Here is a 72,089-nt window from a genome sequence, read left to right as displayed (position 1 = left end):
AAACCTGTAGTGAAGCATCGGAATCTAAATCTGACCTCACAGGAGAGGTTCGAATCATAGAGTGTTAGAGTGTCAGTCCTCTTGTACTTATGTCGGCATTGTGCCATTTGCATTAAATTCGGATGCAATTTCTGTGTTTCAACGTCAATAAGAAGGTCCAAGGGATACAGTAAACCTGAAGTGAAGCATCGGAATCTAAAACTGGACTCACAGGAGAGGTTCAAATCATAGAATGTGAAAGTGTCAGTCCTCTTGTACTTAAGCCGCCATTGTGCCTTTTGTATTAAGTTCGGATGCAATTTCTGTGTTTCATCGTCAATAAGAAGGTCCAAGGGATACAGTAAACCTGAAGTGAAGCATCAGAATCTAAAACTGGTCTCTTAGGAGAGGTTCAAATCATAGAAAGTTAGAATGTCAGTCCTCTTGTACTTAAGTCGGCATTGTGCCTTTTGAATTTAATTCCGATGCAATTTCTGTGTTTCATCGTCAATAAGAAGGTCCAAGGGATACAGTAAACCTGAAGTGAAGCATCGGAAACTAAAACTGGACTCACAGGAGAGGTTCAAATCATAGAAAGTGAGAGTGTCAGTCCTCTTGTACTTAAGTCTGTATTGTGCCTTTTGTATTAAATTCGGATGCAAACTCTGTGTTTCATCGTTACTAAGAAGGTCCAAGGGATACAGTAAACCTGAAGTGAAGCATCGGAATCGAAAACTCGACCCACAGGAGAGCTTCAAATCATAGAAAGTTAGAGAGTCAGTGCTCTTGTACTTAAGTCGGCATTATGCCTTTTGAATTTAATTCCGATGCACTTTCTGTGTTTCATCGTCAATAAGAAGGTCCAAGGGATACAGTAAACCTGAAGTAAAGCATCGGAATCTAAAACTGGATTCACAGGAGAGGTTCAAATCATAGAAAGTGAGAGTGTCAGTCCTCTTTCGCTTAAGTCGGCATTGTGCGTTTTGAATTTAATTCGGATGCAATTTCTGTGTTTCATCGTCAATAAAAAGGTCCAAGGGATACAGTAAACCTGAAGTGAAGCATCGGAATCCAAACTGGACTCACAGGAGAGGTTCAAATCATAGAAAGTTAGAGTGTCAGTCCTCTTGTACTTAAGTCGGCATTGTGCCTTTTGTATTAAATTCGGATGCAAACTCTGTGTTTCATCGTCAATAAGAAGGTCCAAGGGATACTGTAAACATGAAGTGAAGCATCGGAATCTAAAACTGGACTCACAGGAGAGGTTCAAATCATAGAAAGTTAGAGTGTCAGTCCTCTTGTACTTAAGTCGGCATTGTGCCTTTTGAATTTAATTCCGATGCAATTTCTGTGTTTCATCGTCAATAAGAAGCTGCAAGGTATACAGTAACCCTGAAGTGAAGCATCGGAATCTAAAACTGGACTCACAGGAGAGGTTAAAATCATAGAAAGTGAGAGTATTAGTCCTCTTCTACTTAGGTCGGCACTGTGCCTTTTGAATTTAATTCCGATGCAATTTCTGTGTTTCATCGTCAATAAAAACGTCCAAGGGAAACAGTAAACCTGAAGTGAAGCATCGGAATCTAGAACTGGACTCACAGGAGATGTTCAAATCATAGAAAGTGAGAGTGTCAGTCCTCTTGTACTTAAGCCGCCATTGTCATTTTTGTATTAAATTCGGATTCATTTTCTGTGTTTCATCGTCAATAAGAAGGTCCAAGATACAGTAAACCTGAAGTGAAGCATCGGAATTTAAAACCGGTCTCACAGGAGAGGTTCAAATCATAGAAAGTGCGAGTGTCAGTCCTCTTGTACTTAAGTCGGCATTGTGCCATTTGTATTAAATTCGGATGCGATTTTCGTGTTTTATCGTCAATAAGAAGGTCCAAGGGATACAGTAAACCTGAAGTGAAGCATCGGAATCTAAATCTGACCTCACAGGAGAGGTTCGTATCATAGAAAGTGAGAGTGTCAGCCCTCTTGTACTTAAGTCGGCATTGTGCCATTTGTATTAGATTCGGATGCAATTTCTATGTTTCATCGTCAATAAGAAGGTCCAAGGGATATAGTAAACCTGAAGTGAAGCATCGGAATCCAAAACTGGACTCACAGGAGAGGTTCAAATCATAGAAAGTTAGAGTGTCAGTCCTCTTGTACTTAAGTCGGAATTGTGCCTTTTGTATTAAATTCGGATGCAAACTCTGTGTTTCATCGTCACTAGGAAGGTCCAAGGGATACAGTAAACCTGAAGTGAAGCATCGGAATCTAAAACTGGACTCACAGGAGAGGTTCAAATCATAGAAAGTTAGAGTGTCAGTGCTCTTGTACTTAAGTCGGCATTATGCCTTTTGAATTTAATTCCGATGCAATTTCTGTGTTTCATCGTCAATAAGAAGGTCCAAGGGATACAGTAAACCTGAAGTGAAGCATCGGAATCTAAAACTGTACTCACAGGAGAGGTTCAAATCATAGAATGTGAAAGTGTCAGTCCTCTTGTACTTAAGCCGCCATTGTGCCTTTTGTATTAAGTTCGGATGCAATTTCTGTGTTTCATCGTCAATAAGAAGGTCCAAGGGATACAGTAAACCTGAAGTGAAGCATCGGAAACTAAAACTTGACTCACAGGAGGGGTTCAAATCATAGAAAGTGAGAGTGTCAGTCCTCTTGTACTTAAGTCGCCATTGTGCCTTTTGTATTAAATTCGGATGCAATTTCTGTGTTTCATCGTCAATAAGAAGGTCCAAGGGATACAGTAAACCTGAAGTGAAGCATCGTAATCCAAAACTGGACTCACAGGAGAGGTTCAAATCATAGAAAGTTAGAGAGTCAGTGCTCTTGTACTTAAGTCGGCATTATGCCTTTTGAATTTAATTCCGATGCAATTTCTGTGTTTCATCGTCAATAAGAAAGTCCAAGGGATACAGTAAACCTGAAGTGAAGCATCGGAATCTAAAACTGGACTCACAGGAGAGGTTCAAATCATAGAAAGTGAGAGTGTCAGTCCTCTTTCGCTTAAGTCGGCATTGTGCGTTTTGAATTTAATTCGGATGCAATTTCTGTGTTTCATCGTCAATAAAAAGGTCCAAGGGATACAGTAAACCTGAAGTGAAGCAACGGAATCCAAACTGGACTCACAGGAGAGGTTCAAATCATAGAAAGTTAGAGTGTCAGTCCTCTTGTACTTAAGTCGGCATTGTGCCTTTTGTATTAAATTCGGATGCAAACTCTGTGTTTCATCGTCAATAAGAAGGTCCAAGGGATACAGTAAACATGAAGTGAAGCATCGGAATCTAAAACTGGACTCACAGGAGAGGTTCAAATCATTGAAAGTTAGAGTGTCAGTCCTCTTGTACTTAAGTCGGCATTGTGCATATTTGAATTTAATTCCGATGCAATTTCTGTGTTTCATCGTCAATAAGAAGCTGCAAGGTATACAGTAAACCTGAAGTGAAGCATCGGAATCTAAAACTGGACTCACAGGAGAGGTTAAAATCATAGAAAGTGAGAGTATTAGTCCTCTTCTACTTAGGTCGGCACTGTGCCTTTTGAATTTAATTCCGATGCAATTTCTGTGTTTCATCGTCAATAAGATCGTCCAAGGGAAACAGTAAACCTGAAGTGAAGCATCGGAATCTAGAACTGGACTCACAGGAGATGTTCAAATCATAGAAAGTGAGAGTGTCAGTCCTCTTGTACTTAAGCCGCCATTGTCTTTTTGTATTAAATTCGGATTCATTTTCTGTGTTTCAACGTCAATAACAAGGTCCAAGATACAGTAAACCTGAAGTGAAGCATCGGAATTTAAAACCGGTCTCACAGGAGAGGTTCAAATCATAGAAAGTGCGAGTGTCAGTCCTCTTGTACTTAAGTCGCCATTGTGCCATTTGTATTAAATTCGGATGCGATTTTCGTGTTTTATCGTCAATAAGAAGGTCCAAGGGATACAGTAAACCTGAAGTGAAGCATCGGAATCTAAATCTGACCTCACAGGAGAGGTTCGAATCATAGAAAGTGAGAGTGTCAGCCCTCTTGTACTTAAGTCGGCATTGTGCCATTTGTATTAAATTCGGATGCAATTTCTGTGTTTCATCGTCAATAAGAATGTCCAAGGGTTGCAGTAAACCTGAGGTGAAGCATCGGAATCTAAAACTGGACTCACAGGAGAGGTTCAATTCATAGAAAGTGAAAGTGTCAGTCCTCTTGTACTTATGTCGCAATTGTGCCTTTTGTATTAAATTCGGATGCAATTTCTGTGTTTCATCGTCACTAAGAAGGTCCAAGGGATACAGTAAACCTGAAGTGAAGCATCGGAATCTAAAACTGGACTCACAGGAGAGGTTCAAATCATAGAAAGTTAGAGTGTCAGTGCTCTTGTACTTATGTCGGCATTATGCCTTTTGAATTTAATTCCGATGCAATTTCTGTGTTTCATCGTCAATAAGAAGGTCCAAGGGATACAGTAAACCTGAAGTGAAGCATCGGAATCTAAAACTGTACTCACAGGAGAGGTTCAAATCATAGAAAGTGAGAGTGTCAGTCCTCTTTTGCTTAAGTCGGCATTGTGCGTTTTAAAATTAATTCGGATGCAATTTCTGTGTTTCATCGTCAATAAGAAGGTCCAAGGGATACAGTAAACCTGAAGTGAAGTATCGGAATCCAAAACTGGACTCACAGGAGAGGTTCAAATCATAGAAAGTTAGAGTGTCAGTCCTCTTGTACTTAAGTCGGCATTGTGCCTTTTGTATTAAATTCGGATGCAAACTCTGTGTTTCATCGTCAATAAGAAGGTCCAGGGGATACAGTAAACCTGAAGTGTAGTATCGGAATCTAAAACTGGACTCACAGGAGAGGTTCAAATCATAGAAAGTTAGAGTGTCAGCCCTCTTGTACTTAAGTCGGCATTGTGCCTTTTGAATTTAATTCCGATGCAATTTCTGTGTTTCATCATCAACAAGAAGCTGCAAGGTATACAGTAAACCTGAAGTGAAGCATCGGAATCTAAAACTGGACTCACAGGAGAGGTTCAAATCATAGAAAGCGAGAGTATTAGTCCTCTTCTACTTAGGTCGGCACTGTGCCTTTTGAATTTAATTCCGATGCAATTTCTGTGTTTCATCGTCAATAAGAACGTCCAAGGGAAACAGTAAACCTGAAGTGAAGCATCGGAATCTAGAACTGTACTCACAGGAGATGTTCAAATCATAGAAAGTGAGAGTGTCAGTCCTCTTGTACTTAAGCCGCCATTGTGATTTTTGTATTAAATTCGGATTGAATTTCAGTGTCTCATCGTCAATAAGAAGGTCCAAGGGTTACAGTAAACCTGAAGTGAAGCATCGGAATTTAAAACCGGTCTCACAGGAGAGGTTCAAATCATAGAAAGTGCGAGTGTCAGTCCTCTTGTACTTAAGTCGGCATTGTGCCATTTGTATTAAATTCGGATGCGATTTCCGTGTTTTATCGTCAATAAGAAGGTTTATGGGATACAGTAAACCTGAAGTGAAGCATCGGAACCTAAATCTGACCTCACAGGAGAGGTTCGAATCATAGAAAGTGAGAGTGTCAGCCCTCTTGTACTTAAGTCGGCATTGTGCCGTTTGTATTAAATTCGGATGCAATTTCTGTGTTTCATCGTCAATAAGAATGTCCAAGGGATACAGTAAACCTGAGGTGAAGCATCGGAATCTAAAACTGGACTCACAGGAGAGGTTCAATTCATAGAAAGTGAAAGTGTCAGTCCTCTTGTACTTAAGTCGCCATTGTGCCTTTTGTATTAAATTCGGATACAATTTCTGTGTTTCATCGTCAATAAGAAGGTCCAAGGGATACAGTGAACCTGAAGTGAAGCATCGGAATCCAAAACTGGACTCACAGGAGAGGTTCGAATCATAGAAAGTTAGAGTGTCAGTCCTCTTGTACTTAAGTCGGAATTGTGCCTTTTGTATTAAATTCGGATGCAAACTCTGTGTTTCATCGTCACTAAGAAGGTCCAAGGGATACAGAAAACCTGAAGTGAAGCATCGGAATCTAAAACTGGACTCACAGGAGAGGTTCAAATCATAGAAAGTTAGAGTGTCAGTGCTCTTGTACTTAAGTCGGCATTATGCCTTTTGAATTTAATTCCGATGCAATTTCTGTGTTTCATCGTCAATAAGAAGGTCCAAGGGATACAGTAAACCTGAAGTGAAGCATCGGAATCTAAAACTGTACTCACAGGAGAGGTTCAAATCACAGAAAGTGAGAGTGTCAGTCCTCTTTTGCTTAAGTCGGCATTGTGCGTTTTGAATTTAATTCGGATGCAATTTCTGTGTTTCATCGTCAATAAGAAGGTCCAAGGGATACAGTAAACCTGAAGTGAAGTATCGGAATCCAAAACTGGACTCACAGGAGAGGTTCAAATCATAGAAAGTTAGAGTGTCAGTCCTCTTGTACTTAAGTCGGCATTGTGCCTTTTGTATTAAATTCGGATGCAAACTCTGTGTTTCATCGTCAATAAGAAGGTCCGAGGGATACAGTAAACCTGAAGTGAAGTATCGGAATCTAAAACTGGACTCACAGGAGAGGTTCAAATCATAGAAAGTTAGAGTGTCAGCCCTCTTGTACTTAAGTCGGCATTGTGCCTTTTGAATTTAATTCCGATGCAATTTCTGTGTTTCATCATCAACAAGAAGCTGCAAGGTATACAGTAAACCTGAAGTGAAGCATCGGAATCTAAAACTGGACTCACAGGAGAGGTTCAAATCATAGAAAGCGAGAGTATTAGTCCTCTTCTACTTAGGTCGGCACTGTGCCTTTTGAATTTAATTCCGATGCAATTTCTGTGTTTCATCGTCAATAAGAACGTCCAAGGGAAACAGTAAACCTGAAGTGAAGCATCGGAATCTAGAACTGTACTCACAGGAGATGTTCAAATCATAGAAAGTGAGAGTGTCAGTCCTCTTGTACTTAAGCCGCCATTGTGATTTTTGTATTAAATTCGGATTGAATTTCAGTGTCTCATCGTCAATAAGAAGGTCCAAGGGTTACAGTAAACCTGAAGTGAAGCATCGGAATTTAAAACCGGTCTCACAGGAGAGGTTCAAATCATAGAAAGTGCGAGTGTCAGTCCTCTTGTACTTAAGTCGGCATTGTGCCATTTGTATTAAATTCGGATGCGATTTCCGTGTTTTATCGTCAATAAGAAGGTTTATGGGATACAGTAAACCTGAAGTGAAGCATCGGAACCTAAATCTGACCTCACAGGAGAGGTTCGAATCATAGAAAGTGAGAGTGTCAGCCCTCTTGTACTTAAGTCGGCATTGTGCCGTTTGTATTAAATTCGGATGCAATTTCTGTGTTTCATCGTCAATAAGAATGTCCAAGGGATACAGTAAACCTGAGGTGAAGCATCGGAATCTAAAACTGGACTCACAGGAGAGGTTCAATTCATAGAAAGTGAAAGTGTCAGTCCTCTTGTACTTAAGTCGCCATTGTGCCTTTTGTATTAAATTCGGACACAATTTCTGTGTTTCATCGTCAATAAGAAGGTCCAAGGGATACAGTGAACCTGAAGTGAAGCATCGGAATCCAAAACTGGACTCACAGGAGAGGTTCGAATCATAGAAAGTTAGAGTGTCAGTCCTCTTGTACTTAAGTCGGAATTGTGCCTTTTGTATTAAATTCGGATGCAAACTCTGTGTTTCATCGTCACTAAGAAGGTCCAAGGGATACAGAAAACCTGAAGTGAAGCATCGGAATCTAAAACTGGACTCACAGGAGAGGTTCAAATCATAGAAAGTTAGAGTGTCAGTGCTCTTGTACTTAAGTCGGCATTATGCCTTTTGAATTTAATTCCGATGCAATTTCTGTGTTTCATCGTCAATAAGAAGGTCCAAGGGATACAGTAAACCTGAAGTGAAGCATCGGAATCTAAAACTGTACTCACAGGAGAGGTTCAAATCACAGAAAGTGAGAGTGTCAGTCCTCTTTTGCTTAAGTCGGCATTGTGCGTTTTGAATTTAATTCGGATGCAATTTCTGTGTTTCATCGTCAATAAGAAGGTCCAAGGGATACAGTAAACCTGAAGTGAAGTATCGGAATCCAAAACTGGACTCACAGGAGAGGTTCAAATCATAGAAAGTTAGAGTGTCAGTCCTCTTGTACTTAAGTCGGCATTGTGCCTTTTGTATTAAATTCGGATGCAAACTCTGTGTTTCATCGTCAATAAGAAGGTCCAAGGGATACAGTAAACCTGAAGTGAAGTATCGGAATCTAAAACTGGACTCACAGGAGAGGTTCAAATCATAGAAAGTTAGAGTGTCAGCCCTCTTGTACTTAAGTCGGCATTGTGCCTTTTGAATTTAATTCCGATGCAATTTCTGTGTTTCATCGTCAACAAGAAGCTGCAAGGTATACAGTAAACATGAAGAGAAGCATCGCAATCTAAAACTGGACTCACAGGAGAGGTTCAAATCATAGAAAGTGAGAGTATTAGTCCTCTTCTACTTAGGTCGGCACTGTGCTTTTTGAATTTAATTCCGATGCAATTTCTGTGTTTCATCGTCAATAAGAACGTCCAAGGGAAACAGTAAACCTGAAGTGAAGCATCGGAATCTAGAACTGGACTCACAGGAGATGTTCAAATCATAGAAAGTGAGAGTGTCAGTCCTCTTGTACTTTAGCCGCCATTGTGATTTTTGTATTAAATTCGGATAGAATTTCTGTGTCTCATCGTCAATAAGAAGGTCCAAGGGTTACAGTAAACCTGAAGTGAAGGATCGGAATTTAAAACCGGTCTCACAGGAGAGGTTCAAATCATAGAAAGTGCGAGTGTCAGTCCTCTTGTACTTAAGTCGGCATTGTGCCATTTGTATTAAATTCGGATGTGATTTCCGTGTTTTATCGTCAATAAGAAGGTTTATGGGATACAGTAAACCTGAAGTGAAGCGTCGGAATCTAAATCTGACCTCACAGGAGAGGTTCGGATCATATAAAGTGAGAGTGTCAGCCCTCTTGTACTTAAGTCGCCATTGTGCCATTTGTATTAAATTCGGATGCAATTTCTGTGTTTCATCGTCAATAAGAATGTCCAAGGGATACAGTAAACCTGAGGTGAAGCATCGGAATCTAAAACTGGACTCAAAGGAGAGGTTCAATTCATAGAAAGTGAAAGTGTCAGTCCTTATGTACTTAAGTCGCCATTGTGCCTTTTGTATTAAATTCGGATGCAATTTCTGTGTTTCATCGTCAATAAGAAGGTCCAAGGGATACAGTAAACCTGAAGTGAAGCATCGGAATCCAAAACTGGACTCACAGGAGAGGTTCAAATCATAGAAAGTTAGAGTAACAGTCCTCTTGTACTTAAGTCGGTATTGTGCCTTTTGTATTAAATTCGGATGCAAAATCTGTGTTTCATCGTCAATAAGAAGGTCCAAGGGAAACAGTAAACCTGCAGTGAAGCATCGGAATCTGAAACTGGACTCACAGGAGAGGTTCAAATCATAGAAAGTTAGAGTGTCAGTCCTCTTGTACTTATGTCGGCATTGTGCCTTTTGAATTTAATTCCGATGCAATTTCTGGGTTTCATCGTCAATAAGAAGATCCAAGGGATACAGTAAACCTGAAGTGAAGCATCGGAATCTAAAACTGGACTCACAGGAGAGGTTCAAATCATAGAAAGTAAGAGTGTCAGTCCTCTTTACTTATGTCGGCATTGTGCGTTTTGAATTTGATTCCGATGCAATTTATGTGTTTCATCGTCAACAAGAAATTCCAAGGGATACAGTAAACCAGAAGTGAAGCGTCGGAATCTAAAACTGGACTCACAGGAGATGTTCAAATCTTAGAAAGTGAGAGCTTCAGTCCTCTTGTACTTAAGTCGCCATTGTATTTTTTGTATTAAATTCGGATGCAATTTCTGTGTTTCATCGTCAATAAGAAGGTCCAAGGGATACAGTAAACCTGAAGTGAAGCATCGGAATCTAAAACTGGACTCACAGGAAAGGTTCAAATCATAGAAAGTTAGAGTGTCAGTCCTCTTGTACTTAAGTCGACATTGTACCTTTTGTATTAAATTCGGATGCAAACTCTGTGTTCCATCGTCAATTCGAAGGTCCAAGGGACACAGTAAACCTGAAGTGAAACATCGGAATCTAAAACTGGACTCACAGGAGAGGTTCAAATCATAGAAAGTGAGGGTGTCAGTCCTCTTGTACTTAAGACGGCATTGTGCCTTTTGAATTTAATTCCGATGCAATTTCTGTGTTTCATCGTCAATAATAAGGTGCAAGGTATACAGTAAACCTGTAGTGAAGCATCGGAATCTAAATCTGACCTCACAGGAGAGGTTCGAATCATAGAGAGTTAGAGTGTCAGTCCTCTTGTACTTAAGTCGGCATTGTGCCATTTGCATTACATTCGGATGCAATTTCTGTGTTTCATCGTCAATAAGAAGGTCTAAGGGATACAGTAAACCTGAAGTGAAGCATCGGAATCTAAAACTGGTCTAACAGGAGAGGTTCAAATCATAGAATGTGAAAGTGTCAGTCCTCTTGTACTTAAGCCGCCATTGTGCCTTTTGTATTAAGTTCGGATGCAATTTCTGTGTTTCATCGTCAATAAGAAGGTCCAAGGGATACAGTAAACCTGAAGTGAAGCATCAGAATCTAAAACTGGTCTCTTAGGAGAGGTTCAAAGCATAGAAAGTTAGAATGTCAGTCCTCTTGTACTTAAGTCGGCATTGTGACTTTTGAATTTAATTCCGATGCTTTTTCTGTGTTTCATTGTTAATAAGAAGGTCCAAGGGATACAGTAAACCTGAAGCGAAGCAACGGAATCTAAAACTGGTCTCACAGGAGTTGTTCAAATCATAGAAAGTTAGAATGTCAGTCCTCTTGTACTTAAGTCGGCATTGTGCCTTTTGTATTAAATTCGGATGCAATTTCTGTGTTTCATCGTCATTAAGAAGGTGCAAGGTATACAGCAAACCTGAAGTGAAGCATCGGAATCTAAAACTGGACTCACAGGAGAGGTTCAAATCATAGAAAGTTAGAGTGTCAGTCCTCTTTTACTTAAGTCGACATTGTGCCATTTGTATTAAATTCAGATGCAATTTCTGTGTTTCATCGTCAATAAGAAGGTCCAAGGGATACAGTAAACCTGAAGTGAAGCATCGGAATCTAAAACTGGACTCACATGAGAGGTTCAAATCATGGAAAGCGAGAGTGTCAGTCCTTTTGTACTTAAGTCACCATTGTGCCTTTTGTATTAAATTCGGATGCAATTTCTATGTTTCATCGACAATAAGAAGGTCCAAGGGATATAGTAAACCTGAAGTGAAGCATCGGAATCCAAAACTGGACTCACAGGAGAGGTTCAAATCATAGAAAGTTAGAGTGTCAGTCCTCTTGTACTTAAGTCGGAATTGAGCCTTTTGTATTAAATTCGGATGCAAACTCTGTGTTTCATCGTCACTAAGAAGGTCCAAGGGATATAGTAAACCTGAAGTGAAGCATCGGAATCTAAAACTGGACTCACATGAGAGGTTCAAATCATGGAAAGCGAGAGTGTCAGTCCTTTTGTACTTAAGTCTCCATTGTGCCTTTTGTATTAAATTTGGATGCAATTTCTGTGTTTCATCGTCAATAAGATGGTCCAAGGGACACAGTAAACCTGAAGTGAAGCATCGGAAACTAAAACTGGACTCTCAGGAGAGGTTCAAATCATAGAAAGTGAGAGTGTCAGTCCTTTTGTACTTAAGTCCCCATTGTGCCTTTTGTATTAAATTCGGATGCAATTTCTATGTTTCATCGTCAATAAGAAGGTCCAAGGGATATAGTAAACCTGAAGTGAAGCATCGGAATCCAAAACTGGACTCACAGGAGAGGTTCAAATCATAGAAAGTTAGAGTGTCAGTCCTCTTGTACTTAAGTCGGAATTGTGCCTTTTGTATTAAATTCGGATGCAAACTCTGTGTTTCATCGTCACTAAGAAGGTCCAACGGATACAGTAAACCTGAAGTGAAGCATCGGAATCTAAAACTGGACTCACAGGAGAGGTTCAAATCATAGAAAGTTAGAGTGTCAGTGCTCTTGTACTTAAGTCGGCATTATGCCTTTTGAATTTAATTCCGATGCAATTTCTGTGTTTCATCGTCAATAAGAAGGTCCAAGGGATACAGTAAACCTGATGTGAAGCATCGGAATCTAAAACTGTACTCACAGGAGAGGTTCAAATCATAGAAAGTGAGAGTGTCAGTCCTCTTTTGCTTAAGTCGGCATTGTGCGTTTTGAATTTAATTCGGATGCAATATCTGTGTTTCATCGTCAATAAGAAGGTCCAAGGGATACAGTAAACCTGAAGTGAAGTATCGGAATCCAAAACTGGACTCACAGGAGAGGTTCAAATCATAGAAAGTTAGAGTGTCAGTCCTCTTGTACTTAAGTCGGCATTGTGCCTTTTGTATTAAATTCGGATGCAAACTCTGTGTTTCATCGTCAATAAGAAGGTCCAAGGGTTACAGTAAACCTGAAGTGAAGTATTGGAATCTAAAACTGGACTCACAGGAGAGGTTCAAATCATAGAAAGTTAGAGTGTCAGCCGTCTTGTACTTAAGTCGGCATTGTGCCTTTCAAATTTAATTCCGATGCAATTTCTGTGTTTCATCGTCAACAAGAATCTGCAAGGTATACAGTAAACCTGAAGTGAAGCATCGGAATCTAAAACTGGACTCACAGGAGAGGTTCAAATCATAGAAAGTGAGAGTATTAGTCCTCTTCTACTTAGGTCGGCACTGTGCCTTTTGAATTTAATTCCGATGCAATTTCTGTGTTTCATCGTCAATAAGAACGTCCAAGGGAAACAGTAAACCTGAAGTGAAGCATCGGAATCTAGAACTGGATTCACAGGAGATGTTCAAATCATAGAAAGTGAGAGTGTCAGTCCTCTTGTACTTAAGCCGCCATTGTGATTTTTGTATTAAATTCGGATTGAATTTCTGTGTCTCGTCGTCAACAAGAAAGTCCAAGGGTTACAGTAAACCTGAAGTGAAGCATCGGAATTTAAAACCGGTCTCACAGGAGAGGTTCAAATCATAGAAAGTGCGACTGTACATAAATCGGCATTGTGCCATTTGTATTAAATTCGGATGCGATTTCCGTGTTTTATCGTCAATAAGAAGGTTTATGGGATACAGTAAACCTGAAGTGAAGCATCGGAATCTAAATCTGACCTCACAGGAGAGGTTCGAATCATAGAAAGTGAGAGTGTCAGCCCTCTTGTACTTAAGTCGGCATTGTGCCATTTGTATTAAATTCGGATGCAATTTCTGTGTTTCATCGTCAATAAGAATGTCCAAGGGATACAGTAAACCTGAGGTGAAGCATCGGAATCTAAAACTGGACTCACAGGAGAGGTTCAAATCATAGAAAGTTAGAGTGTCAGCCCCCTTGAACTTAAGTCGGTATTGTGCCTTTTGTATTAAATTCGGATGCAAAATCTGTGTTTAATCGTCAATAAGAATGTCCAAGGGATACAGTAAACCTGAGGTGAAGCATCGGAATCTAAAACTGGACTCACAGGAGAGGTTCAAATCATAGAAAGTTAGAGTGTCAGTCCTCTTGTACTTAAGTCGGCATTGTGCCTTTGAATTTAATTCCGATGCCATTTCTGGGTTTCATCGTCAATAAGAAGATCCAAGGGATACAGTAAACCTGAAGTGAAGCATCGGAATCTAAAACTGGACTCACAGGAGAGGATCAAATCATAGAAAGTGAGAGTGTCAGTCCTCTTTACTTATGTCGGCATTGTGCGTTTTGAATTTGATTCCGATGCAATTTATGTGTTTCATCGTCAACAAGAAAATCCAAGGGATACAGTAAACCAGAAGTGAAGCGTCGGAATCTAAAACTGGACTCACAGGAGATGTTCAAATCTTAGAAAGTGAGAGCTTCAGTCCTCTTGTACTTAAGTCGCCATTGTGATTTTTGTATTAAATTCGGATGCAATTTCTGTGTTTCATCGTCAATAAGAAGGTCCAAGGGATACAGTAAACCTGAAGTGAAGCATCGGAATCTAAAACTGGACTCACAGGAGAGGTTCAAATCATAGAAAGTTAGAGTGTCAGTCCTCTTGTACTTAAGTCGACATTGTACCTTTGTATTAAATTCGGATGCAAACTCTGTGTTCCATCGTCAATTAGACGGTCCGAGGGACACAGTAAACCTGAAGTGAAACATCGGAATCTAAAACTGGACTCACAGGAGAGGTTCAAATCATAGAAAGTGAGGGTGTCAGTCCTCTTGTACTTAAGACGGCATTGTGCCTTTTGAATTTAATTCCGATGCAATTTCTGTGTTTCATCGTCAATAATAAGGTGCAAGGTATACAGTAAACCTGTAGTGAAGCATCGGAATCTAAAACTGACCTCACAGGAGAGTTTCGAATCATAGAGAGTTAGAGTGTCAGTCCTCTTGTACTTAAGTCGGCATTGTGCCATTTGCATTACATTCGGATGCAATTTCTGTGTTTCATCGTCAATAAGAAGGTCTAAGGGATACAGTAAACCTGAAGTGAAGCATCGGAATCTAAAACTGGACTAACAGGAGAGGTTCAAATCATAGAATGTGAAAGTGTCAGTCCTCTTGTACTTAAGCCGCCATTGTGCCTTTTGTATTAAGTTCGGATGCAATTTCTGTGTTTCATCGTCAATAAGAAGGTCCAAGGGATACAGTAAACCTGAAGTGAAGCATCAGAATCTAAAACTGGTCTCTTAGGAGAGGTTCAAATCATAGAAAGTTAGAATGTCAGTCCTCTTGTACTTAAGTCGGCATTGTGACTTTTGAATTTAATTCCGATGCTTTTTCTGTGTTTCATTGTTAATAAGAAGGTCCAAGGGATACAGTAAACCTGAAGTGAAGCAACGGAATCTAAAACTGGTCTCACAGGAGTGGTTCAAATCATAGAAAGTTAGAATGTCAGTCCTCTTGTACTTAAGTCGGCATTGTGCCTTTTGTATTAAATTCGGATGCAATTTCTGTGTTTCATCGTCATTAAGAAGGTGCAAGGTATACAGCAAACCTGAAGGGAAGCATCGGAATCTAAGACTGGACTCACAGGAGAGGTTCAAATCATAGAAAGTTAGAGTGTCAGTCCTCTTTTACTTAAGTCGACATTGTGCCATTTGTATTAAATTCAGATGCAATTTCTGTGTTTCATCGTCAATAAGAAGGTCCAAGGGATACAGCAAAACTTGAAGTGAAGCATCGGAATCTAAAACTGGACTCACATGAGAGGTTCAAATCATGGAGAGCGAGAGTGTCAGTCCTCTTGTACTTAAGTCGCCATTGTGCCTTTTGTACTAAATTCGGATGCAATTTCTGTGATTCATCGTCAATAAGAAGGTCCTAGGGATACAGTAAACCTGAATTGAAGCATCGGAATCCAAAACTGGACTCACAGGTGAGGTTCAAAGCATAGAAAGTCAGAGTGTCAGTCCTCTTGTACTTAAGGCGGCATTGTGCCTTTTGTATTAAATTCGGATGCAATTTCTGTGTTTCATCGTCAATAAGAAGGTCCAAGGGATACAGTAAACTTGAAGTGAAGCATCGGAATCCAAAACTGGACTCACAGGAGAGGTTCAAATCATAGAAAGTTAGAGTGTCAGTCCTCTTGTACTTAAGTCGGCATTGTGCCTTTTGAATTAAATTCGGATGCAAACTCTGTGTTTGATCGTCAATAAGAAGGTCCAAGGGAAACAGTAAACCTGAAGTGATGCATCGGAATCTAAAACTGGACTCACAGGAGAAGTTCAAATCATAGAAAGTTAGAGTGTCAGTCCTCTTGTACTTAAGTCGGCATTGTGCCTTTTGAATTTAATTCCGGTGCAATTTCTGGGTTTCATCGTCAATAAGAAGATCCAAGGGATACAGTAAACCTGAAGTGAAGCAACGGAATCTAAAACTAGACTCACAGGAGAGGTTCAAATCATAGAAAGTGAGAGTGTCAGTCCTCTTTTACTTGTGTCGGCATTGTGCGTTTTGAATTTGATTCCGAAGCAATTTATGTGTTTCATCGTCAACAAGAAATTCCAAGGGATACAGTAAACCAGAAATGAAGCGTCAGAATCTAAAACTGGACTCACAGGAGATGTTCAAATCATAGAAAGTGAGAGCATCAGTCCTCTTGTACTTAAGTCGCCATTGTGTATTTTGTATTAAATTCGGATGCAATTTCTGTGTTTCATCGTCAATAAGAAGGTCCAAGGGATACAGTAAACCTGAAGTGAAGCATCGGAATCTAAAACTGGACTCACAGGAGAAGTTGAAATCATAGAAAGATAGAGTGTCAGTCCTCTTGTACTTAAGTCGACATTGTACCTTTAGTATTAAATTCGGATGGAAACTGTGTTCCATCGTCAATTAGAAGGTCCGAGGGATACAGTAAACTTGAAGTGAAGCATCGGAATCTAAAACTGGACTCACAGGAGAGGTTCAAATCATAGAAAGTGAGGGTGTCAGTCCTCTTGTACTTAAGACGGCATTGTGCCTTTTGAATTTAATTCCGATGCAATTTCTGTGTTTCATCGCCAATAACAAGGTGCAAGGTATACAGGAAACCTGTAGTGAAGCATCGGAATCTAAATCTGACCTCACAGGAGAGGTTCGAATCATAGAGAGTGAGATTGTCAGATCTCTTGTACTTAAGTCGGCATAGTGCCATTTGCATTAAATTCGGATGCAATTTCGGTGTTTCATCGTCAATAAGAATGTCCAAGGGATACAGTAAACCTGAGGTGAAGCATCGGAATCTAAAACTCGACTCAGAGGAGAGGTTCAAATCATGGAAAGCGAGAGTGTCAGTCCTCTTGTACTTAAGTCGCCATTGTGCCTTTTGTACTAAATTCGGATGCAATTTCTGTGATTCATCGTCAATAAGAAGGTCCTAGGGATACAGTAAACCTGAATTGAAGCATCGGAATCCAAAACTGGACTCACAGGTGAGGTTCAAAGCATAGAAATTCAGAGTGTCAGTCCTCTTGTACTTAAGTCGGCTTTGTGCCTTTTGTATTAAATTCGGATGCAATTTCTGTGTTTCATCGTCATTAAGAAGGTGCAAGGTATACAGCAAACCTGAAGTGAAGCATCGGAATCTAAAACTGGACTCACAGGTGAGGTTCAAATCATAGAAAGTGAGTGTATTAGTCCTCTTCTACTTAGGTCGGCACTGTGCCTTTTGAATTTAATTCCGATGCAATTTCTGTGTTTCATCGTCAATAAGAACGTCCAAGGGAAACAGTAAACCTGAAGTGAAGCATCGGAATCTAGAACTGGACTCACAGGAGATGTTCAAATCATAGAAAGTGAGAGTGTCAGTCCTCTTGTACTTAAGCCACCATTGTGATTTTTGTATTAAATTCGGATTCAATTTCTGTGTTTCATCGTCAATAAGAAGGTCCAAGGGATACAGTAAACCTGAAGTGAAGCATCGGAATTTAAAACCGGTCTCACAGGAGAGGTTCAAATCATAGAAAGTGCGAGTGTCAGTCCGCTTGTACTTAAGTCGGCATTGTGCCATTTGTATTAAATTCGGATGCGATTTCCGTATTTTATCGTCAATAACAAAGTCCAAGGGATACAGTAAACCTGAAGAGAAGCATCGGAATCTAAATCTGACCTCACAGGAGAGGTTCGAATCATAGAAAGTGAGAGTGTCAGCCCTCTTGTACTTAAGTCGGCATTGTGCCATTTGTATTAAATTCGGATGCAATTTCTGTGTTTCATCGTCAATATGAATGTCCAAGGGATACAGTAAACCTGAGGTGAAGCATCGGAATCTAAAACTGGACTCAGAGGAGAGCTTCACTTCATTGAAATTGAAAGTGTCAGTCCTCTTGTACTTATGTCGCCATTGTGCCTTTTGTATTAAATTCGGATGCAATTTCTGTGTTTCATCGTCAATAAGAAGGTCCAAGGGATACAGTAAACCTGAAGTGAAGCATCGGAATCCAAAACAGGACTCTCAGGAGAGGTTCAAATCATAGAAAGTTAGAGTGTCAGTCCTCTTGTACTTAAGTCGGCATTGTGCCTTTTGAATTAAATTCGGATGCAAACTCTGTGTTTCATCGTCAATAAGAAGGTCCAAGGGAAACAGTAAACCTGAAGTGATGCATCGGAATCTAAAACTGGACTCACAGGAGAAGTTCAAATATTAGAAAGTTAGAGTGTCAGTCCTCTTGTACTTAAGTCGGCATTGTGCCTTTTGAATTTAATTCCGGTGCAATTTCTGGGTTTCATCGTCAATAAGAAGATCCAAGGGATACAGTAAACCTGAAGTGAAGCAACGGAATCTAAAACTGGACTCACAGGAGAGGTTCAAATCATAGAAAGTGAGAGTGTCAGTCCTCTTTTACTTGTGTCGGCATTGTGCGTTTTGAATTTGATTCCGAAGCAATTTATGTGTTTCATCGTCAACAAGAAATTCCAAGGGATACAGTAAACCAGAAATGAAGCGTCAGAATCTAAAACTGGACTCACAGGAGATGTTCAAATCATAGAAAGTGAGAGCATCAGTCCTCTTGTACTTAAGTCGCCATTGTGTATTTTGTATTAAATTCGGATGCAATTTCTGTGTTTCATCGTCAATAAGAAGGTCCAAGGGATACAGTAAACCTGAAGTGAAGCATCGGAATCTAAAACTGGACTCACAGGAGAAGTTGAAATCATAGAAAGTTAGAGTGTCAGTCCTCTTGTACTTAAGTCGACATTGTACCTTTTGTATTAAATTCGGATGGAAACTCTGTGTTCCATCGTCAATTAGAAGGTCCGAGGGATACAGTAAACTTGAAGTGAAGCATCGGAATCTAAAACTGGACTCACAGGAGAGGTTCAAATCATAGAAAGTGAGGGTGTCAGTCCTCTTGTACTTAAGACGGCATTGTGCATTTTGAATTTAATTCCGATGCAATTTCTGTGTTTCATCGTCAATAACAAGGTGCAAGGTATACAGGAAACCTGTAGTGAAGCATCAGAATCTAAATCTGACCTCACAGGAGAGGTTCGAATCATAGAGAGTGAGATTGTCAGATCTCTTGTACTTAAGTCGGCATAGTGCCATTTGCATTAAATTCGGATGCAATTTCTGTGTTTCATCGTCAATAAGAATGTCCAAGGGATACAGTAAACCTGAGGTGAAGCATCGGAATCTAAAACTCGACTCAGAGGAGAGGTTCAAATCATGGAAAGCGAGAGTGTCAGTCCTCTTGTACTTAAGTCGCCATTGTGCCTTTTGTACTAAATTCGGATGCAATTTCTGTGATTCATCGTCAATAAGAAGGTCCTAGGGATACAGTAAACCTGAATTGAAGCATCGGAATCCAAAACTGGACTCACAGGTGAGGTTCAAAGCATAGAAAGTCAGAGTGTCAGTCCTCTTGTACTTAAGTCGGCATTGTGCCTTTTGTATTAAATTCGGATGCAATTTCTGTGTTTCATCGTCATTAAGAAGGTGTAAGGTATACAGCAAACCTGAAGTGAAGCATCGGAATCTAAAACTGGACTCACAGGAGAGGTTCAAATCATAGAAAGTGAGAGTGTCAGTCCGCTTGTACTTAAGTCGGCATTGTGCCATTTGTATTAAATTCGGATGCAATTTCTGTGTTTCATCGTCAATAAGAACGTCCAAGGGAAACAGTAAACCTGAAGTGAAGCATCGGAATCTAGAACTGGACTCACAGGAGATGTTAAAATCATAGAAAGTGAGAGTGTCAGTCCTCTTGTACTTAAGCCGCCATTGTGATTTTTGTATTAAATTCGGATTCAATTTCTGTGTTTCATCGTCAATAAGAAGGTCCAAGGGATACAGTAAACCTGAAGTGAAGCATCGGAATTTAAAACCGGTCTCACAGGAGAGGTTCAAATCATAGAAAGTGCGAGTGTCAGTCCGCTTGTACTTAAGTCGGCATTGTGCCATTTGTATTAAATTCGGATGCGATTTCCGTATTTTATCGTCAATAAGAAAGTCCAAGGGATACAGTAAACCTGAAGTGAAGCATCGGAATCTAAATCTGACCTCACAGGAGAGGTTCGAATCATAGAAAGTGAGAGTGTCAGCCCTCTTGTACTTAAGTCGGCATTGTGCCATTTGTATTAAATTCGGATGCAATTTCTGTGTTTCATCGTCAATAAGAATGTCCAAGGGATACAGTAAACCTGAGGTGAAGCATCGGAATCTAAAACTGGACTCAGAGGAGAGCTTCACTTCATAGAAATTGAAAGTGTCAGTCCTCTTGTACTTATGTCGCCATTGTGCCTTTTGTATTAAATTCGGATGCAATTTCTGTGTTTCATCGTCAATAAGAAGGTCCAAGGGATACAGTAAACCTGAAGTGAAGCATCGGAATCCAAAACAGGACTCTCAGGAGAGGTTCAAATCATAGAAAGTTAGAGTGTCAGTCCTCTTGTACTTAAGTCGGCATTGTGCCTTTTGAATTAAATTCGGATGCAAACTCTGTGTTTCATCGTCAATAAGAAGGTCCAAGGGAAACAGTAAACCTGAAGTGATGCATCGGAATCTAAAACTGGACTCACAGGAGAAGTTCAAATCATAGAAAGTTAGAGTGTCAGTCCTCTTGTACTTAAGTCGGCATTGAGCCTTTTGAATTTCATTCCGGTGCAATTTCTGGGTTTCATCGTCAATAAGAAGATCCAAGGGATACAGTAAACCTGAAGTGAAGCAACGGAATCTAAAACTGGACTCACAGGAGAGGTTCAAATCATAGAAAGTGAGAGTGTCAGTCCTCTTTTACTTGTGTCGGCATTGTGCGTTTTGAATTTGATTCCGAAGCAATTTATGTGTTTCATCGTCAACAAGAAATTCCAAGGGATACAGTAAACCAGAAATGAAGCGTCAATATCTAAAGCTGGACTCACAGGAGATGTTCAAATCATAGAAAGTGAGAGCATCATTCCTCTTGTACTTAAGTCGCCATTGTGTATTTTGTATTAAATTCGGATGCAATTTCTGTGTTTCATCGTCAATAAGAAGGTCCAAGGGATACAGTAAACCTGAAGTGAAGCATCGGAAACTAAAACTGGACTCACAGGAGAGGTTGAACTCATAGAAAGTTAGAGTGTCAGTCCTCTTGTACTTAAGTCGACATTGTACCTTTTGTATTAAATTCGGATGCAAACTCTGTGTTCCATCGTCAATTAGAAGGTCCGAGGGATACAGTAAACCTGAAGTGAAGCATCGGAATCCAAAACTGGACTCACAGGAGAGGTTCAAATCATAGAAAGTTAGAGTGTCAGTCCTCTTGTACTTAAGTCGGCATTGTGCCTTTTGAATTAAATTCGGATGCAAACTCTGTGTTTCATCGTCAATAAGAAGGTCCAAGGGAAACAGTAAACCTGAAGTGATGCATCGGAATCTAAAACTGGACTCACAGGAGAAGTTCAAATCATAGAAAGTTAGAGTGTCAGTCCTCTTGTACTTAAGTCGGCATTGTGCCTTTTGAATTTAATTCCGATGCAATTTCGGGTTTCATCGTCAATAAGAAGATCCAAGGGATACAGTAAACCTGAAGTGAAGCAACGGAATCTAAAACTGGACTCACAGGAGAGGTTCAAATCATAGAAAGTGAGAGTGTCAGTCCTCTTTTACTTATGTCGGCATTATGCGTTTTGAATTTGATTCCGAAGCAATTTATGTGTTTCATCGTCAACAAGAAATTCCAAGGGATACAGTAAACCAGAAATGAAGCGTCAGAATCTAAAACTGGACTCACAGGAGATGTTCAAATCATAGAAAGTGAGAGCGTCAGTCCTCTTGTACTTAAGTCGCCATTGTGTATTTTGTATTAAATTCGGATGCAATTTCTGTGTTTCATCGTCAATAAGAAGGTCCAAGGGATACAGTAAACCTGAAGTGAAGCATCGGATTCTAAAACTGGACTCACAGGAGAGGTTCAAATCATAGAAAGTTAGAGTGTCAGTCCTCTTGTACTTAAGTCGACATTGTACCTTTTGTATTAAATTCGGATGCAAACTCTGTGTTCCATCGTCAATTAGAAGGTCCGAGGGATACAGTAAACCTGAAGTGAAGCATCGGAATCTAAAACTGGACTCACAGGAGAGGTTCAAATCATAGAAAGTGAGGGTGTCAGTCGTCTTGTACTTAAGACGGCATTGTGCCTTTTGAATTTAATTCCGATGCAATTTCTGTGTTTCATCGTCAATAAAAAGGTGCAAGGTATACAGGAAACCTGTAGTGAAGCATCGGAATCTAAATCTGACCTCACAGGAGAGGTTCGAATCATAGAGAGTGAGATTGTCAATCCTCTTGTACTTAAGTCGGCATAGTGCCATTTGCATTAAATTCGGATGCAATTTCTGTGTTTCATCGTCAATAAGAAGGTCGAAGGGATACAGTAATCCTGAAGTGAAGCATCGGAAACTAAAACTGGACTCACAGGAGAGGTTCAAATCATAGAAAGTGAGAGTGTCAGTCCTCTTGTAGTTAAGTCGCCATTGTGCCTTTTGTATTAAATTCGGATGCGATTTCCGTGTTTTATCGTCAATAAGAAGGTCCAAGGGATACAGTAAACCTGAAGTGAAGCATCGGAATCTAAATCTGACCTCACAGGAGAGGTTCGAATCATAGAAAGTGAGAGTGTCAGCCCTCTTGTACTTAAGTCGGCATTGTGCCATTTGTATTAAATTCGGATGCAATTTCTGTGTTTCATCGTCAATAAGAATGTCCAAGGGATACAGTAAACCTGAGGTGAAGCATCGGAATCTAAAACTGGACTCAGAGGAGAGGTTCAATTCATAGAAATTGAAAGTGTCAGTCCTCTTGTACTTAAGTCGCCATTGTGCCTTTTGTATTAAATTCGGATGCAATTTCTGTGTTTCATCGTCAATAAGAAGGTCCTAGGGATACAGTAAACCTGAATTGAAGCATCGGAATCCAAAACTGGACTCGCAGGTGAGGTTCAAAGCATAGAAAGTCAGAGTGTCAGTCCTCTTGTACTTAAGTTGGTATTGTGCCTTTTGTATTAAATTCGGATGCAAACTCTGTGTTTCATCGTCAATAAGAAGGTCCTAGGGATACAGTAAACCAGAAGTGATGCATCGGAATCTAAAACTGGACTCACAGGAGAGGTTCAAATCAAAGAAAGTTAGAGTGTCTGTGCTCTTGTACTTAAGTCGGCATTATGCCTTTTGAATTTAATTCCGATGCAATTTCTGTGTTTCATCGTCAATAAGAAGGTCCAAGGGATACAGTAAACCTGAAGTGAAGCATCGGAAACTAAAACTGGACTCACGGGAGAGGTTCAAATCATAGAAAGTGAGAGTGTCAGTCCTCTTTTGCTTAAGTCGGCATTGTGCGTTTTGAATTTAATTCGGATGCAATTTCTGTGTTTCATCGTCAATAAGAAGGTCCAAGGGATACAGTAATCCTAAAGTGTAGCATCGGAATCCAAAACTGGACTCACAGGAGAGGTTCAAATCATAGAAAGTTAGAGTGTCAGTCCTCTTGTACTTAAGTCGGCATTGTGCCTTTTGAATTTAATTCCGATGCAATTTCTGTGTTTCATCGTCAACAAGAAGCTGCAAGGTATACAGTAAACATGAAGTGAAGCATCGGAATCTAAAACTGGACTCACAGGAGAGGTTCAAATCATAGAAAGTGAGAGTATTAGTCCTCTTCTACTTAGGTCGGCACTGTGCCTTTTGAATTTAATTCCGATGCAATTTCTGTGTTTCATCGTCAATAGGAACGTCCAAGGGAAACAGTAAACCTGAAGTGAAGCATCGGAATCTAGAACTGGACTCACAGGAGATGTTCAAATCATAGAAAGTGAGAGTGTCAGTCCTCTTGTACTTAAGCCGCCATTGTGATTTTTGTATTAAATTCGGATTCAATTTCCGTGTTTCATCGTCAATAAGAAGGTCCAAGGGATACAGTAAACCTGAAGTGAAGCATCGGAATTTAAAACCGGTCTCACAGGAGAGGTTCGAATCATAGAAAGTGAGAGTGTCAGCCCTCTTGTACTTAAGTCGGCATTGTGCCATTTGTATTAAATTCGGATGCAATTTCTGTATTTCATCGTCAATAAGAATGTCCAAGGGATACAGTAAACCTGAGGTGAAGCATCGGAATCTAAAACTGGACTCAGAGGAGAGGTTCAATTCATAGAATTTGAAAGTGTCAGTCCACTTGTACTTAAGTCGCCATTGTGCCTTTTGTATTAAATTCGAATGCAATTTCTGTGTTTCATCGTCAATAAGAAGGTCCAAGGGATGCAGTAAACCTGAAGTGAAGCATCGGAATCTAAATCTGACCTCACAGGAGAGGTTCGAATCATAGAAAGTGAGAGTGTCAGCCCTCTTGTACTTAAGTCGGCATTGTGCCTTTTGAATTTAATTCCGATGCAATTTCTGGGTTTCATCGTCAATAAGAAGATCCAAGGGATACAGTAAACCTGAAGTGAAGCAACGGAATCTAAAACTGGACTCACAGGAGAGGTTCAAATCATAGAAAGTGAGAGTGTCAGTCCTCTTTTACTTATGTCGGCATTGTGCGTTTTGAATTTGATTCCGATGCAATTTATGTGTTTCATCGTCAACAAGAAATTCCAAGGGATACAGTAAACCAGAAATGAAGCGTCAGAATCTAAAACTGGACTCACAGGAGATGTTCAAATCATAGAAAGTGAGAGCGTCAGTCCTATTGTAGTTAAGTCGCCATTGTGTATTTTGTATTAAATTCGGATGCAATTTCTGTGTTTCATCGTCAATAAGAAGGTCCAAGGGATACAGTAAACCTGAAGTGAAGCATCGGAATCTAAAACTGGACTCACAGGAGAGGTTCAAATCATAGAAAGTTAGAGTGTCAGTCCTCTTGTACTTAAGTCGACATTGTACCTTTTGTATTAAATTCGGATGCAAACTCTGTGTTCCATCGTCAATTAGAAGGTCCGAGGGATACAGTAAACCTGAAGTGAAGCACCGGAATCTAAAACTGGACTCACAGGAGAGGTTCCAATCATAGAAAGTGAGGGTGTCAGTCCTCTTGTACTTAAGACGGCATTGTGCCTTTTGAATTTAATTCCGATGCAATTTCTGTGTTTCATCGTCAATAACAAGGTGCAAGGTATACAGTAAACCTGTAGTGAAGCATCGGAATCTACTACTGACCTCACAGGAGAGGTTCGAATCATAGAGAGTGAGATTGTCAGTCCTCTTGTACTTAAGTCGGCATAGTGCCATTTGCATTAAATTCGGATGCAATTTCTGTGTTTCATCGTCAATAAGAAGGTCGAAGGGATACTGTAAACCTGAAGTGAAGCATCGGAATCTAAAACTGGACTCACAGGAGAGGTTCAAATCATAGAATGTGAAAGTGTCAGTCCTCTTGTACTTAAGCCGCCATTGTGCCTTTTGTATTAAGTTCGAATGCAATTTCTGTGTTTCATCGTGAATAAGAAGGTCCAAGGGATACAGTAAACCTGAAGTGAAGCATCGGAAACTAAAACTGGACTAACAGGAGAGGTTCAAATCATAGAAAGTGAGAGTGTCAGTCCTCTTGTAGTTAAGTCGCCATTGTGCCTTTTGTATTACATTCGGATGCAATTTCTGTGTTTCATCGTCAATTAGAAGGTCCAAGGGATACAGTAAACCTGAAGTGAAACATCGGAATCCAAAACTGGACTCACAGGAGAGGTTCAAATCATAGAAAGTTAGAGTGTCAGTCCTCTTGTACTTAAGTCGGTATTGTGCCTTTTGTATTAAATTCGGAAGCAAACTCTGTGTTTCATCGTCAATAAGAAGGTCCAAGGGATACAGTAAACCTGAAGTGACGAATCGGAATCTAAAACTGGACTCACAGGAGAGGTTCAAATCATAGAAAGTTAGAGTGTCAGTCCTCTTGTTCTTAAGTCGTCATTGTGCCTTTTGTATTAAATTCGGATGCAAACTCTGTCTTTCATCGTCAATAAGAAGGTCCAAGGGATACAGTAAACCTGAAGTGAAGCATCGGAATCTAAAACTGGACTCACAGGAGAGGTTCAAATCACAGAAAGTGAAAGTGTCAGTCCTCTTGTACTTAAGTCGCCATTGTGCCTTTTGTATTAAATTCGGATGCAATTTCTGTGTTTCATCGTCAATAAGAAGGTCCAAGGGATACAGTAAACCTGAAGTGAAGCATCGGAATCTAAAACTGGACTCACATGAGAGGTTCTAATCGTAGAAAGTGAGAGTGTCAGTCCTCTTTTACTTATGTCGGCATTGTGCGTTTTGAATTTGATTCCGATGCAATTTCTGTGTTTCATCGTCAATAAGAAATTCCAAGGGATACAGTAAACCAGACGTGAAGTGTCGGAATCTAAAACTGGATTCACAGGAGAGGTTCAAATCATAGAAAGTGAAAGTGTCAGTCCTCTTGTACTTAAGCCGCCATTGTGCCTTTTGTATTAAGTTCGGATGCAATTTCTGTGTTTCATCGTCAATAAGAAGGTCCAAGGGATACAGTAAACCTGAAGTGAAGCATCGGAATCTAAAACTGGACTCACATTAGAGGTTCAAATCATGGAAGGTTAGAATGTCAGTCCTCTTGTACTTAAGTCGGCATTGTGCCTTTTGTATTAAATTCGGATGCAATTTCTGTGTTTCATCGTCAATAAGAAGGTGCAAGGTATACAGCAAACCTGAAGTGAAGCATCGGAATCTAAAACTGGACTCACAGGAGAGGTTCAAATAATAGAAAGCAAGAGTGTCAGTCCACTTGTACTTAAGTCGCCATTGTGCCTTTTGTACTAATATCGGATGCAATTTCTGTGTTTCATCGTCAATAAGAAGGTCCAAGGGATACAGTCAACCTGAAGTGAAGCATCGGAATCCAAAACTGGACTCACAGGTGAGGTTCAAATCATAGAAAGATAGAGTGTCAGTCCTCTTGTACTTAAGTCGGTATTGTGCCTTTTGTATTGAATTCGGATGCAAACTCTGTGTTTCATCGTCAATACGAAGGTCCAAGGGATACAGTAAACCTGAAGTGAAGCATCGGAATCTAAAACTGGACTCTCAGGAGAGGTTCAAATCATAGAAAGTTAGTGTGTCAGTCCTCTTGTACTTAAGTCGGCATTGTGCCTTTGAATTTAATTCCGATGCAATTACTGTGTTTCATCGTCAATAAGAAGGTCCAAGGGATACAGTAAACCTGAAGTGAAGCATCGGAATCTAAAACTGGTCTCACAGGAGAGGTTCAAATAATAGAAAGTTAGAGTCTCAGTCCTCTTTCACTTAAGTCGACATTGTGCCATTTGTATTAAATTCAGATGCAATTTCTGTGTTTCATCGTCAATAAGAAGGTCCAAGGGATACAGAAAACTTGAAGTGAAGCATCGGAATCTAGAACTGGACTCACAGGAGAGGTTCAAATCATAGAAAGCAAGAGTGTCAGTCCTCTTGTACTTAAGTCGCCATTGAGCCTTTTGTACTAAATTCGGATGCAATTTCTGTGTTTCATCGTCAATAAGAAGGTCCAAGGGATACAGTCAACCTGAAGTGAAGCATCGGAATCCAAAACTGGACTCACAGGTGATGTTCAAATCATAGAAAGTTAGAGTGTCAGTCCTCTTGTACTTAAGTCGGTATTGTGCCTTTTGTATTAAATTCGGATGCAAACTCTGTGTTTCATCGTCAATAAGAAGGTCCAAGGGATACAGTAAGCCTGAAGTGAAGCATCGGAATCTAAAACTGGACTCCCAGGAGAGGTTCAAATCATAGAAAGTTAGAGTGTTAGTCCTCTTGTACTTAAGTCGGCATTGTGCCTTTTGAATTTAATTCCGATGCAATTACTGTGTTTCATCGTCAATATGAAGGTCCAAGGGATACAGTAAACCTGAAGTGAAACATCGGAATCTAAAACTGGTCTCACAGGAGAGGTTCAAATCATAGAAAGTGAGAGTGTCAGTCCTCTTGTACTTAAGTCGCCATTGTGCCTTTTGTATTAAATTCGGATGCAATTTCTGTGTTTCAACGTCAATAAGAAGGTCCAAGGGATACAGTAAACCTGAAGTGAAGCATCGGAATCCAAAACTGGACTCACAGGAGAGGTTCAAATCATAGAAAGTTAGAGTGTGTTTCCTCTTGTTCTTAAGTCGGTATTGTGCCTTTTGTATTAAATTCGGATCCAAACTCTGTGTTTCATCGTCAATAAGAAGGTCCAAGGGATACAGTAAACCTGAAGTGAATCATCGGAATCTAAAACTGGACTCACAGGAGAGGTTCAAATCATAGAAAGTGAGAGTGTCAGTCCTCTTTTACTTATGTCGGCATTGTGCGTTTTGAATTTGATTCCGATGCAATTTCTGTGTTTCATCGTCAATAAGAAATTCCAACGGATACAGTAAACCAGACGTGAAGCGTCGGAATCTAAAACTGGACTCACAGGAGAGGTTCAAATCATAGAAAATTAGAGTGTCAGTCCTCTTGTACTTAAGTCGACATTGTACCTTTTGTATTAAATTCGGATGCAAACTCTGTGTTCCATCGTCAATTAGAAGGTCCGAGGGACACAGTAAACGTGATGTGAAACATCGGAATCTAAAACTGGACTCACAGGAGAGGTTCAAATCATAGAAAGTGAGGGTGTCAGTCCTCTTGTACTTAAGACGGCATTGTGCCTTTTGAATTTAATTCCGATGCAATTTCTGTGTTTCATCGTCAATAATAAGGTGCAAGGTATACAGTAAACCTGTAGTGAAGCATCGGAATCTAAATCTGACCTCACAGGAGAGGTTCGAATCATAGAGAGTTAGAGTGTCAGTCCTCTTGTACTTAAGTCGGCATTGTGCCATTTGCATTACATTCGGATGCAATTTCTGTGTTTCATCGTCAATAAGAAGGTCCAAGGGATCCAGTAAACCTGAAGTGAAGCATCGGAATCTAAAACTGGACTAACAGGAGAGGTTCAAATCATAGAATGTGAAAGTGTCAGTCCTCTTGTTCTTAAGCCGCCATTGTGCCTTTTGTATTAAGTTCGGATGCAATTTCTGTGTTTCATCGTCAATAAGAAGGTCCAAGGGATACAGTAAACCGGAAGTGAAGCATCAGAATCTAAAACTGGTCTCTTAGGAGAGGTTCAAATCATAGAAAGTTAGAATGTCAGTCCTCTTGTACTTAAGTCGGCATTGTGACTTTTGAATTTAATTCTGATGCTTTTTCTGTGTTTCATTGTTAATAAGAAGGTCCAAGGGATGCAGTAAACCTGAAGTGAAGCAACCGAATCTAAAACTGGACTCACAGGAGAGGTTCAAATCATAGAAAGTTAGAATGTCAGTCCTCTTGTACTTAAGTCGGCATTGTGCCTTTTGTATTAAATTCGGATGCAATTTCTGTGTTTCATCGTCATTAAGAAGGTGCAAGGTATACAGCAAACCTGAAGTGAAGCATCGGAATCTGAAACTGGACTCACATGAGAGGTTCAAATCATGGAAAAGGAGAGTGTCAGTCCTCTTGTACTTAAGTCGCCATTGTGCCTTTTGTACTAAATTCGGATGCAATTTCTGTGATTCATCGTCAATAAGAAGGTCCTAGGGATACAGTAAACCTGAAGTGAAGCATCGGAATCCAAAACTGGACTCACAGGAGAGGTTCAAATCATAGAAAGTGAGAGTGTCAGTCCTCTTGTACTTAAGTCGCCATTGTGCATTTTGTATTAAATTCGGATGCAATTTCTGTGTTTCAACGTCAATAAGAAGGTCCAAGGGATACAGTAAACCTGAAGTGAAGCATCGGAATCCAAAACTGGACTCACAGGAGAGGTTCAAATCATAGAAAGTTAGAGTGTGTTTCCTCTTGTTCTTAAGTCGGTATTGTGCCTTTTGTATTAAATTCGGATGCAAACTCTGTGTTTCATCGTCAATAAGAAGGTCCAAGGGATACAGTAAACCTGAAGTGAAGCATCGGAATCTAAAACTGGACTCACAGGAGATGTTCAAATCATAGAAAGTGAGAGTGTCAGTCCTCTTGTACTTAAGCCACCATTGTGATTTTTGTATTAAATTCGGATTCAATTTCTGTGTTTCATCGTCAATAAGAAGGTCTAAGGTATACAGTAAACCTGAAGTGAAGCATCGGAATTTAAAACCGGTCTCACAGGAGAGGTTCAAATCATAGAAAGTGCGAGTGTCATTCCTCTTGTACTTAAGTCGGCATTGTGCCATTTGTATTAAATTCGGATGCGATTTCCGTGTTTTATCGTCAATAAGATGGTCCAAGGGATACAGTAAACCTGAAGTGAAGCATCGGAATCTAAATCTGACCTCACAGGAGAGGTTCGAATCATAGGAAGTGAGAGTGTCAGCCCTCTTGTACTTAAGTCGGCATTGTGCCATTAGTATTAAATTCGGATGCAATTTCTGTGTTTCATCGTCAATAAGAATGCCCAAGGGATGCAGTAAACCTGAGGTGAAGCATCGGAATCTAAAACTGGACTCAGAGGAGAGGTTCAATTCATAGAAATTGAAAGTGTCAGTCCTCTTGTACTTAAGTCGCCATGTGCCTTTTGTATTAAATTCGGATGCAAATTCTGTGTTTCATCGTCAATAAGAAGGTCCAAGGGATACAGTAAACCTGAAGTGAAGCATCGGAATCCAAAACTGGACTCACAGGAGAGGTTCAAATCATAGAAAGTGCGAGTGTCAGTCCTCTTGTACTTAAGTCGGCATTGTGCCATTTGTATTAAATTCGGATGCGATTTCCGTATTTTATCGTCAATAAGAAGGTCCAAGGGATACAGTAACCCTGAAGTGAAGAATCGGAATCTAAAACTGGACTCACAGGAGAGGTTCAAATCATAGAAAGTTAGAGTGTCAGTGCTCTTGTACTTAAGTCGGCATTATGCCTTTTGAATTTAATTCCGATGCAATTTCTGTGTTTCATCTTCAATAAGAAGGTCCAAGGGATACAGTAAACCTGACGTGAAGCATCGGAATCTAAAACAGGACTCACAGGAGAGGTTCAAATCATAGAAAGTGAGAGTGTCAGTCCTCTTTTGCTTAAGCCGGCATTGTGCGTTTTGAATTTAATTCGGATGCAATTTCAGTGTTTCATCGTCAATAAGAAGGTCCAAAGGATACAGTAAACCTGAAGTGAAGCATCGGAATCCAAAACTGGACTCACAGGAGAGGTTCAAATCATAGAAAGTTAGAGTGTCAGTCCTCTTGTACTTAAGTCGGCATTGTGCCTTTTGTATTAAATTCGGATGCAAACTCTGTGTTTCATCGTCAATAAGAAGGTCCAAGGGATACAGTAAACCTGAAGTGAAGCATCGGAATCTAAAACTGGACTCACAGGAGAGGTTCAAATCACAGAAAGTGAGAGTGTCAGTCCTCTTGTACTTAAGTCGCCATTGTGCCTTTTGTATTAAATTCGGATGCAATTTCTGTGTTTCATCGTCAATAAGAAGGTCCAAGGGATACAGTAAACCTGAAGTGAAGCATCGGAATCCAAAACTGGACTCACAGGAGAGGTTCTAATCATAGAAAGTGAGAGTGTCAGTCCTCTTTCTCTTATGTCGGCATTTTGCGTTTTGAATTTGATTCCGATGCAATTTCTGTGTTTCGTCGTCAATAAGTAATTCCAAGGGATACAGTAAACCAGACGTGAAGCGTCGGAATCTAAAACTGGACTCACAGGAGAGGTTCAAATCATAGAAAGTGAAAGTGTCAGTCCTCTGGTACTTAAGCCGCCATTGTGCCTTTTGTATTAAGTTCGGATGCAATTTCTGTGTTTCATCGTCAATAAGAAGGTCCAAGGGATACAGTAAACCTGAAGTGAAGCATCGGAATCTAAAACTGGACTCACAGGAGAGGTTCAAATCATGGAAAGTTAGAATGTCAGTCCTCTTGTACTTAAGTCGGCATTGTGCCTTTTGTATTAAATTCGGATGCAATTTCTGTGTTTCATCGTCAATAAGAAGGTGCAAGGTATACAGCAAACCTGAAGTGAAGCATCGGAATCTAAAATTGGACTCACAGGAGAGGTTTAAATAATAGAAAGCAAGAGTGTCAGTCCTCTTGTACTTAAGTCGCCATTGTGCCTTTTGTATTAAATTCGGATGCAATTTCTGTGTTTCATCGTCAATAAGAAAGTCCAAGGGATACAGTAAACTTGAAGTGAAGCATCGGAATCTAAAACTGGACTCACAGGAGAGGTTCTAATCATAGAAAGTGAGAGTGTCAGTCCTCTTTTACTTATGTCGGCATTGTGCGTTTTGAATTTAATTCGGATGCAATTTCTGTGTTTCATCGTCAATAAGAAGGTCCAAGGGTTACAGTAAAGCTGAAGTGAAGCATCGGAATCCAAAACTGGACTCACAGGAGAGGTTCAAATCATAGAAAGTTAGAGTGTCAGTCCTCTTGTACTTAAGTCGGCATTATGCCTTTTGAATTTAATTCCGATGCAATTTCTGTATTTCATCGTCAATAAGAAGGTCCAAGGGATACAGTAAACCTGAAGTGAAGCATCGGAATCTAAAACTGGACTCACAGGAGAGGTTCATATCATGGAAAGTTAGAATGTCATTCCTCTTGTACTTAAGTCGGCATTGTGCCTTTTGTATTAAATTCGGATGCAATTTCTGTGTTTCATCGTCAATAAGAAGGTGCAAGGTATACAGAAAACCTGAAGTGAAGCATCGGAAACTAAAACTTGACTCACAGGAGAGGTTCAAATAATAGAAAGTTAGAGTGTCAGTCCTCTTTTACTTAAGTCGACATTGTGCCATTTGTATTAAATTCAGATGCAATTTCTGTGTTTCATCGTCTATAAGAAGGTCCAAGGGATACAGAAAACCTGAAGTGAAGCATCGGAATCTAAAACTGGACTCACAGAAGAGTTTCAAATCATAGAAAGTGAGAGTGTCAGTCCTCTTTTGCTTAAGCCGGCATTGTGCGTTTTGAATTTAATTCGGATGCAATTTCTGTGTTTCATCGTCAATAAGAAGGTCCAAAGGATACAGTAAACCTGAAGTGAAGCATCGGAATCCAAAACTGGACTCACAGGAGAGGTTCAAATCATAGAAAGTTAGAGTGTCAGTCCTCTTGTACTTAAGACGGCATTGTGCCTTTTGTATTAAATTCCTATGCAAACTCTGTGTTTCATCGTCAATAAGAAGGTCCAAGGGATACAGTAAACCTGAAGTGAAGCATCGGAATCTAAAACTGGACTCACAGGAGAGGTTCAAATCACAGAAAGTGAGAGTGTCAGTCCTCTTGTACTTAAGTCGCCATTGTGCCTTTTGTATTAAATTCGGATGCAATTTCTGTGTTTCATCGTCAATAAGAAGGTCCAAGGGATACAGTAAACCTGAAGTGAAGCATCGGAATCTAAAACTGGACTCACAGGAGAGGTTCTAATCATAGAAAGTGAGAGTGTCAGTCCATCTTTTACTTATGTCGGCATTGTGCGTTTTGAATTTGATTCCGATGAAATTTCTGTGTTTCATCGTCAATAAGAAATTCCAAGGGATACAGTAAACCAGACGTGAAGCGTCGGAATCAAAAACTGGACTCACAGGAGAGGTTCAAATCATAGAAAGTGAAAGTGTCAGTCCTCTGGTAGTTAAGCCGCCATAGTGCCTTTTGTATTAAGTTCGGATGCAATTTCTGTGTTTCATCGTCAATAAGAAGGTCCAAGGGATACAGTAAACCTGAAGTGAAGCATCGGAATCTAAAACTGGACTCACAGGAGAGGTTCAAATCATGGAAAGTTAGAATGTCAGTCCTCTTGTACTTAAGTCGGCATTGTGACTTTTGAATTTAATTCTGATGCTTTTTCTGTGTTTCATTGTTAATAAGAAGGTCCAAGGGACACAGTAAACCTGAAGTGAAGCAACCGAATCTAAAACTGGACTCACAGGAGAGGTTCAAATCATAGAAAGTTAGAATGTCAGTCCTCTTGTACTTAAGTCGGCATTGTGCCTTTTGTATTAAATTCGGATGCAATATCTGTGTTTCATCGTCATTAAGAAGGTGCAAGGTATACAGCAAACCTGAAGTGAAGCATCGGAATCTGAAACTGGACTCACATGAGAGGTTCAAATCATGGAAAAGGAGAGTGTCAGTCCTCTTGTACTTAAGTCGCCATTGTGCCTTTTGTACTAAATTCGGATGCAATTTCTGTGATTCATCGTCAATAAGAAGGTCCTAGGGATACAGTAAACCTGAAGTGAAGCATCGGAATCCAAAACTGGACTCGCAGGAGAGGTTCAAATCATAGAAAGTGAGAGTGTCAGTCCTCTTGTACTTAAGTCGCCATTGTGCATTTTGTATTAAATTCGGATGCAATTTCTGTGTTTCAACGTCAATAAGAAGGTCCAAGGGATACAGTAAACCTGAAGTGAAGCATCGGAATCCAAAACTGGACTCACAGGAGAGGTTCAAATCATAGAAAGTTAGAGTGTGTTTCCTCTTGTTCTTAAGTCGGTATTGTGCCTTTTGTATTAAATTCGGATGCAAACTCTGTGTTTCATCGTCAATAAGAAGGTCCAAGGGATACAGTAAACCTGAAGTGAAGCATCGGAATCTAAAACTGGACTCACAGGAGATGTTCAAATCATAGAAAGTGAGAGTGTCAGTCCTCTTGTACTTAAGCCACCATTGTGATTTTTGTATTAAATTCGGATTCAATTTCTGTGTTTCATCGTCAATAAGAAGGTCTAAGGGATACAGTAAACCTGAAGTGAAGCATCGGAATTTAAAACCGGTCTCACAGGAGAGGTTCAAATCATAGAAAGTGCGAGTGTCAGTCCTCTTGTACTTAAGTCGGCATTGTGCCATTTGTATTAAATTCGGATGCGATTTCCGTGTTTTATCGTCAATAAGATGGTCCAAGGGATACAGTAAACCTGAAGTGAAGCATCGGAATCTAAATCTGACCTCACAGGAGAGGTTCGAATCATAGGAAGTGAGAGTGTCAGCCCTCTTGTACTTAAGTCGGCATTGTGCCATTAGTATTAAATTCGGATGCAATTTCTGTGTTTCATCGTCAATAAGAATGCCCAAGGGATGCAGTAAACCTGAGGTGAAGCATCGGAATCTAAAACTGGACTCAGAGGAGAGGTTCAATTCATAGAAATTGAAAGTGTCAGTCCTCTTGTACTTAAGTCGCCATGTGCCTTTTGTATTAAATTCGGATGCAAATTCTGTGTTTCATCGTCAATAAGAAGGTCCAAGGGATACAGTAAACCTGAAGTGAAGCATCGGAATCCAAAACTGGACTCACAGGAGAGGTTCAAATCATAGAAAGTGCGAGTGTCAGTCCTCTTGTACTTAAGTCGGCATTGTGCCATTTGTATTAAATTCGGATGCGATTTCCGTGTTTTATCGTCAATAAGAAGGTCCAAGGGATACAGTAACCCTGAAGTGAAGAATCGGAATCTAAAACTGGACTCACAGGAGAGGTTCAAATCATAGAAAGTTAGAGTGTCAGTGCTCTTGTACTTAAGTCGGCATTATGCCTTTTGAATTTAATTCCGATGCAATTTCTGTGTTTCATCTTCAATAAGAAGGTCCAAGGGATACAGTAAACCTGACGTGAAGCATCGGAATCTAAAACAGGACTCACAGGAGAGGTTCAAATCATAGAAAGTGAGAGTGTCAGTCCTCTTTTGCTTAAGCCGGCATTGTGCGTTTTGAATTTAATTCGGATGCAATTTCAGTGTTTCATCGTCAATAAGAAGGTCAAAGGGATACAGTAAACCTGAAGTGAAGCATCGGAATCTAAAACTGGACTCACAGGAGAGGTTCAAATCACAGAAAGTGAGAGTGTCAGTCCTCTTGTACTTAAGTCGCCATTGTGCCTTTTGTATTAAATTCGGATGCAATTTCTGTGTTTCATCGTCAGTAAGAAGGTCCAAGGGATACAGTAAACCTGAAGTGAAGCATCGGAATCCAAAACTGGACTCACAGGAGAGGTTCTAATCATAGAAAGTGAGAGTGTCAGTCCTCTTTCTCTTATGTCGGCATTTTGCGTTTTGAATTTGATTCCGATGCAATTTCTGTGTTTCATCGTCAATAAGTAATTCCAAGGGATACAGTAAACCAGACGTGAAGCGTCGGAATCTAAAACTGGACTCACAGGAGAGGTTCAAATCATAGAAAGTGAAAGTGTCAGTCCTCTGGTACTTAAGCCGCCATTGTGCCTTTTGTATTAAGTTCGGATGCAATTTCTGTGTTTCATCGTCAATAAGAAGGTCCAAGGGATACAGTAAACCTGAAGTGAAGCATCGGAATCTAAAACTGGACTCACAGGAGAGGTTCAAATCATGGAAAGTTAGAATGTCAGTCCTCTTGTACTTAAGTCGGCATTGTGCCTTTTGTATTAAATTCGGATGCAATTTCTGTGTTTCATCGTCAATAAGAAGGTGCAAGGTATACAGCAAACCTGAAGTGAAGCATCGGAATCTAAAACTGGACTCACAGGAGAGGTTTAAATAATAGAAAGCAAGAGTGTCAGTGCTCTTGTACTTAAGTCGCCATTGTGCCTTTTGTATTAAATTCGGATGCAATTTCTGTGTTTCATCGTCAATAAGAAGGTCCAAGGGATACAGTAAACTTGAAGTGAAGCATCGGAATCTAAAACTGGACTCACAGGAGAGGTTCTAATCATAGAAAGTGAGAGTGTCAGTCCTCTTTTACTTATGTCGGCATTGTGCGTTTTGAATTTAATTCGGATGCAATTTCTGTGTTTCATCGTCAATAAGAAGGTCCAAGGGTTACAGTAAAGCTGAAGTGAAGCATCGGAATCCAAAACTGGACTCACAGGAGAGGTTCAAATCATAGAAAGTTAGAGTGTCAGTCCTCTTGTACTTAAGTCGGCATTATGCCTTTTGAATTTAATTCCGATGCAATTTCTGTATTTCATCGTCAATAAGAAGGTCCAAGGGATACAGTAAACCTGAAGTGAAGCATCGGAATCTAAAACTGGACTCACAGGAGAGGTTCATATCATGGAAAGTTAGAATGTCATTCCTCTTGTACTTAAGTCGGCATTGTGCCTTTTGTATTAAATTCGGATGCAATTTCTGTGTTTCATCGTCAATAAGAAGGTGCAAGGTATACAGAAAACCTGAAGTGAAGCATCGGAAACTAAAACTTGACTCACAGGAGAGGTTCAAATAATAGAAAGTTAGAGTGTCAGTCCTCTTTTACTTAAGTCGACATTGTGCCATTTGTATTAAATTCAGATGCAATTTCTGTGTTTCATCGTCTATAAGAAGGTCCAAGGGATACAGAAAACCTGAAGTGAAGCATCGGAATCTAAAACTGGACTCACAGAAGAGTTTCAAATCATAGAAAGTGAGAGTGTCAGTCCTCTTTTGCTTAAGCCGGCATTGTGCGTTTTGAATTTAATTCGGATGCAATTTCTGTGTTTCATCGTCAATAAGAAGGTCCAAAGGATACAGTAAACCTGAAGTGAAGCATCGGAATCCAAAACTGGACTCACAGGAGAGGTTCAAATCATAGAAAGTTAGAGTGTCAGTCCTCTTGTACTTAAGACGGCATTGTGCCTTTTGTATTAAATTCGGATGCAAACTCTGTGTTTCATCGTCAATAAGAAGGTCCAAGGGATACAGTAAACCTGAAGTGAAGCATCGGAATCTAAAACTGGACTCACAGGAGAGGTTCAAATCACAGAAAGTGAGAGTGTCAGTCCTCTTGTACTTAAGTCGCCATTGTGCCTTTTGTATTAAATTCGGATGCAATTTCTGTGTTTCATCGTCAATAAGAAGGTCCAAGGGATACAGTAAACCTGAAGTGAAGCATCGGAATCTAAAACTGGACTCACAGGAGAGGTTCTAATCATAGAAAGTGAGAGTGTCAGTCCTCTTTTACTTATGTCGGCATTGTGCATTTTGAATTTGATTCCGATGATATTTCTGTGTTTCATCGTCAATAAGAAATTCCAAGGGATACAGTAAACCAGACGTGAAGCGTCGGAATCAAAAACTGGACTCACAGGAGAGGTTCAAATCATAGAAAGTGAAAGTGTCAGTCCTCTGGTACTTAAGCCGCCATAGTGCCTTTTGTATTAAGTTCGGATGCAATTTCTGTGTTTCATCGTCAAAAAGAAGGTCCAAGGGATACAGTAAACCTGAAGTGAAGCATCGGAATCTAAAACTGGACTCACAGGAGAGGTTCAAATCATGGTAAGTTAGAATGTCAGTCCTCTTGTACTTAAGTCGGCATTGTGCCTTTTGTATTAAATTCGGATGCAATTTCTGTGTTTCATCGTCAATAAGAAGGTGCAAGGTATACAGCAAACCTGAAGTGAAGCATCGGAATCTAAAACTGGACTCACAGGAGAGGTTTAAATAATAGAAAGCAAGAGTGTCAGTCCTCTTGTACTTAAGTCGCCATTGTGCCTTTTGTATTAAATTCGGATGCAATTTCTGTGTTTCATCGTCAATAAGAAAGTCCAAGGGATACAGTAAACGTGAAGTGAAGCATCGGAATCTAAAACTGGACTCACAGGAGAGGTTCTAATCATAGAAAGTGAGAGTGTCAGTCCTCTTTTACTTATGTCGGCATTGTGCGTTTTGAATTTAATTCGGATGCAATTTCTGTGTTTCATCGTCAATAAGAAGGTCCAGGGGTTACAGTAAAGCTGAAGTGAAGCATCGGAATCCAAAACTGGACTCACAGGAGAGGTTCAAATCATAGAAAGTTAGAGTGTCAGTCCTCTTGTACTTAAGTCGGCATTATGCATTTTGAATTTAATTCCGATGCAATTTCTGTATTTCATCGTCAATAAGAAGGTCCAAGGGATACAGTAAACCTGAAGTGAAGCATCGGAATCTAAAACTGGACTCACAGGAGAGGTTCATATCATGGAAAGTTAGAATGTCATTCCTCTTGTACTTAAGTCGGCATTGTGCCTTTTGTATTAAATTCGGATGCAATTTCTGTGTTTCATCGTCAATAAGAAGGTGCAAGGTATACAGAAAACCTGAAGTGAAGCATCGGAAACTAAAACTTGACTCACAGGAGAGGTTCAAATAATAGAAAGTTAGAGTGTCAGTCCTCTTTTACTTAAGTCGACATTGTGCCATTTGTATTAAATTCAGATGCAATTTCTGTGTTTCATCGTCTATAAGAAGGTCCAAGGGATACAGAAAACCTGAAGTGAAGCATCGGAATCTAAAACTGGACTCACAGAAGAGTTTCAAATCATAGAAAGTGAGAGTGTCAGTCCTCTTTTGCTTAAGCCGGCATTGTGCGTTTTGAATTTAATTCGGATGCAATTTCTGTGTTTCATCGTCAATAAGAAGGTCCAAAGGATACAGTAAACCTGAAGTGAAGCATCGGAATCCAAAACTGGACTCACAGGAGAGGTTCAAATCATAGAAAGTTAGAGTGTCAGTCCTCTTGTACTTAAGACGGCATTGTGCCTTTTGTATTAAATTCCTATGCAAACTCTGTGTTTCATCGTCAATAAGAAGGTCCAAGGGATACAGTAAACCTGAAGTGAAGCATCGGAATCTAAAACTGGACTCACAGGAGAGGTTCAAATCACAGAAAGTGAGAGTGTCAGTCCTCTTGTACTTAAGTCGCCATTGTGCCTTTTGTATTAAATTCGGATGCAATTTCTGTGTTTCATCGTCAATAAGAAGGTCCAAGGGATACAGTAAACCTGAAGTGAAGCATCGGAATCTAAAACTGGACTCACAGGAGAGGTTCTAATCATAGAAAGTGAGAGTGTCAGTCCATCTTTTACTTATGTCGGCATTGTGCGTTTTGAATTTGATTCCGATGAAATTTCTGTGTTTCATCGTCAATAAGAAATTCCAAGGGATACAGTAAACCAGACGTGAAGCGTCGGAATCAAAAACTGGACTCACAGGAGAGGTTCAAATCATAGAAAGTGAAAGTGTCAGTCCTCTGGTAGTTAAGCCGCCATAGTGCCTTTTGTATTAAGTTCGGATGCAATTTCTGTGTTTCATCGTCAATAAGAAGGTCCAAGGGATACAGTAAACCTGAAGTGAAGCATCGGAATCTAAAACTGGACTCACAGGAGAGGTTCAAATCATGGAAAGTTAGAATGTCAGTCCTCTTGTACTTAAGTCGGCATTGTGACTTTTGAATTTAATTCTGATGCTTTTTCTGTGTTTCATTGTTAATAAGAAGGTCCAAGGGACACAGTAAACCTGAAGTGAAGCAACCGAATCTAAAACTGGACTCACAGGAGAGGTTCAAATCATAGAAAGTTAGAATGTCAGTCCTCTTGTACTTAAGTCGGCATTGTGCCTTTTGTATTAAATTCGGATGCAATATCTGTGTTTCATCGTCATTAAGAAGGTGCAAGGTATACAGCAAACCTGAAGTGAAGCATCGGAATCTGAAACTGGACTCACATGAGAGGTTCAAATCATGGAAAAGGAGAGTGTCAGTCCTCTTGTACTTAAGTCGCCATTGTGCCTTTTGTACTAAATTCGGATGCAATTTCTGTGATTCATCGTCAATAAGAAGGTCCTAGGGATACAGTAAACCTGAAGTGAAGCATCGGAATCCAAAACTGGACTCGCAGGAGAGGTTCAAATCATAGAAAGTGAGAGTGTCAGTCCTCTTGTACTTAAGTCGCCATTGTGCATTTTGTATTAAATTCGGATGCAATTTCTGTGTTTCAACGTCAATAAGAAGGTCCAAGGGATACAGTAAACCTGAAGTGAAGCATCGGAATCCAAAACTGGACTCACAGGAGAGGTTCAAATCATAGAAAGTTAGAGTGTGTTTCCTCTTGTTCTTAAGTCGGTATTGTGCCTTTTGTATTAAATTCGGATGCAAACTCTGTGTTTCATCGTCAATAAGAAGGTCCAAGGGATACAGTAAACCTGAAGTGAAGCATCGGAATCTAAAACTGGACTCACAGGAGATGTTCAAATCATAGAAAGTGAGAGTGTCAGTCCTCTTGTACTTAAGCCACCATTGTGATTTTTGTATTAAATTCGGATTCAATTTCTGTGTTTCATCGTCAATAAGAAGGTCTAAGGGATACAGTAAACCTGAAGTGAAGCATCGGAATTTAAAACCGGTCTCACAGGAGAGGTTCAAATCATAGAAAGTGCGAGTGTCAGTCCTCTTGTACTTAAGTCGGCATTGTGCCATTTGTATTAAATTCGGATGCGATTTCCGTGTTTTATCGTCAATAAGATGGTCCAAGGGATACAGTAAACCTGAAGTGAAGCATCGGAATCTAAATCTGACCTCACAGGAGAGGTTCGAATCATAGGAAGTGAGAGTGTCAGCCCTCTTGTACTTAAGTCGGCATTGTGCCATTAGTATTAAATTCGGATGCAATTTCTGTGTTTCATCGTCAATAAGAATGCCCAAGGGATGCAGTAAACCTGAGGTGAAGCATCGGAATCTAAAACTGGACTCAGAGGAGAGGTTCAATTCATAGAAATTGAAAGTGTCAGTCCTCTTGTACTTAAGTCGCCATGTGCCTTTTGTATTAAATTCGGATGCAAATTCTGTGTTTCATCGTCAATAAGAAGGTCCAAGGGATACAGTAAACCTGAAGTGAAGCATCGGAATCCAAAACTGGACTCACAGGAGAGGTTCAAATCATAGAAAGTGCGAGTGTCAGTCCTCTTGTACTTAAGTCGGCATTGTGCCATTTGTATTAAATTCGGATGCGATTTCCGTGTTTTATCGTCAATAAGAAGGTCCAAGGGATACAGTAACCCTGAAGTGAAGAATCGGAATCTAAAACTGGACTCACAGGAGAGGTTCAAATCATAGAAAGTTAGAGTGTCAGTGCTCTTGTACTTAAGTCGGCATTATGCCTTTTGAATTTAATTCCGATGCAATTTCTGTGTTTCATCTTCAATAAGAAGGTCCAAGGGATACAGTAAACCTGACGTGAAGCATCGGAATCTAAAACAGGACTCACAGGAGAGGTTCAAATCATAGAAAGTGAGAGTGTCAGTCCTCTTTTGCTTAAGCCGGCATTGTGCGTTTTGAATTTAATTCGGATGCAATTTCAGTGTTTCATCGTCAATAAGAAGGTCAAAGGGATACAGTAAACCTGAAGTGAAGCATCGGAATCTAAAACTGGACTCACAGGAGAGGTTCAAATCACAGAAAGTGAGAGTGTCAGTCCTCTTGTACTTAAGTCGCCATTGTGCCTTTTGTATTAAATTCGGATGCAATTTCTGTGTTTCATCGTCAGTAAGAAGGTCCAAGGGATACAGTAAACCTGAAGTGAAGCATCGGAATCCAAAACTGGACTCACAGGAGAGGTTCTAATCATAGAAAGTGAGAGTGTCAGTCCTCTTTCTCTTATGTCGGCATTTTGCGTTTTGAATTTGATTCCGATGCAATTTCTGTGTTTCATCGTCAATAAGTAATTCCAAGGGATACAGTAAACCAGACGTGAAGCGTCGGAATCTAAAACTGGACTCACAGGAGAGGTTCAAATCATAGAAAGTGAAAGTGTCAGTCCTCTGGTACTTAAGCCGCCATTGTGCCTTTTGTATTAAGTTCGGATGCAATTTCTGTGTTTCATCGTCAATAAGAAGGTCCAAGGGATACAGTAAACCTGAAGTGAAGCATCGGAATCTAAAACTGGACTCACAGGAGAGGTTCAAATCATGGAAAGTTAGAATGTCAGTCCTCTTGTACTTAAGTCGGCATTGTGCCTTTTGTATTAAATTCGGATGCAATTTCTGTGTTTCATCGTCAATAAGAAGGTGCAAGGTATACAGCAAACCTGAAGTGAAGCATCGGAATCTAAAACTGGACTCACAGGAGAGGTTTAAATAATAGAAAGCAAGAGTGTCAGTGCTCTTGTACTTAAGTCGCCATTGTGCCTTTTGTATTAAATTCGGATGCAATTTCTGTGTTTCATCGTCAATAAGAAGGTCCAAGGGATACAGTAAACTTGAAGTGAAGCATCGGAATCTAAAACTGGACTCACAGGAGAGGTTCTAATCATAGAAAGTGAGAGTGTCAGTCCTCTTTTACTTATGTCGGCATTGTGCGTTTTGAATTTAATTCGGATGCAATTTCTGTGTTTCATCGTCAATAAGAAGGTCCAAGGGTTACAGTAAAGCTGAAGTGAAGCATCGGAATCCAAAACTGGACTCACAGGAGAGGTTCAAATCATAGAAAGTTAGAGTGTCAGTCCTCTTGTACTTAAGTCGGCATTATGCCTTTTGAATTTAATTCCGATGCAATTTCTGTATTTCATCGTCAATAAGAAGGTCCAAGGGATACAGTAAACCTGAAGTGAAGCATCGGAATCTAAAACTGGACTCACAGGAGAGGTTCATATCATGGAAAGTTAGAATGTCATTCCTCTTGTACTTAAGTCGGCATTGTGCCTTTTGTATTAAATTCGGATGCAATTTCTGTGTTTCATCGTCAATAAGAAGGTGCAAGGTATACAGAAAACCTGAAGTGAAGCATCGGAAACTAAAACTTGACTCACAGGAGAGGTTCAAATAATAGAAAGTTAGAGTGTCAGTCCTCTTTTACTTAAGTCGACATTGTGCCATTTGTATTAAATTCAGATGCAATTTCTGTGTTTCATCGTCTATAAGAAGGTCCAAGGGATACAGAAAACCTGAAGTGAAGCATCGGAATCTAAAACTGGACTCACAGAAGAGTTTCAAATCATAGAAAGTGAGAGTGTCAGTCCTCTTTTGCTTAAGCCGGCATTGTGCGTTTTGAATTTAATTCGGATGCAATTTCTGTGTTTCATCGTCAATAAGAAGGTCCAAAGGATACAGTAAACCTGAAGTGAAGCATCGGAATCCAAAACTGGACTCACAGGAGAGGTTCAAATCATAGAAAGTTAGAGTGTCAGTCCTCTTGTACTTAAGACGGCATTGTGCCTTTTGTATTAAATTCGGATGCAAACTCTGTGTTTCATCGTCAATAAGAAGGTCCAAGGGATACAGTAAACCTGAAGTGAAGCATCGGAATCTAAAACTGGACTCACAGGAGAGGTTCAAATCACAGAAAGTGAGAGTGTCAGTCCTCTTGTACTTAAGTCGCCATTGTGCCTTTTGTATTAAATTCGGATGCAATTTCTGTGTTTCATCGTCAATAAGAAGGTCCAAGGGATACAGTAAACCTGAAGTGAAGCATCGGAATCTAAAACTGGACTCACAGGAGAGGTTCTAATCATAGAAAGTGAGAGTGTCAGTCCTCTTTTACTTATGTCGGCATTGTGCATTTTGAATTTGATTCCGATGATATTTCTGTGTTTCATCGTCAATAAGAAATTCCAAGGGATACAGTAAACCAGACGTGAAGCGTCGGAATCAAAAACTGGACTCACAGGAGAGGTTCAAATCATAGAAAGTGAAAGTGTCAGTCCTCTGGTACTTAAGCCGCCATAGTGCCTTTTGTATTAAGTTCGGATGCAATTTCTGTGTTTCATCGTCAAAAAGAAGGTCCAAGGGATACAGTAAACCTGAAGTGAAGCATCGGAATCTAAAACTGGACTCACAGGAGAGGTTCAAATCATGGTAAGTTAGAATGTCAGTCCTCTTGTACTTAAGTCGGCATTGTGCCTTTTGTATTAAATTCGGATGCAATTTCTGTGTTTCATCGTCAATAAGAAGGTGCAAGGTATACAGCAAACCTGAAGTGAAGCATCGGAATCTAAAACTGGACTCACAGGAGAGGTTTAAATAATAGAAAGCAAGAGTGTCAGTCCTCTTGTACTTAAGTCGCCATTGTGCCTTTTGTATTAAATTCGGATGCAATTTCTGTGTTTCATCGTCAATAAGAAAGTCCAAGGGATACAGTAAACGTGAAGTGAAGCATCGGAATCTAAAACTGGACTCACAGGAGAGGTTCTAATCATAGAAAGTGAGAGTGTCAGTCCTCTTTTACTTATGTCGGCATTGTGCGTTTTGAATTTAATTCGGATGCAATTTCTGTGTTTCATCGTCAATAAGAAGGTCCAGGGGTTACAGTAAAGCTGAAGTGAAGCATCGGAATCCAAAACTGGACTCACAGGAGAGGTTCAAATCATAGAAAGTTAGAGTGTCAGTCCTCTTGTACTTAAGTCGGCATTATGCATTTTGAATTTAATTCCGATGCAATTTCTGTATTTCATCGTCAATAAGAAGGTCCAAGGGATACAGTAAACCTGAAGTGAAGCATCGGAATCTAAAACTGGACTCACAGGAGAGGTTCATATCATGGAAAGTTAGAATGTCAGTCCTCTTGTACTTAATTCGGCATTGTGCCTTTTGTATTAAATTCGGATGCAATTTCTGTGTTTCATCGTCAATACGAAGGTGCAAGGTATACAGCAAACCTGAAGTGAAGCATCGGAATCTAAAACTGGACTCACAGGAGAGGTTCAAATAATAGAAAGTTAGAGTGTCAGTCCTCTTTTACTTAAGTCGACATTGTGCCATTTGTATTAAATTCAGATGCAATTTCTGTGTTTCATCGTCAATAAGAAGGTCCAAGGGATACAGAAAACCTGAAGTGAAGCATCGGAATCTAAAACTGGACTCACAGGAGAGGTTCAAATCATAGAAAGCAAGAGTGTCAGTCCTCTTGTACTTAAGTCGCCATTGAGCCTTTTGTACTAAATTCGGATGCAATTTCTGTGTTTCATCGTCAATAAGAAGGTCCAAGGGATACAGTCAACCTGAAGTGAAGCATCGGAATCCAAAACTGGACTCACAGGTGAGGTTCAAATCATAGAAAGTTAGAGTGTCAGTCCTCTTGTACTTAAGTCGGTATTGTGCCTTTTGTATTAAATTCGGATGCAAACTCTGTGTTTCATCGTCAATAAGAAGATCCAAGGGATACAGTAAGCCTGAAGTGAAGCATCGGAATCTAAAACTGGACTCCCAGGAGAGGTTCAAATCATAGAAAGTTAGAGTGTCAGTCCTCTTGTACTTATGTCGGCATTGTGCCTTTTGAATTTAATTCCGATGCAATTACTGTGTTTCATCGTCAATAAGAAGGTCCAAGGGATACAGTAAACCTGAAGTGAAACATCGGAATCTAAAACTGGTCTCACAGGAGAGGTTCAAATCATAGAAAGTGAGAGTGTCAGTCCTCTTGTACTTAAGTCGCCATTGTGCATTTTGTATTAAATTCGGATGCAATTTCTGTGTTTCAACGTCAATAAGAAGGTCCAAGGGATACAGTAAACCTGAAGTGAAGCATCGGAATCCAAAACTGGACTCACAGGAGAGGTTCAAATCATAGAAAGTTAGAGTGTGTTTCCTCTTGTTCTTAAGTCGGTATTGTGCCTTTTGTATTAAATTCGGATGCAAACTCTGTGTTTCATCGTCAATAAGAAGGTCCAAGGGATACAGTAAACCTGAAGTGAAGCATCGGAATCTAAAACTGGACTCACAGGAGAGGTTCAAATCATAGAAAGTGAGAGTGTCAGTCCTCTTTTACTTATGTCGGCATTGTGCGTTTTGAATTTGATTCCGATGCAATTTCTGTGTTTCATCGTCAATAAGAAATTCCAAGGGATACTGTAAACCAGACGTGAAGCGTCGGAATCTAAAACTGGACTCACAGGAGAGGTTCAAATCATAGAAAGTGAAAGTGTCAGTCCTCTTGTACTTAAGCCGCCAGTGTGCCATTTGTATTAAGTTCGGATGCAATTTCTGTGTTTCATCGTCAATAAGAAGGTCCACGGGATACAGTAAACCTGAAGTGAAGCATCGGAATCTAAAACTGGACTCACAGGTGAGGTTCAAATCATGGAAAGTTAGAATGTCAGTCCTCTTGTACTTAATTCGGCATTGTGCCTTTTGTATTAAATTCGGATGCAATTTCTGTGTTTCATCGTCAATACGAAGGTGCAAGGTATACAGCAAACCTGAAGTGAAGCATCGGAATCTAAAACTGGACTCACAGGAGAGGTTCAAATAATAGAAAGTTAGAGTGTCAGTCCTCTTTTACTTAAGTCGACATTGTGCCATTTGTATTAAATTCAGATGCAATTTCTGTGTTTCATCGTCAATAAGAAGGTCCAAGGGATACAGAAAACCTGAAGTGAAGCATCGGAATCTAAAACTGGACTCCCAGGAGAGGTTCAAATCATAGAGAGTTAGAGTGTCAGTCCTCTTGTACTTAAGTCGGCATTGTGCCTTTTGAATTTAATTCCGATGCAATTACTGTGTTTCATCGTCAATAAGAAGGTCCAAGGGATACAGTAAACCTGAAGTGAAGCATCGGAGTCTAAAACTGGTCTCACAGGAGAGGTTCAAATCATAGAAAGTGAGAGTGTCAGTCCTCTTTTGCTTAAGTCGGCATTGTGCGCTTTGAATTTAATTCCGATGCAAATTCTGTGTTTCATCGCCAATAAGAAGGTCCAAGGGATACAGTAAACCTGAAGTGAAGCATCGGAATCTAAAACTGGACTCACAGGAGATGTTCAAATCATAGAAAGTGAAAGTGTCAGTCCTCTTGTACTTAGGTCGCCATTGTGATTTTTGTATTAAATTCGGATGCAATTTCTGTGTTTCATCGTCAATAAGAAGGTCCAAGGCTACAGTAAACCTGAAGTGAAGCATCGGAATCTAAAACTGGACTCACAGGAGAGGTTCAAATCAAAAGAAAGTTAGAGTAGCAGTCCTCTGGCACTTAAGTCGTCATTGTACCTTTTGTATTAAATTCGGATGCAAACTCTGTGTTTCATCGTCAATTAGAAGGTAAAAGGGATACAGTAAACCTGAAGTGAAGCATCGGAATCTAAATCTGACCTCACAGGAGAGGTTCGAATCATAGACAGTGAGAGTGTCAGTCCTCTTGTACTTAAGGCGGTATTGTGCCATTTGTATTAAATTGGGATGCAATTTCTGTGTTTCATCGTCAATAAGAAGGTCCAAGGGATACAGTAAACCTGAAGTGAAGCATCGGAATCTAAAACTGGACTCACAGGAGAGGTTCAAATCATAGAAAGTGAAAGTGTCAGTCCTCTTGTATTTAAGCCGCCATTGTGCCTTTTGTATTAAGTTCGGATGCAATTTCTGTGTTTCATCGTCAATAGGAAGGTCCATGGGATACAGTAAACCTGAAGTGAAGCATCGGAATCTGAAACTGGACCCACAGGAGAGGTTCAAATTATAGAAAGTTAGAGTGTCAGTCCACTTGCACTTAAGTCGGCATTGTGCCCTTTGTATTTAATTCGAATGCAAACTCTGTGTTTCACCGTCAATAAGAAGGTCCAAGGTATACAGTAAACCTTAAGTGAAGCATCAGCATCTAAAACTGGTCTCTTAGGAGAGGTTCAAATCATAGAAAGTTAGAATGTCAGTCCTCTTGTACTTAAGTCGGCATTGTGCCTTTTGAATTTAATTCCGATGCTTTTTCTGTGTTTCTTTGTCAATGAGAAGGTCCAAGGGATACAGTAAACCTGAAGTGAAGCATCGGAATCTAAAACTGGACTCGCAGGAGAGGTTCAAATCATAGAAAGTTAGAAAATCAGTCCCCTTGTACTTAAGTCGGCATTGTGCCTTTTGTATTAAATTCGGATGCAATTTCTGTGTTTCATCGTCAATAAGAAGGTGCAAGGTATACAGCAAACCTGAAGTGAAGCATCGTAATCTAAAACTGGACTCACAGGAGAGGTTCAAATCATAGAAAGCGAGAGTGTCAGTCCTCTTGTACTTAAGTCGGCATTGTGCCATTTGTATTAAATTCGGATGCAATTTCTGTGTTTCATCGTCAATAAGAAGGTCCAAGGGATGCAGTAAACCTGAAGTGAAGCATCGGAATCTAAAACTGGACTCACAGGTGATGTTCAAATCATAGAAAGTTAAAGTGTCAGTCCTCTTGTACTTAAGTCGCCATTGTGATTTTTGTATGAAATTCGGATGCAATTTCTGTGTTTCATCGTCAATAAGATGGTCCATGGGATACAGTAAACCTGAAGTGAAGCATCGGAATCTAAAACTGGACTTACAGGAGAGGTTCAACTCATAGAAAGTTAGAGTGTCAGTCCTCTTGTACTTAAGTCGGCATTGTTCCTTTTGTATTAAATTCGGATGCAAACTTAGTGTTTTATCGTCAATTAGAAGGACCAAGGGATACAGTAAACCTGAAGTGAAGCATCGGAATCTAAAACTGGAATCACAGGAGAGGTTCAAATCATAGAAAGTGAGAGTGTCAGTCCTCTTGTACTTAAGACGGCATTGTGCCTTTTGAATTTAATTCCGATGCATTTTCTGTGTTTCATCGTCAATAAGAAGGTGCAAGGTTTACAGTAAACCTGAAGTGAAGCATCGGAATCTAAAACTGGACTCACAGGAGAGGTTCAAATCATAGAAAGCAAGAGTGTCAGTCCTCTTGTACTTAAGTCGCCATTGAGCCTTTTGTACTAAATTCGGATGCAATTTCTGTGTTTCATCGTCAATAAGAAGGTCCAAGGGATACAGTCAACCTAAAGTGAAGCATCGGAATCCAAAATGGACTCACAGGTGAGGTTCAAATCATAGAAAGTTAGAGTGTCAGTCCTCTTGTACTTAAGTCGGTATTGTGCCTTTTGTATTAAATTCGGATGCTAACCCTGTGTTTCATCGTCAATAAGAAGGTCCAAGGAATACAGTAAGCCTGATTTGAAGCATCGGAATCTAAAACTGGACTCCCAGGAGAGGTTCAAATCATAGAAAGTTAGAGTGTCAGTCCTCTTGTACTTATGTCGGCATTGTGCCTTTTGAATTTAATTCCGATGCAATTACTGTGTTTCATCGTCAATAAGAAGGTCCAAGGGATACAGTAAACCTGAAGTGAAACATCAGAATCTAAAACTGGTCTCACAGGAGAGGTTCAAATCATAGAAAGTGAGAGTGTCAATCCGCTTGTACTTAAGTCGCCTTGTGCCTTTTGTATTAAATTCGGATGCAATTTCTGTGTTTCAACGTCAATAAGAAGGTCCAAGGGATACAGTAAACCTGAAGTGAAGCATCGGAATCCAAAACTGGACTCACAGGAGAGTTTCAAATCATAGAAAGTTAGAGTGTGTTTCCTCTTGTTCTTAAGTCGGTATTGTGCCTTTTGTATTAAATTCGGATGCAAACTCTGTGTTTCATCGTCAATAAGAAGGTCCAAGGGATACATTAAACCTGAAGTGAAGCATCGGAATCTAAAACTGGACTCACAGGAGAGGTTCAAATCATAGAAAGTGAGAGTGTCAGTCCTCTTTTACTTATGTCGGCATTGTGCGTTTTGAATTTGATTCCGATGCAATTTCTGTGTTTCATCGTCAATAAGAAATTCCAAGGGATACAGTAAACCAGACGTGAAGCGTCCCAATCTAAAACTGGACTCACAGGAGAGGTTCAAATCATAGAAAGTGAAAGTGTCAGTCCTCTTGTACTTAAGCCGCCAGTGTGCCATTTGTATTAAGTTCGGATGCAATTTCTGTGTTTCATCGTCAATAAGAAGGTGCAAGGTATACAGCAAACCTGAAGTGAAGCATCGGAATCTAAAACTGGACTCCCAGGAGAGGTTCAAATCATAGAGAGTTAGAGTGTCAGTCCTCTTGTACTTAAATCGGCATTGTGCCTTTTGAATTTAATTCCGATGCAATTACTGTGTTTCATCGTCAATAAGAAGCTCCAAGGGATACAGTAAACCTGAAGTGAAGCATCGGAATCTAAAACTGGTCACACAGGAGAGGTTCAAATCATAGAAAGTGAGAGTGTCAGTCCTCTTGTACTTAAGTCGCCATTGTGCCTTTTGTATTAAATTCGGATGCAATTTCTGTGTTTCATCGTCAATAATAAGGTCCAAGGGATACAGTAAACCTGAAGTGAAGCATCGGAATCCAAAACTGGACTCACAGGAGAGGTTCAAATCATAGAAAGTGAGAGTGTCAGTCCTCTTGTACTTAAGTCGCCATTGTGCCTTTTGTATTAAATTCGGATGCAATTTCTGTGTTTCATCGTCAATAATAAGGTCCAAGGGATACAGTAAACCTGAAGTGAAGCATCGGAATCTAAAACTGGACTCACAGGATGGGTTCAAATCATAGAAAGTGAGAATGTCAGTCCTCATTTGCTTAAGTCGGCATTGTGCGTTTTGAATTTAATTCGGATGCAATTTCTGTGTTTCATATTCAATAAGAAGGTCCAAGGGTTACAGTAAACCTGAAGTGAAGCATCGGAATCCAAAACTGGACTCACAGGAGAGGTTCAAATCATAGAAAGTTGGAGTGTCAGTCCTCTTGTACTTAAGTCGGCATTGTGCCTTTTGTATTAAATTCGGATGCAAACTCGGTGTTTCATCGTCAATAAGAAGGTCCAAGGGATACAGTAAACCTGAAGTGAAGCATCGGAATCTAAAACTGGACTCACAGGAGAGGTTCAAATCATAGAAAGTTAAAGTGTCCGTCCTCTTGTACTTAAGTCGGCATTGTACCCTTTGTACTAAATTCGGATGCAAACTCTGTGTTTCATCGTCAATTAGAAGGTCCGAGGGATACAATAAACCTGAAGTGAAGCATCGGAATCTAAAACTGGACTCAGAGGAGAGGTTCAAATCATAGAAAGTGAGGGTGTCAGTCCTCTTGTACTTAAGACGGCATTGTGCCTTTTGAATATAATTCCAAAGCAATTTCTATGTTTCATCGTCAATAACAAGGTGCAAGGTATACAGTAAACCTGAAGTGAAGCATCGGAATCAAAATCTGACCTCACAGGAGAGGTTCGAATCAAAGAGAGTGAGAGTGTCAGTCCTCTTGTACTTAAGTCGGCATTGTGCCATTTGTATTAAATTCGGATGCAATTTCTGTGTTTCATCGTCAATTAGAAGGTCCAAGGGATACAGTAAACCTGAAGTGAAGCATCGGAATCTAAAACTGGACTCACTTGAGTAGTTCAAATCATAGAAAGTTAGAGTGTCAGTCCTCTTGTACTTAAGTCGGCATTGTGCTTTTTGAATTTAATTCCGATGCAATTTCTGTGTTTCATCGTCAATAAGAAGGTCCAAGGGATACAGTAAACCTGAAGTGAAGCATCGGAATCTAAAACTGGACTCACAGGAGAGGTTCAAATCGTAGAAAGTGAGAGGGTCAGTCCTCTTTTGCTTAAGTCGGCATTGTGCGTTTTGAATTTAATTCCGATGCAATTTCTATGTTTCATCGTCAATAAGAAGGTCCAAGGGATACAGTAAACCTGAAGTGAAGCATCGGAATCTCAAACTGGACTCACAGGAGATGTTCAAATGATAGAAAGTGAGAGTGTCAGTCCTCTTGTACATAGGTCGCCATTGTGATGTTTGTATTAAATTCGGATGCAATTTCTGTGTTTCATCGTCAATAAGAAGGTCCAAGGGATACAGTAAACCTGAAGTGAAGCATCGGAATCTAAAACTGCACTCACAGGAGAGGTTCAAATCATAGAAAGTGAAACTGTCAGTCCTCTTGTACTTAAGCCGCCATTGTGCCTTTTGTATTAAGTTCGGATGCAATTTCTGTGTTTCATCGTCAATAAGAAGGACCAAGGGATACAGTAAACCTGAAGTGAAGCATCGGAATCTAAAACTGGACTCACAGGAGAGGTTCAAATCATAGAAAGTGTAAGTGTCAGTCCTCTTTTGCTTAAGTCGGCATTGTGCCTTTTGAATTTAATTCCGATGCAATTTCTGTGTTTCATCGTCAATAAGAAGGTCCAAGGGATACAGTAAACCTGAAGTGAAGCATCGGAATCTAAAACTGGACTTACAGGAGAGGTTCAACTCATAGAAAGTTAGAGTGTCAGTCCTCTTGTAATTAAGTCGGCATTGTTCCTTTTGTATTAAATTCGGATGCAAACTCAGTGTTTTATCGTCAATGAGAAGGACCAAGGGATACAGTAAACCTGAAGTGAAGCTTCGGAATCTAAATCTGGAATCAAAGGAGAGGTTCAAATCATAGAAAGTGAGAGTGTCAGTCCTCTTGTACTTAAGACGGCATTGTGCCTTTTGAATTTAATTCCGATGGATTTTCTGTGTTTCATCGTCAATAAGAAGGTGCAAGGTTTACAGTAAACCTGAAGTGAAGCATCGGAAGCTAAACCTGACCTCACAGGAGTGGTTCGAATCATAGAGAGTGAGAGTGTCAGTCCTCTTGTACTTAAGTCGCCATTGTGCCATTTGTATTAAATTCGGATGCAATTTCTGTGTTTGATCGTCAATAAGAAGGTCCAAGGGATACAGTAAACCTGAAGTGAAGCATCGGAATCTAAAACTGGACTCACAGGAGAGGTTCAAATCATAGAAAGTGAAAGTGTTAGTCCTCTTGTACTTAAGCCGCCATTGTGCCTTTTGTATTAAGTTCGGATGCAATTTCTGTGTTTCATCGTCAATAAGAAGGTCCATGGGATACAGTATACCTGGAGTGAAGCATCGGAATCTAAAACTGGACTCACAGGAGAGGTTCAACTCATAGAAAGTTAGAGTGTCAGTCCTCTTGTACTTAAGTCGACATTGTTCCTTTTGTATTAAAATCGGATGCAAACTCAGTGTTTTATCGTCAATTAGAAGGACCAAGGGATACAGTAAACCTGAAGTGAAGCATCGGAATCTAAAACTGGAGTCACAGGAGAGGTTCAAATCATAGAAAGTGAGAGTGTCAGTCCTCTTGTACTTAAGACGTCATTGTGCCTTTTGAATTTAATTCCGATGCATTTTCTGTGTTTCATCGTCAATAAGAAGGTGCAAGGTTTACAGTAAACCAGAAGTGAAGCATCGGAATCTAAATCTGAACTCACAGGAGTGGTTCGAATCATAGAGAGTGAGAGTGTCAGTACTCTTGTACTTAAGTCGCCATTGTGCCATTTGTATTAAATTCGGATGCAATTTCTGTGTTTCATCGTCAATAAGAAGGTCCAAGGGATACAGTAAACCTGAAGTGAAGCATCGGAATCTAAAACTGGACTCACAGGAGAGGTTCAAATCATAGAAAGTGAAAGTGTTAGTCCTCTTGTACTTAAGCCGCCATTGTGCCTTTTGTATTAAGTTCGGATGCAATTTCTGTGTCTCATCGTCAATAAGAAGGTCCATGGGATACAGTATACCTGGAGTGAAGCATCGGAATCTAAAACTGGACTCACAGGAGAGGTTCAACTCATAGAAAGTTAGAGTGTCATTCCTCTTATACTTAGGTCGGCATTGTGCCCTTTGTATTAAATTCGAATGCAAACTCTCTGTTTCATCGTCAATAAGAAGGTCCAAGGGATACAGTAAACCTTAAGTGAAGCATCAGAATCTAAAACTGGTCTCGTAGGAGGGGGTTCAAATCATAGAAAGTTAGAATGTCAGTCCTCTTGTACTTAATTCGGCATTGTGCCTTTTGAATTAAATTCCGATGCTTTTTCTGTGTTTCATTGTCAATAAGAAGTTCCAAGGTATAAAGTAAACCTGAAGTGAAGCTTCGGAATCTAAAACTGGACTCACAGGAGAGGTTCAAATCATAGAAAGTTAGAATGTCAGTCCTCTTGTACTTAAGTCGGCATTGTGCCTTTTTTTATTAAATTCGGATGCAATTTCTGTGTTTCATCGTTAATAAGAAGGTGCAAGGTATACAGCAAACCTGAAGTGAAGCATCGGAATCTAAAACTGTACTCACAGGAGAGGTTCAAATCATAGAACGCGAGAGTGTCAGTCATCTTGTATTTAAGCCGCCATTGTGCCTTTTGTATTAAGTTCGGATGCAATTTCTGTGTTTCATCGTCAATAGGAAGGTCCATGGGATACAGTAAACCTGAAGTGAAGCATCGGAATCTGAAACTGGACCCAAAGGAGAGGTTCAAATTATAGAAAGTTAAAGTGTCAGTCCACTTGTACTTAAGTCGGCATTGTGCCCTTTGTATTAAATTCGAATGCAAACTCTGTGTTGCATCATCAATAAGAAGGTCCAAGGGATACAGTGAACCTTAAATGAAGCATCAGAATCTAAAACTGGTCTCTTAGGAGAGGTTCAAATCATAGAAAGTTAGAACGTCAGTCCTCATGCACTTAAGTCGGCATTGTGCCTTTTGAATTTAATTCCGATGCTTTTTCTGTGTTTCATTGTTAATAAGAAGGTCCAAGGGATACAGTAAACCTGAAGTGAAGCATCGGAATCTAAAACTGGACTCGCAGGAGAGGTTCAAATCATAGAAAGTTAGAATGTCAGTCCTCTTGTACTTAAGTTGGCATTGTGCGTTTTGTATTAAATTCGGATGCAATTTCTGTGTATCATCGTCAATAAGAAGGTGCAAGGTATACAGCAAACCTGAAGTGAAGCATCGGAATCTAAAACTGGACTCACAGGAGAGGTTCAATTCATAGAAAGCGAGAGTGTCAGTCCTCTTGTACTTAAGTCGGCATTGTGCCATTTGTATTAAATTCGGATGCAATTTCTGTGTTTCATCGTCAATAAGAAGATCCAAGGGATACAGTAAACCTGAAGTGAAGCATCGGAATCTAAAACTGCACTCACTGGAGAGGTTCAAATCATAGAAAGTGAAAGTGTCAGTCCTCTTGTACTTAAGCCGCCATTGTGCCTTTTGTATTAAGTTCGGATGCAATTTCTGTGTTTCATCGTCAATAAGAAGGTCCAAGGGATACAGTAAACCTGAAGTGAAGAATCGGAATCTAAAACTGGACTCGCAGGAGAGGTTCAAATCATAGAAAGTGTAAGTGTCAGTCCTCTTTTGCTTAAGTCGGCATTGTGCGTTTTGAATTTAATTCCGATGCAATTTCTGTGTTTCATCGTCAATAAGAAGGTCCAAGGGATACAGTAAATCTGAAGTGAAGCATCGGTATCTAAAACTGGACTCACAGGAGATGTTCAAATCATAGAAAGTGAAAGTGTCAGTCCTCTTGTACTTAAGTCGCCATTGAGATTTTTGTATTAAATTCGGATGCAATTTCTGTGTTTCATCGTCAATAAGAAGGTCCATGGGATACAGTAAACCTGAAGTGAAGCATCGGAATCTAAAACTGGACTCACAGGAGAGGTTCAACTCATAGAAAGTTAGAGTGTCAGTCCTCTTGTACTTAAGTCGGCATTGTTCCTTTTGTATTAAATTCGGATGCAAACTCAGTGTTTTATCGTCAATTAGAAGGACCAAGGGATACAGTAAACCTGAAGTGAAGCATCAGAATCTAAAACTGGAATCACAGCAGAGGTTCAAATCATAGAAAGTGAGAGTGTCAGTCCTCTTGTACTTAAGACGGCATTGTGCCTTTTGAATTTAATTCCGATGCATTTTCTGTGTTTCATCGTCAATAAGAAGATGCAAGGTTTACAGTAAACCTGAAGTGAAGCATCGGAATCTAAATCTAACCTCACAGGAGAGGTTCGAATCATAGATAGTGAGAGTGTCAGTCCTCTTGTACTTAAGTCGCCATTGTGCCATTTGTATTAAATTCGGATGCTATTTCTGTGTTTCATCGTCAATAAGAAGGTCCAAGGGATACAGTAAACCTGAAGTGAAGCATCGGAATCTAAAACTGGACTCACAGGAGAGGTTCAAATCATAGAAAGTGAAAGTGTCAGTCCTCTTGTACTTAAGCCGCCATTGTGCCTTTTGTATTAAGTTCGGATGCAATTGCTGTGTTTCATCGTCAATAAGATGGTCCAAGGGATACAGTAAACCTGAAGTGAAGCATCGGAATCTAAAACTGGACTCACAGGAGAGCTTCAAATCATAGAAAGTTAGAGTGTCAGTCCTCTTATACTTAGGTCGGCATTGTGCCCTTTGTATTAAATTCGAATGCAAACTCTCTGTTTCATCGTCAATAAGAAGGTCCAAGGGATACAGTAAACCTTAAGTGAAGCATCAGAATCAAAACTGGTCTCTTAGGAGAGGATCAAATCATCGAAAGTTAGAATGTCAGTCCTCTTGTACTTAATTCGGCATTGTGCCTTTTGAATTTAATTCCGATGCTTTTTCTGTGTTTCATTGTCAATAAGAAGGTCCAAGGGATACAGTAAATCTGAAGTGAAGCATCGGAATCTAAAACTGGACTCACAGGAGAGGTTCAAATCATAGAAAGTTAGAATGTCAGTCCTCTCGTACTTAAGTCGGCATTGTGCCTTTTTTTATTAAATTCGGATGCAATTTCTGTGTTTCATCGTTAATAAGAAGGTGCAAGGTATACAGCAAACCTGAAGTGAAGCATCGGAATCTAAAAGTGGACTCACAGGAGAGGTTCAAATCATAGAAAGTGAGAGTGTCAGTCATCTTTTACTTATGTCGGAATTGTGCGTTTTGAATTTGATTCCGATGCAATTTCTGTGTTTCATCGTCAATAAGAAATTCCAAGGGATACAGTAAACCAGACGTGAAGCGTCGGAATCAAAAACTGGACTCACAGGAGAGGTTCAAATCATAGAAAGTGAAAGTGTCAGTCCTCTTGTACTTAAGCCGCCATTGTGCCATTTGTATTAAGTTCGGATGCAATTTCTGTGTTTCATCGTCAATAAGAAGTCCAAGGGATACAGTAAACCTGAATTGAAGCATCGGAATCTAAAACTGGACTCACAGGGAGGTTCAAATCATGGAAAGTTAGAATGTCAGTCCTCTTGTACTTAAGTCGGCATTGTGCCTTTTGTATTAAATTCGGATGCAATTTCTGTGTTTCATCGTCAATAAGAAGGTGCAAGGGATACAGCAAACCTGAAGTGAAGCATCGGTATCTAAAACTGGACTCACAGGAGAGGTTCAAATAATAGAAAGTTAGAGTGTCAGTCCTCTTTTACTTAAGTCGACATTGTGCCATTTGTATTAAATTCAGATGCAATTTCTGTGTTTCATCGTCAATAAGAAGGTCCAAGGGATACAGAAAACCTGAAGTGAAGCATCGGAATCTAAAACTGGACTCACAGGAGAGGTTCAAATCATAGAAAGCAAGAGTGTCAGTCCTCTTGTACTTAAGTCGCCATTGTGCCTTTTGTACTAAATTCGGATGCAATTTCTGTGTTTCATCGTCAATAAGAAGGTCCAAGGGATACAGTCAACCTGAAGTGAAGAATCGGAAAGCCAAAACTTGACTCACAGGTGAGGTTCAAATCATAGAAAGTTAGAGTGTCAGTCCTCTTCTACCTAAGTCGGTATTGAGCCTTTTGTATTAAATTCGGATGCAAACTCTATGTTTCATCGTCAATAAGAAGGTCCAAGGGATACAGTAAACCTGAAGTGAAGCATCGGAATCTAAAACTGGTCTCACAGGAGAGCTTCAAATCATAGAAAGTGAGAGTGTCAGTCCTCTTGTACTTAAGTCGCCATTGTGCGTTTTGTATTAAATTCGGATGCAATTTCTGTGTTTCATCGTCAATAAGAAGGTCCAAGGGATACAGTAAACCTGAAGTGAAGCATCGGAATCCAAAACTGGACTCACAGGAGAGGTTCAAATCATAGAAAGTTAGAGTGTCAGTCCTCTTGTTCTTAAGTCGGTATTGTGCCTTTTGTATTTAATTCGGATGCAAACTCTGTGTTTCATCGTCAATAAGAAGGTCCAAGGGATACAGTAAACCTGAAGTGAAGCATCGGAATCTCAAACTGGACTCACAGGAGAGGTTCAAATCATAGAAAGTTAGAGTGTCAGTCCTCTTGTACTTAAGTCGGCATTATGCCTTTTGAATTTAATTCCGATGCAATTTCTGTGTTTCATCGTCAATATGAAGGTCCAAGGGATAGAGTAAACCTGAAGTGAAGCATCGGAATCTAAAACTGGACTCACAGGAGAGGTTCAAATCATAGAAAGTGAGAATGTTAGTAATCATTTGCTTAAGTCGGCATTGTGCGTTTTGAATTTAATTCGGATGCCATTTCTGTGTTTCATCGTCAATAAGAAGGTCCAAGGGATACAGTAAACCTGAAGTGAAGCATTGGAATCTATAACTGGACTCACAGGAGAGGTTGAAATCATAGAAAGTGAGAGTGTCAGTCCTCTTTTACTTATGTCGGCATTGTGCGTTTTGAATTTGATTCCGATGCAATCTCTGTGTTTCATCGTAAATAAGAAAATCCAAGGGATACAGTAAACCAGAAGTGAAGCGTCGGAATCTAAAACTGGACTCACAGGAGATGTTCAAATCATAGAAAATGAGAGTGTCAGTCCCCTTGTACTTAAGTCGCCATTGTGATTTTTGTATTAAATTCGGATGCAATTTCTGTGTTTCATCGTCAATAAGAAGGTCCAAGGGATTCAGTAAACCTGAAGTGAAGCATCGGAATCTAAAACTGTAATCACAGGAGAGGTTCAAATCATAGAAAGTTAGAGTGTCAGTCCTCTTATACTTAAGTCGGCATTGTACCCTTTGTACTAAATTCGGATGCAAACTCTGTGTTTCATCGTCAATTAGAAGGTCCGAGGGATACAGTAAACCTGAAGTGAAGCATCGGAATCTAAAACTGGACTCACAGGAGAGGTTCAAATCATAGAAAGTGAGGGTGTCAGTCCTCTTGTACTTAAGACGGCATTGTGCCTTTTGAATATAATTCCGATGCAATTTCTGTGTTTCATCGTCAATAACAAGGTGCAAGGTATACAGTAAACCTGAAGTGAAGCATCGGAATCAAAATATGACCTCACAGGAGAGGTTCGAATCAAAGAGAGTGAGAGTGTCAGTCCTCTTGTACTTAAGTCGGCATTGTGCCATTTGTATTAAATTCGGATGCAATTTCTGTGTTTCATCGTCAATTAGAAGGTCCAAGGGATACAGTAAACCTGAAGTGAAGCATCGGAATCTAAAACTGGACTCACAGGAGAGGTTCAAATCATAGAAAGTGAGAGTGTCAGTCCTCTTGCACTTAAGTCAGAATTGTGCCTTTTGAATTTAATTTCGATGCAATTTCTGTGTTTCATCGTCAATTAGAAGGTCCAAGAGATACAGTAAACCTGAAGTGAAGCATCGGAATCTAAAACTGGAATCACAGGAGAGGTTCAAATCATAGAAAGTTAGAGTGTCAGTCCTCTTGTACTTAAGTCGGCATTGTACCCTTTGTACTAAATTCGGATGCAAACTCTGTGTTTCATCGTCAATTAGAAGGTCCGAGGGAAACAGTAAACCTGAAGTGAAGCATCGGAATCTCAAACTGGACTCACAGGAGATGTTCAAATCATAGAAAGTGAGAGTGTCAGTCCTCTTGTACTTAGGTCGCCATTGTGATTTTTGTATTAAATTCGGATGCAATTTCTGTGTTTCATCGTCAATAAGAAGGTCCAAGGGATACAGTAAACCTGAAGTGAAGCATCGGAATCTAAAACTGGACTCACAGGAGAGGTTCAAATCATAGAAAGTTAGAGTGTCTGTCCTCTTGCACTTAAGTGGGCATTGTACCTTTTGTATTAAATTCGGATGCAAACTCTGTGTTTCATCGTCAATTAGAAGGTCCAAGGGATACAGTAAACCTGAAGTGAAGCATCTGAATCTAAAGCTGGAATCACAGGAGAGGTTCAAATCATAGAAAGTGAGAGTGTCAGTCCTCTTGTACTTAAGGCGGCATTGTGCCTTTTGAATTTATTTCCGATGCATTTTCTGTGTTTCATCGTCAATAAGAAGGTGCAAGGTTTACAGTAATCCTGAAGTGAAGCATCGGAATCTAAATCTGACCTCACAGGAGAGGTTCGAATCATAGACAGTGAGAGTGTCAGTCCTCTTGTACTTAAGGCGGCATTGTGCCATTTGTATTAAATTGGGATGCAATTTCTGTGTTTCATCGTCAATAGGAAGGCCCATGGGATACAGTAAACCTGAAGTGAAGCATCGGAATCTGAAACTGGACCCACGGGAGAGGTTCAAATTATAGAAAGTTAGAGTGTCAGTCCACTTGTACTTAAGTCGGCATTGTGCCCTTTGTATTTAATTCGAATGCAAACTCTGTGTTTCACCGTCAATAAGAAGGTCCAAGGGATACAGTCAACCTTAAGTAACGCATCAGAATCTAAAACTGGTCTCTTAGGAGCGGTTCAAATCATAGAAAGTTAGAATGACAGTCCTCTTGTACTTAAGTCGGCATTGTGCCTTTTGAATTTAATTCCGATGCTTTTTCTGTGTTTCATTGTCAATAAGAAGGTCCAAGGGATACAGTAAACCTGAAGTGAAGCATCGGAATCTAAAACTGGACTCACAGGAGAGGTTCAAATCATAGAAAGTTAGAATGTCAGTCCTCTTGTACTTAAGTCGGCATTGTGCCTTTTTTTATTAAATTCGGATGCAATTTCTGTCTTTCATCGTTAATAAGAAGGTGCAAGGTATACAGCAAACCTGAAGTGAAGCATCGGACTCTAAAACTGGACTCACAGGAGAGGTTCAAATCATAGAAACTTAGAGTGTCAGTCCTCTTTTACTTAAGTCGACATTGTGCAACTTGTATTAAATTCGGATGCATTTTCTGTGTTTCATCGTCAAGAAGAAGGTCCAAGGGATACAGTAAACCTGAAGTGAAGCATCGGAATCAAAAACTGGACTCACAGGAGAGGTTCAAATCATAGAAAGCGAGAGTGTCAGTCCTCTTGTACTTAAGTCGCCATTGTGCCTTTTATACTAAATTCGGATGCAATTCCTGTGTTTCATCGTCAATAAGAAGGTCCAAGGGATACAGTAAACCTGAAGTGAAGCATCGGAATCTAAAACTGGACTCACAGGAGAGGTTCAAATCATAGAAAGTGAAAGTGTCAGTCCTCTTGTATTTAAGCCGCCATTGTGCCTTTTGTAATAAGTTCGGATGCAATTTCTGTGTTTCATCGAAATAGGAAGGTCCATGGGATACAGTAAACCTGAAGTGTAGCATCGGAATCTAAATCTGGACTCGCAGGAGAGGTTCAAATCATAGAGAGTGAGAGTGTCAGTCCTCTTGTACTTAAGTCGCCATTGTGCCATTTGTATTAAATTCGGATGCAATTTCTGTGTTTCATCGTCAATAAGAAGGTCCAAGGGATACAGTAAACCTGAAGTGAAGCATCGGAATCTAAAACTAGACTCACAGGAGAGGTTCAAATCATAGAAAGTGAAAGTGTCAGTCCTCTTGTACTTAAGCCACCATTGTGCCTTTTGTATTAAGTTAGGATGCAATTTCTGTGTTTCATCGTCAATAAGAAGGTCCAAGGGATACAGTAAACCTGAAGTGAAGCATCGGAATCTAAAACTGGACTCACAGGAGAGCTTCAAATCATAGAAAGTTTGAGTGTCAGTCCTCTTATACTTAGGTCGGCATTGTGCCCTTTGTATTAAATTCGAATGCAAACTCTCTGTTTCATCGTCAATAAGAAGGTCCAAGGGATACAGTAAACCTTAAGTGAAGCATCAGAATCTAAAACTGGTCTATTAGGAGAGGTTCAAATCATAGAAAGTTAGAATGTCAGTCCTCTTGTACTTAAGTAGGCATTGTGCCTTTTGAATTTAATTCCGATGCTTTTTATGCGTTTCATTGTCAATAAGAAGGTCCAAGGGATACAGTAAACCTGAAGTGAAGCATCGGAATCTAAAACTGGACTCACAGGAGAGGTTCAAATCATTGAAAGTTAGAATGTCAGTCCTCTTGTACTTAAGTCGGCATTGTGCCTTTTTTTATTAAATTCGGATGCAATTTCTGTGTTTCATCTTTAATAAGAAGGTGCAAGGTATACAGCAAACCTGAAGTGAAGCATCGGAATCTTAAACTGGACTCACAGGAGAGGTTCAAATCATAGAAACTTAGAGTGTCAGTCCTCTTTTACTTAAGTCGACATTGTGCAACTTGTATTAAATTCGGATGCAATTTCTGTGTTTCATCGTCAAGAAGAAGGTCCAAGGGATACAGTAAACCTGAAGTGAAGCATCAGAATCAAAAACTGGACCCACAGGAGAGGTTCAAATCATAGAAAGCGAGAGTGTCAGTCCTCTTGTACTTAAGCCGCCATTGTGCCTTTTGTACTAAATTCGGATGCAATTTCTGTGTTTCATCGTCAATAAGAAGGTCCAAGGAATACAGTAAACCTGAAGTGAAGCATCGGAATCCAAAACTGGACTCACAGGAGACGTTCAAATCATAGAAAGTTAGAGTGTCAGTCCTCTTGTACTTAAGTCGGCATTGTGCCCTTGGTATTCAATTCGAATGCAAACTCTGTGTTTCATCGTCAATAAGAAGGTCCAAGGGATACAGTAAACCTGAAGTGAAGCATCGGAATCTAAAACTGGAATCACAGGAGAGGTTCAAATCATAGAGAGTGAGAGTGTCAGTCCTCTTGTACTTATGACGGCATTGTGCCTTTTGAATTTAATTCCGATGCATTTTCTGTGTTTCATCGTCAATAAGAAGGTCCAAGGTTTACAGTAAACCTGAAGTGAAGCATCGGAATCTAAATCTGACCTCACAGGAGAGGTTCGAATCATAGAGAGTGAGAGTGTCAGTCCTCTTGTACTTAAGTCGGCATTGAGCCATTTGTATTAAATTTTGATGCAATTTCTGTGTTTCATCGTCATTAAGAAGGTAGAAGGGATACAGTAAACCTGAAGTGAAGCATCGGAATCTAAAACTGGACTCACAGGTGAGGTTCAACACAGAGAAAGTGAAAGTGTCAGTCCTCTTGTACTTAAGCCGCCATTGTGCCTTTTGTATTAAGTTCGGATGCAATTTCTGTGTTTCATCGTCAATAAGAAGGTCCAAGGGATACAGTAAAACTTAAATGAAGCATCAGAATCTAAAACTGGTCTCTTCGGAGAGGTTCAAATCATAGAAACTTAGAATGTCAGTCCTCTTGTACTTAAGTCGGCACTGTGCCTTTTGAATTTAATTCCGATGCATTTTCTGTGTTCCATTGTCAATAAGAAGGTCCAAGAAATACAGTAAACCTGTAGTGAACATCGGAATCGAAAAATGGACTCACAGGAGAGGTTCAAATCATACAAAGTTAGAATGTCAGTCCTCTTGTACTTAAGTCGGCATTGTGCCTTTTGTATTAAATTCGGATGCAATTTCTGTGTTTCATCGTCAACAAGAAGGTGCAAGGTATACAGCAAACCTGAAGTGAAGCATCGGAATCTAAAACTGGACTCACAGGAGAGGTTCAAATCATAGAAAGTTAGAGTGTCAGTCCTCTTTTACTTAACTCGACATTGTGCCATTTGTATTAAATTCGGATGCAATTTCTGTGTTTCATCGTCAATAAGAAGGTTCAAGGGATACAGTAAACCTGAAGTGAAGCATCGGAATCTAAAACTGGACTCACAGGAGAGGTTCAAGCCATAGAATGCGAGAGTGTCAGTCCTCTTGTACTTAAGTCGCCATTGTGCCTTTTGTACTAAATTCGGAAGCAATTTCTGTGTTTCATCGTCAATAAGAAGGTCCAAGGGATACAGTAAACCTGAAGTGAAGCATCGGAATCCAAAACTGGACTTAAGGTGAGGTTCAAATCATAGAAAGTTAGAGTGTCAGTCCTCTTATACTTAAGTCGGCACTGTGCCATTTGTATTAAATTCGGATGCAATTTCTGTGTTTCAACGTCAATAAGAAGGGCCAAGGGATACAGTAAACCTGAAGTGAAGCATCGGAATCTAAAACTGGACTCACAGGAGAGGTTCAAATCATAGAAAGTGAATGTGTCAGTCCTCTTGTACTTAAGTCGACATTGTGCCATTTGTATTAAATTCGGATGCAATTTCTGTGTTTCATCGTCAATAAGAAGGTCCAAGGGATACAGTAAACCTGAAGTGAAGCATCGGAATCTAAAAACTGGACTCACAGGAGAGGTTCAAATTATAGAAAGTTAGAATGTCAGTCCTCTTGTACTTAAGTCGGCATTGTGCCTTTTGAATTTAATTCCGATGCTTTTTCTGTGTTTCATTGTCAATAAGAAGGTCCAAGGGATACAGTAAACCTGAAGTGAAGCATCGGAATCTAAAACTGGACTCGCAGGAGAGGTACAAATCATAGAGAGTGAGAGTGTCAGTCCTCTTGTACTTAAGTCGCCATTGTGCCATTTGTATTAAATTCGGATGCAATTTCTGTGTTTCATCGTCAATAAGAAGGTCCAAGGGATACAGTAAACCTGAAGTGAAGCATCGGAATCTAAAACTGGACTCACAGGAGAGGTTCAAATCATAGAAAGTGAAAGTGTCAGTCCTCTTGTACTTAAGCCGCCATTGTGCCTTTTGTATTAAGTTCGGATGCAATTTCTGTGTTTCATGGTCAATACGAAGGTCCAAGGGATACAGTAAACCTGAAGTGAAGCATCGGAATCTAAAACTGGACTCACAGGAGAGCTTCAAATCATAGAAAGTTTGAGTGTCAGTCCTCTTATACTTAGGTCGGCATTGTGCCCTTTGTATTAAATTCGAATGCAAACTCTCTGTTTCATCGTCAATAAGAAGGTCCAAGGGATACAGTAAACCTTAAGTGAAGCATCAGAATCTAAAACTGGTCTATTAGGAGAGGTTCAAATCATAGAAAGTTTGAATGTCAGTCCTCTTGTACTTAAGTCGGCATTGTGCCTTTTGAATTTAATTCCGATGCTTTTTATGTGTTTCATTGTCAATAAGAAGGTCCAAGGGATACAGTAAACCTGAAGTGAAGCATCGGAATCTAAAACTGGACTCACAGGAGAAGTTCAAATCATAGAAAGTTAGAATGTCAGTCCTCTTGAACTTAAGTCGGCATTGTGCCTTTTTTTATTAAATTCGGATGCAATTTCTGTGTTTCATCTTTAATAAGAAGGTGCAAGGTATACAGCAAACCTGAAGTGAAGCATCGGAATCTAAAACTGGACTCACAGGAGAGGTTCAAATCATAGAAAGTTAGAGCGTCAGTCCTCTTTTACTTAAGTCGACATTGTGCAACTTGTATTAAATTCGGATGCAATTTCTGTGTTTCATCGAAATAGGAAGGTCCATGGGATACAGTAAACCTGAAGTGTAGGATCGGAATCTGAAACTGGACCCACAGGAGAGGTTCAAATTATAGAAAGTTAGAGTGTCAGTCCTCTTTTACTTAAGTCGACATTGAGCAACTTGTATTAAATTCGGATGCAATTTCTGTGTTTCATCGTCAAGAAGAAGGTCCAAGGGATACAGTAAACCTGAAGTGAAGCATCGGAATCAAAAACTGGACTCACAGGAGAGGTTCAAATCATAGAAAGCGAGAGTGTCAGTCCTCTTGTACTTAAGTCGCCATTGTGCCTTTTATACTAAATTCGGATGCAATTTCTGTGTTTCATCGTCAATAAGAAGGTCCAAGGGATACAGTAAACCTGAAGTGAAGCATCGGAATCTAAAACTGGACTCACAGGAGAGGTTCAAATCATAGAAAGTGAAAGTGTCAGTCCTCTTGTATTTAAGCCGCCATTGTGCCTTTTGTATTAAGTTCGGATGCAATTTCTGTGTTTCATCGAAATAGGAAGGTCCATGGGATACAGTAAACCTGAAGTGTAGCATCGGAATCTAAATCTGGACTCGCAGGAGAGGTTCAAATCATAGAGAGTGAGAGTGTCAGTCCTCTTGTACTTAAGCCGCCATTGTGCCTTTTGTATTTTGTTCGGATGCAATTTCTGTGTTTCATCGTCAATAAGAAGGTCCAAGGGATACAGTAAACCTGTAGTGAAGCATCGGAATCTAAAACTGGACTCACAGGAGAGCTTCAAATCATAGAAAGTTTGAGTGTCAGTCCTCTTATACTTAGGTCGGCATTGTGCCCTTTGTATTAAATTCGAATGCAAACTCTCTGTTTCATCGTCAATAAGAAGGTCCAAGGGATACAGTAAACCTTAAGTGAAGCATCAGAATCTAAAACTGGTCTATTAGGAGAGGTTCAAATCATAGAAAGTTAGAATGTCAGTCCTCTTGTACTTAAGTCGGCATTGTGCCTTTTGAATTTAATTCCGATGCTTTTTATGTGTTTCATTGTCAATAAGAAGGTCCAAGGGATACAGTAAACCTGAAGAGAAGCATCGGAACCTAAAACTGGACTCACAGGAGAGGTTCAAATCATTGAAAGTTAGAATGTCAGTCCTCTTGTACTTAAGTCATCATTGTGCCTCTTTTTATTAAATTCGGATGCAATTTCTGTGTTTCATCTTTAATAAGAAGGTGCAAGGTATACAGCAAACCTGAAGTGAAGCATCGGAATCTAAAACTGGACTCACAGGAGAGGTTCAAATCATAGAAACTTAGAGTGTCAGTCCTCTTTTACTTAAGTCGACATTGTGCAACTTGTATTAAATTCGGATGCAATTTCTGTGTTTCATCGTCAAGAAGAAGGTCCAAGAGAGACAGTAAACCTGAAGTGAAGCATCAGAATCAAAAACTGGACTCACAGGAGAGGTTCAAATCATAGAAAGCGAGAGTGTCAGTCCTCTTGTACTTAAGCCGCCATTGTGCCTTTTGTACTAAATTCGGATGCAATTTCTGTGTTTCATCGTCAATAAGAAGGTCCAAGGAATACAGTAAACCTGAAGTGAAGCATCGGAATCCAAAACTGGACTCACAGGAGACGTTCAAATCATAGAAAGTTAGAGTGTCAGTCCTCTTGTACTTAAGTCGGCATTGTGCCCTTGGTATTCAATTCGAATGCAAACTCTGTGTTTCATCGTCAATAAGAAGGTCCAAGGGATACAGCAAACCTGAAGTGATGCATCGGAATCTAAAACTGGAATCACAGGAGAGGTTCAAATCATAGAGAGTGAGAGTGTCAGTCCTCTTGTACTTATGACGGCATTGTGCCTTTTGAATTTAATTCCGATGCATTTTCTGTGTTTCATCGTCAATAAGAAGGTCCAAGGTTTACAGTAAACCTGAAGTGAAGCATCGGAATCTAAATCTGACCTCACAGGAGAGGTTCGAATCATAGAGAGTGAGAGTGTCAGTCCTCTTGTACTTAAGTCGGCATTGAGCCATTTGTATTAAATTTGGATGCAATTTCTGTGTTTCATCGTCATTAAGAAGGTCCAAGGGATACAGTAAACCTGAAGTGAAGCATCGGAATCTAAAACTGGACTCACAGGTGAGGTTCAACACAGAGAAAGTGAAAGTGTCAGTCCTCTTGTACTTAAGCCGCCATTGTGCCTTTTGTATTAAGTTCGGATGCAATTTCTGTGTTTCATCGTCAAGAAGAAGGTCCAAGGGATACAGTAAAACTTAAATGAAGCATCAGAATCTAAAACTGGTCTCTTCGGAGAGGTTCAAATCATAGAAACTTAGAATGTCAGTCCTCTTGTACTTAAGTCGGCACTGTGCCTTTTGAATTTAATTCCGATGCATTTTCTGTGTTCCATTGTCAATAAGAAGGTCCAAGAAATACAGTAAACCTGTAGTGAACATCGGAATCGAAAAATGGACTCACAGGAGAGGTTCAAATCATACAAAGTTAGAATGTCAGTCCTCTTGTACTTAAGTCGGCATTGTGCCTTTTGTATTAAATTCGGATGCAATTTCTGTGTTTCATCGTCAACAAGAAGGTGCAAGGTATACAGCAAACCTGAAGTGAAGCATCGGAATCTAAAACTGGACTCACAGGAGAGGTTCAAATCATAGAAAGTTAGAGTGTCAGTCCTCTTTTACTTAACTCGACATTGTGCCATTTGTATTAAATTCGGATGCAATTTCTGTGTTTCATCGTCAATAAGAAGGTTCAAGGTATACAGTAAACCTGAAGTGAAGCATCGGAATCTAAAACTGGACTCACAGGAGAGGTTCAAGCCATAGAATGCGAGAGTGTCAGTCCTCTTGTACTTAAGTCGCCATTGTGCCTTTTGTACTAAATTCGGAAGCAATTTCTGTGTTTCATCGTCAATAAGAAGGTCCAAGGGATACAGTAAACCTGAAGTGAAGCATCGGAATCCAAAACTGGACTTAAGGTGAGGTTCAAATCATAGAAAGTTAGAGTGTCAGTCCTCTTATACTTAAGTCGGCACTGTGCCATTTGTATTAAATTCGGATGCAATTTCTGTGTTTCATCTTTAATAAGAAGGTGCAAGGTATACAGCAAACCTGAAGTGAAGCATCGGAATCTAAAACTGGACTCACAGGAGAGGTTCAAATCATAGAAAGTTAGAGCGTCAGTCCTCTTTTACTTAAGTCGACATTGTGCAACTTGTATTAAATTCGGATGCAATTTCTGTGTTTCATCGAAATAGGAAGGTCCATGGGATACAGTAAACCTGAAGTGTAGGATCGGAATCTGAAACTGGACCCACAGGGGAGGTTCAAATTATAGAAAGTTAGAGTGTCAGTCCTCTTTTACTTAAGTCGACATTGTGCAACTTGTATTAAATTCGGATGCAATTTCTGTGTTTCATCGTCAAGAAGAAGGTCCAAGGGATATAGTCAACCTGAAGTGAAGCATCGGAATCAAAAACTGGACTCACAGGAGAGGTTCAAATCATAGAAAGCGAGAGTGTCAGTCCTCTTGTACTTAAGTCGCCATTGTGCCTTTTATACTAAATTCGGATGCAATTTCTGTGTTTCATCGTCAATAAGAAGGTCCAAGGGATACAGTAAACCTGAAGTGAAGCATCGGAATCTAAAACTGGACTCACAGGAGAGGTTCAAATCATAGAAAGTGAAAGTGTCAGTCCTCTTGTATTTAAGCCGCCATTGTGCCTTTTGTATTAAGTTCGGATGCAATTTCTGTGTTTCATCGAAATAGGAAAGTCAATGGGATACAGTAAACCTGAAGTGTAGCATCGGAATCTAAATCTGGACTCGCAGGAGAGGTTCAAATCATAGAGAGTGAGAGTGTCAGTCCTCTTGTACTTAAGCCGCCATTGTGCCTTTTGTATTATGTTCGGATGCAATTTCTGTGTTTCATCGTCAATAAGAAGGTCCAAGGGATACAGTAAACCTGAAGTGAAGCATCGGAATCTAAAACTGGACTCACAGGAGAGCTTCAAATCATAGAAAGTTTGAGTGTCAGTCCTCTTATACTTAGGTCGGCATTGTGCCCTTTGTATTAAATTCGAATGCAAACTCTCTGTTTCATCGTCAATAAGAAGGTCCAAGGGATACAGAAAACCTTAAGTGAAGCATCAGAATCTAAAACTGGTCTATTAGGAGAGGTTCAAATCATAGAAAGTTAGAATGTCAGTCCTCTTGTACTTAAGTCGGCATTGTGCCTTTTGAATTTAATTCCGATGCTTTTTATGTGTTTCATTGTCAATAAGAAGGTCCAAGGGATACAGTAAACCTGAAGAGAAGCATCGGAACCTAAAACTGGACTCACAGGAGAGGTTCAAATCATTGAAAGTTAGAATGTCTGTCCTCTTGTACTTAAGTCGGCATTGTGCCTTTTTTTATTAAATTCGGATGCAATTTCTGTGTTTCATCTTTAATAAGAAGGTGCAAGGTATACAGCAAACCTGAAGTGAAGCATCGGAATCTAAAACTGGACTCACAGGAGAGGTTCAAATCATAGAAACTTAGAGTGTCAGTCCTCTTTTACTTAAGTCGACATTGTGCAACTTGTATTAAATTCGGATGCAATTTCTGTGTTTCATCGTCAAGAAGAAGGTCCAAGAGATACAGTAAACCTGAAGTGAAGCATCAGAATCAAAAACTGGACTCACAGGAGAGGTTCAAATCATAGAAAGCGAGAGTGTCAGTCCTCTTGTACTTAAGCCGCCATTGTGCCTTTTGTACTAAATTCGGATGCAATTTCTGTGTTTCATCGTCAATAAGAAGGTCCAAGGAATACAGTAAACCTGAAGTGAAGCATCGGAATCCAAAACTGGACTCACAGGAGACGTTCAAATCATAGAAAGTTAGAGTGTCAGTCCTCTCCTACTTAAGTCGGCATTGTGCCCTTGGTATTCAATTCGAATGCAAACTCTGTGTTTCATCGTCAATAAGAAGGTCCAAGGGATACAGTAAACCTGAAGTGAAGCATCGGAATCTAAAACTGGAATCACAGGAGAGGTTCAAATCATAGAGAGTGAGAGTGTCAGTCCTCTTGTACTTATGACGGCATTGTGCCTTTTGAATTTAATTCCGATGCATTTTCTGTGTTTCATCGTCAATAAGAAGGTCCAAGGTTTACAGTAAACCTGAAGTGAAGCATCGGAATCTAAATCTGACCTCACAGGAGAGGTTCGAATCATAGAGAGTGAGAGTGTCAGTCCTCTTGTACTTAAGCCGCCATTGTGCCTTTTGTATTAAGTTCGGATGCAATTTCTGTGTTTCATCGTCAAGAAGAAGGTCCAAGGGATACAGTAAAACTTAAATGAAGCATCAGAATCTTAAACTGGTCTCTTCGGAGAGGTTCAAATCATAGAAACTTAGAATGTCAGTCCTCTTGTACTTAAGTCGGCACTGTGCCTTTTGAATTTAATTCCGATGCATTTTCTGTGTTCCATTGTCAATAAGAAGGTCCAAGAAATACAGTAAACCTGTAGTGAACATCGGAATCGAAAAACGGACTCACAGGAGAGGTTCAAATCATACAAAGTTAGAATGTCAGTCCTCTTGTACTTAAGTCGGCATTGTGCCTTTTGTATTAAATTCGGATGCAATTTCTGTGTTTCATCGTCAAAAAGAAGGTGCAAGGTATACAGCAAACCTGAAGTGAAGCATCGGAATCTAAAACTGGACTCACAGGAGAGGTTCAAATCATAGAAAGTTAGAGTGTCAGTCCTCTTTTACTTAACTCGACATTGTGCCATTTGTATTAAATTCGGATGCAATTTCTATGTTTCATCGTCAATAAGAAGGTTCAAGGGATACAGTAAACCTGAAGTGAAGCATCGGAATCTAAAACTGGACTCACAGGAGAGGTTCAAATCATAGAAAGTGAATGTGTCAGTCCTCTTGTACTTAAGTCGACATTGTGCCATTTGTATTAAATTCGGATGTAATTTCTGTGTTTCATCGTCAATAAGAAGGTCCAAGGGATACAGTAAACCTGAAGTGAAGGATCGGAATCTAAAAACTGGACTCACAGGAGAGGTTCAAATTATAGAAAGTTAGAATGTCAGTCCTCTTGTACTTAAGTCGGCATTGTGCCTTTTGAATTTAATTCCGATGCTTTTTCTGTGTTTCATTGTCAATAAGAAGGTCCAAGGGATACAGTAAACCTGAAGTGAAGCATCGGAATCTAAAACTGGACTCGCAGGAGAGGTACAAATCATAGAGAGTGAGAGTGTCAGTCCTCTTGTACTTAAGTCGCCATTGTGCCATTTGTATTAATTTCGGATGCAA

This window comes from Schistocerca serialis, unplaced genomic scaffold, assembly GCF_023864345.2.
Source record: "Schistocerca serialis cubense isolate TAMUIC-IGC-003099 unplaced genomic scaffold, iqSchSeri2.2 HiC_scaffold_1417, whole genome shotgun sequence".
Taxonomy (NCBI): domain Eukaryota; kingdom Metazoa; phylum Arthropoda; class Insecta; order Orthoptera; family Acrididae; genus Schistocerca; species Schistocerca serialis.
The sequence above is the reverse complement of the archived record's forward strand: the minus strand, read 5'-3'. Positions refer to the sequence as shown.